General features: G+C 37.1%; 1 protein-coding gene across 1 annotated transcript; it reads right to left on the bottom strand.

Moving 5' to 3' along the window:
• Window positions 1-17,634: 17,634 nt before the first annotated feature.
• On the bottom strand, window positions 17,635-53,162 carry LOC120518163 (nuclear GTPase SLIP-GC-like). The gene is made up of 17 exons (XM_039740797.1): window positions 53,063-53,162; window positions 48,759-49,358; window positions 47,631-47,708; window positions 45,501-45,606; window positions 45,025-45,256; window positions 41,333-41,566; window positions 38,644-38,838; window positions 38,363-38,532; window positions 38,249-38,282; window positions 37,882-37,980; window positions 31,424-31,535; window positions 29,492-29,625; window positions 28,819-28,992; window positions 28,212-28,372; window positions 27,580-27,694; window positions 27,355-27,464; window positions 17,635-17,690 (listed from the first exon to the last, which is right to left on the bottom strand). Exons 2-16 carry the CDS (start codon window positions 49,336-49,338, stop codon window positions 27,393-27,395), a joined length of 2,496 nt encoding a protein of 831 aa, XP_039596731.1. The 5' UTR covers window positions 49,339-49,358; window positions 53,063-53,162; the 3' UTR covers window positions 17,635-17,690; window positions 27,355-27,392.
• Between the last annotated feature and the right edge of the window lie 4,911 nt (window positions 53,163-58,073).

Here is a 58,073-nt window from a genome sequence, read left to right as displayed (position 1 = left end):
AGAGGGAGCTGCAGGGAGGACTGAAGAATCATTTGTGCCCTATAACCCGGAAGTGCGTCACAGGAAGAGCGACAACAAGAGTGACGTGCTTCCGGGGTGAGAAGAAGGACTTGTACCTGACCCGGAAGTGATAGAGAATCACATGGACTGGGGATTGGGAACAGTGCCGGGTCAGGGTATATAAAAGGACTGTGGGAGCTCCCAGATGGCGAGCTGAGCTGGGTGTAAGGGTGGCAAGGTGGCAATGCGTCTGGAGTGGTGGAGAGTATTATTGATTTATTATTGTGATTGTTTATGAGTATAGTGGAGGAGAGGGTGCTTTGTGCACTGTGGCTTATGAATAAAGTCAACATTTGGACTTTTTCCTGGTGTCTGGAGTCTTGGACAAGGGTTCAAGGGAGCGCTACAGCCCTAATCTGTCACAGTATATAACTGATCATAATGTAAGACTTAGTTACTTATTATTTTGAGATGCTTTAAGCTGAATGTCAGATGGAGGATTACATTTACATTCATTAATAAAATGCATTGTTTTAGTGTTCAGGTGTAAAAGAAAAGGGTGGTGACTAATTAGAGTATATTTTTAAAGGCTATCAAACAAGCTGCTTAAGTCATTGCCCACCTTCCATGTTCATTGTAAAAACTATGACATCACATTTGACAAATGCATTTTTTTAATTCTTCCTTAAAATTAAGAATTAATAAAGTACAGCTTCAGCATGGAAATGAGAGCCTCAGGCACACTGTATTTGTCTGAAGGTTAGTCCAGGGCTACCGTTTGACATTTTAGAGGAATTGGCTGAAGATATCTTCCAATGTACGGCCTATACACAAAATTACCAGATAGATGAGGCAGATAAGGCACTAATAGTAAAGTTTGAAGGAAATGGGATCCAAACGTGGGTACTATGGATGGATGATCATCCTGCTTCGCCTTCATTGGCTCTTTGTGTCTTGCAGGATTGAATATAAAATTGTATTAATAACCTACAAAGCTTTAAATGGCCTTGCACCGGACTACATCAGTGACCTTCTAAATCACTATGCTCCTGTTCGCCTACTAAGGTTCTCTGATTCTGGTAATCTTGTTGTGCCTCACACTAACCTGCACTCTATGGGTGACAGGGCCTTCAGCTCCATAGCACCCAGACTTTGGAATGACATCCCGAAATTAATTACATCAGCTGACTCCATTCATTCTTTTAAAAAATAACTTAAAAGTCATCTATTTAGGAAGGCTCTTAACTTAACATTCTGCCCTTTCTTTCAGTTTACCTCTCTGTCCAGGTGCTCAGGAAAATTTGTGTGTCTGATATATCACAAATTAGGTTGTTAGTTAGGTTTTTGTTTTAGTATTGAATTTAGTATTTTACCCTGGTGTTATACTACATTTTTCTTTAATATTAATGTCACTGTCTCTATGCTCACTGGTATGGATTTATTCATATGTGCATGCTAAGTTTGGCACACAGGAGCTCAGCAGTTAGAATTGCCAACCAAGCATTGGATTAGATAGCCAAAGACAACTGGAGGATTGTATTGTCATCTTAAACACAGAAGAGTATTTCTGTCCTCTGTCAGTACAAAGTCTTCTTTCCTTGTTGGGAGAATGAGAACCGGCATGTAAGCACTATGATATTTCTGTATTTTGTGGAGGAGGAGTTCAGTCCTTTCCTGCCCTTGTTTGGAGACAGAGAGGACCAGCAAGTTGAAGAAGAACAGTATAAAAGGCTTGGACAACAACCAGACCCTTTGAGGCACGTGTCGGCAAAGTACCGAAAAACCTCCCAGTGTGGGGACGAGAAATGGCAGACTGTGTTGATCCAGATTCCCACCTGGATAAAGTCTATCATATGCCTCCCGTCTGTAACCGCGTTAACCGTCAGTAAATGTAAGCTAAAGTATATTTTTTCTTATGTGATTCTTAATCACGATGGGAGGGATATCGCCTTTTCTGTTATATTACTATATTGTTTAGTTACTTAATATGAAGCAATTTTAAAAGAACACATTTCCAAGAGAGCTAATGCCTCTTCAGGAAACACCTGGTTTATTGTCCTTTATTCTATTTAGTGCTTTGTTATCTGTTTCATTGTTTTATTCAGGAAAACATTTGTATCCAATGTCACATATACCCTGCTGTTTTTTTTTTCTAAGACTTTGTGAAGCGCCTTGAGCATGGGAAAGGCACTATGTAAATGTATTATTATTATTATTACGTGCATCAGTCCCAAACGCTCACATGTTGAACCTGATACGAGCGGATTTTGGTCTCCTTCAACTATTTTAAATTCTAGCTTGTGGATATACCCCTTTATCAATGAACAGGGCAGGGGTGGGTCTTCATTTCAAAACATAACCTGGCCAACAAGCTCTTGCAAGAGTGGATTTTTCAGAAAATATTTATTTAGTGATCTTTTAACCAATAGGTGCCTACAGAAAGAATCATCAAAAGGACTTGAAGTTGTGCATACCACATCAAACAAACCCAGGGATTCATCTTCTAACTGGATAAGAGAAGTCAAAGCTACTCCTTTTCACAAAATTTTTCGAAAAAATGGGGAACAGTAATATAGGCGTGTGGAGTGTCGTTTTATGCTACATCTTTCTCTGTGACACCCAGCACCTGCAAGTCCTCTTTCACCACATCCATAAACCTTCTGTTAGGCCTTCCTCCTTTGCTATCCTTACCATTCTTTTCCCAATATATCCAGCATCTCTCCTCTGCACATGTCCAAACCAATGCAATCTCGCCGCTCTAGACTTTGTCTCCCAACCATCCAACTTGAGCTGACCCTCTAATTTACTCATTCCTAATCCTATCCATCCTCCTCATACTCAATGCAAATCTTTGCATCTTTAACTCTGCTACCTCCAGCTCTGTCTCCTGCTTTCTGGTCAGTGCCACTGTCTCCAACCCATATAACATAGCTGGTCTCACTTTCCCTTTCACTCTTGCTGATACCCATCTGTCACAAATTACTCCTGGCACTCTTCTCCATCCATTCCACCCTGCATGCACTCTCTTTTTTACCTCTCTTCCACAATCCCCATTACTCTGTACTATTGATCCCAAGTATTTAAACTCATCCACCTTCGCCAACTCTACTCCCTGCATCCTCACCATTCCACTGACCTCCCTCTCATTCACACACATATATTCTGTCTTGTTCCTACTGATCTTCATTCCTCTTCTCTCTAGAGCATATCTCCTCAACCTGCTCCCTACTCTCTCTACAGATCACAATGTCATTAGCAAACATCATAGTCCATGGGGACTCCTGTCTAATCTCGTCTGTCAACCTGTCCATCACCATTGCAAGTAAGAAAGGATTCAGAGCCGATCCCTGATGTAATCCCACCTCCACCTTGAATGCTTCAGTCACTCTTACTATAGACCTCACCACTGTCACACTTCCCTTGTAAATATCCTGTAAAACTGTTATGTACTTCTCTGCCACTTCCTCATACAATACAACAGTTCCTCTCGAGGCACCCTGTCATATGCTTTCTCCAGGTCCAAAAAGGCGCAATGTAACTCCTTCTGGCCTTCTCTAAACTTCTCCATCAACATCCTCAGAGCAAACATTGCATCTGTGGTGCTCTTTCTTGGCAGGAAACCATACTGCTGCTCACTAATCATCACCTCACTTCTTAACCTAGCTTCCACTACTCTTTCCCATAAATTCATGCTGTGGCTCATCAATTTTATCCCACTGTAGTTACTACAGTTCTGCACATCCCCCTTATTCTAAAATATCAGCACCAGTACACTTCTTCTCCACTCCTCAGACCCTCTCACTTTCCAAGATTCCATTAAACAATCTGGTTAAAACTCCACTGCCATCGCTCCTAAACACCTTCATGCTTCCACAGGTATATCATCTGGACCAGCAGCCTTTCCATTTTCCATTCTCTTCATAGCTCTCCTTACTTCCTCCTTGCTAATCTGTTGCACTTTCTGATTCACTATCTCCACATCATCCAACCTTCTCTCTCATTCATCATTCATCAGTCTCTAAAAGTACTCTTTCCATCTGCTCAACACACTCTCCTCGTTTGTGAGTATGTTTCCATCTTTATCACCCTAACCTGCAGCACATCTTTCCCAGCTCAGTTCCTCTGTCTAGTCAGTCGGTACAGGTCCTTTTCTCCCTTCTTAGTGTCCAACCTCTCATGCAACTCATCATATGCCTTTTCTTTAGCCTTTGTCACCTCTCTCTTCACCTTACACCTTATCTTATTGTACTCTTGCCTACTTTCTACATCTCTCTGAATATCCCACTTCTTCTTCACCATCCTCTTCCTCTATATACTCTCCTGTATTTTCCCATTCCACCGTTAGGTTTCCTTTTCCCCCTTCCACTGTCCAGATGTCACGCCAAGCAACCTTCTTGCTGTCACCCTTACTACTTCTGCTGTTCTTGCCCAGCTGTCTGGTAACTCTTCACTGCCACCCAGTGCCTGTTTCACCTCCTCCCTAAACTGAATCTTGCAGTCTTCCTTTTTCAACTTCCACCATTTGATCCTTGCTCTGCCCACACTCTCTTCCTCTTCCTGATCTCCAACGTCATCCTACAGACCACCATCCTATGCTGCTTAACTACACTCTCCCCTGCCACCACTTTGCAGTCTTTAATCTCCTTCAGATTGATTCTTCTGCATAGGATGTAATCTACCTGTGTGCATCTTCTTCCACCCTTGTACGTCACCCTATATTCCTCCCTCTTCTTAAAATACATATTCACCACAGCCATGTCCATCCTTTTGGCAAAATCCACTATCATCCTTCTTCATTCCTCTCCTTTACATCATACCTACCCATCACCTCCTTATCTCCTCTGTTTCCTTCACCAACATGTCCATTGAAATCCACTCCAATCACCACTTTCTGTTCCTTGGGCACACTGTCCATCACTTCATCCAATTCACAACAGAAATCTTCTTTCTCACCATCGCACACCCAACTTGATGGGCATATGCACTAACAACATTCATCATCGCACTTCCAATTTTCAGCTGCATAATCATTACTCTGTCTGACACTCTTTTCACCTCCAAAACACTCTTGACATACTGTTACTTCAGAATAACCCATACCCCATTTATTCCTACCATCCACACCATGATAGAACAGTTTGAATCTACCTCCGACCCACCTGGCCTTACTCCCCTTCCATTTAGTCTCTTGCGCACACAATACATACATTTAAAAGTCAAAAACACTTAGAACTGTTACAAAAAGGAAAATACTAGCTGACCCTATTAAATAGTTCACAAATAACCTAAAGCAAAATTCATAGTGAATGATAAAACTCACAAATTACTTCTCAAACACAGGCATGCATGCCAAGACTCAAGAGACTCTTTCAAGAACACTACTGACGATACGCCCTTGTTATTTTGTCTCAGCAGGACATGTGTGATCAGTGCCGTACACATTTTTCTGTGTTCTTACCTTTCGTAGAACACCCAAGGTGTAGTAATCAATGTTATTTATAAGAAACTTTACTAACATCACAGAATTACTGAACACATTGTGCTAATGAATGCACACTAGAATTAGTATGTTATTTAACAGCATGAAATCCACTTGTTAAAAATATTTTCATAATACTAATAAGGTCGCTCTTTTGTGATAATTATTACATAAACATACAGTACATTTAAAAGGAAATTAGTACAAAAATCATATAACATATTACCCTTTTAATTATAATTAGATTATTTCCTCATTATTTATGACATGATTCTAAACATTTAATTGTTAAATAAGTATTTTAGTCACTTTCAAATTTAAAATGAGATCAGGCTCCTCAATAAATAGTTCCTTAAATGTCAAAGCAAATAAAATACAAATATCCGCCACAACCTACTATGAACAGCTTAATGGAACAGTTTTAAGTTATTATTTTCAATGAATGTCAAAGGAGCACAAAACACATGGTGGACTAGTTAGTATTTTCAGTTCCCTTGACTATTTCTGTTTACCAGATGTGAGATATGGCCGGCCATTCATCCTGGCCAATACCCCCAGGCCGCCAGATGGAGCCCTCCTTGCAGCATAGAGATGCCCCAAATGCCAGCAGGGAATTATGGACAGTGTTCTTTTAATGCACAGCCCTGCTGGATACCATGGGGGCCGCCAGGAGTCGCTGCAGGGAGGCCCAGGGACTATTTTCCCTACACCCCAGAAGTACGTCCCAGTCACATGGACAGAAGAAATGACGTGCTTCCAGGATAAAGAAAATTAGTTTTTACCTGACCCGGAAGTGAAATAAAGTCACATGGACTGAGGGACAAACACGTCCGGGTTGAGGACTATAAAGGACTGTGGGAGATCCCAGATGGATGAGCTAAGTTGGGAGGCAGGGTGGCTAAGCATCTAGGAGATTGGAGGATTGTTTATTTGATTATTGGTTTGATTTATATGAGACTTGTGAAGAAGAGTGTGCTTTGTGCACTTTATTATTATAATAAATAATTATTGAACTTTTACTTGGTGTCTGACATGTGGTCTGAGGGTACAAGGGAGCGAGAAAGCCCTTAATCTGCCACACAGATTTCATCTCTGTTTTCTAAACAAACACTCTCGTACATTGTGTTCCACTCTGTTGAACTGTTTCCAAGAACAACTCAGAGTATTTCTAAGAGTGGAATTAATCTGTCAGTTTCTCTCTTATGAGATAGCCTGGGGCAGTACATTGTATGTGTGTTACAATACGTTTACCAGGTCTAACCTGTCTGAGTAATGCAACATGTGGTTTAAGTATTCAGTTATCTTTTTCAAAAAGCTCGGCCATACACTAACCCATCAGGCCATTTATGCTGCCTTCTACTGGCATCAGGAACCAGGACAGTAGTAGGCTATGTTTGGTTTTATTATATAGTACAGTGTTAGAGTTAACAATCACCATAACTCTACTGAATCTTCCACCCATCCATTATTGAAGCTGCTTAGTCCAATATACGGTACCAGAGCATATCACATAAGCATTCAATGCAAGGAAGAAACCAACCCTGGACAATGAGCAGGTCCGTCTCAGAGCCCACATATTCTCAGGCCCCCATGCTGCTACAGACAGATGGAAAAACTGCACACTAATGTAAGTGTATATTTATGTTTATACAGGTCAGTTTGAAAAGTGCTTTTTATATGCATGGGGCTTTCAACAGAAACAAACACCCCACAGCCCATAAATAGATTAAGAAGATCTGAGTTATGTTTGGCTATGTTATGGAAACACATCCAAGCTTAATACAGGCATAGAGAAAATCACATGTTAAAGAAAACTGTTTTCCAAAAAAAGCTGAGTAATATAAATGATAGGTCATATCTGTAATCCACTGTATCAATGGGTGCTCCTAGCCTCATCATCCATCTATCCATTTCCTAACTCACTCATCCAATGCAGAGTCACCCAATGCAGCTTATCCCAGCAATCATTAGACACAGGGCAGGAACAAGATCTAAGGGGGCGCCACTCCAATGCAGGGTTAACGTGCAGCCGCCCAAACCCACACATCCTCACACACACTCACTAGGGACAAATTAGAAACATTGATTCATCTAACTTGCATGTCTTTGCACAGGGAAAGGAAACATGAAAACCCAGGGAGAACATGCAAACCCCATGCATAGAGCTCCCAGGACATAAACCGCGGTCTCTGTATTATGAGGTGGTAGCACTACTTCTGTGCTGTTCTATTAGTGTCTTTGTTTTTTTTCTCACATTAATTTAGGCTTGTTTCTCACCTTCAGTCCACTCCTTTCCTTCAATATAGGCTGCTCCCTGCATCCATTCTCACGATAAACTGGTTAAGTAAGTATTTGTAGTGTATACTAATAAAAGTTTCAGAGACATTATTTAATATCTAGGTCAGAGGGTATTGTCCTTATTTTTTGTCCTATCACCCCAGAAATTAAAATTTTACAAAGGGTCATCATTTTAAAACTTAAATCGTTAAGTACGGAATTCTTATTAGGTAAAAATAAAGGTTATTTTTCTTTATTTGCATACCAACAAGATATCACAAACAGTTTTTTTTTGCATGCTTGTGCATTATTTAGTTTTTCCTTTGCAATTATTTCATTTTTCAAATATTTCTCTCCTTTTTTATATTTGTCGCACATTTTTTTTATCTTGGACAAGATGCCATCTGTGGTTGGCTTGCCATCTGCCTTTCCCGGCTCTAATTGTGTTTGTTTATCTTTTTGTTGCTCATCCAGTTCTTTGCTTTGTTGTGATCACTGACCACTCTTTGACATTTGACTTCCTGTTGTAAAACTGATGGGGTAAAACCTGGGTGAACAGAAAGTGTCCGTCCCAACACTTTTATTGGAATTAGCTGCTCACCTCTGAGGCGCTCCGGTTTGTGCACTTTGGGGGAAACAGAGAGGACACTGGACTGGACTGGAAAGTGCAGTGGTTTTGTTGGTGAGAATTTGATTTCATTTGGCTTTGCTTTCTGGGATGGATCCGTTTTTGGCAGAGTGCGGATTGGATTGTCGCCATGTTATGGAACAGTCTTCCCCTGACTTTGAGATTTAGCAGAATCTGTTGAACTGTTAAGGTGTCAACATGGGATGCATTTGCTTAGACTGGCATTTGGGTAGCGCTATCATCTGTGGGTGTTTTTTGTATTGTCATGGGTCTGTATTTTGTTTTAATACTAAGGGGCTCTTCCCACTGCTCACTTCGCTCGCCAACCCCCATGCAGGCACTATGCGCTACCTACTTTGCTGCTCTGCCACTCACATACAGGGAAGCGGATGTACAATTTAAACAGATTGTTATTTTCATGAGAATATACGTATAATAGACCTAACTATTTCACATTACAGTGAATAATTAACCATAGTAAAAAATAGTAAAACATAATAAATTGAAAGAAAATTATGTTTCATGTTGCGTTAGAGGTATTCGTTGTGTTATACATTTTTGTTCTGTTTGGCTTTGAAATTAACACACAAATACTTTTTAAACTTATATTTTTACTGTAAAACTTCAGAAAAAGTAATATTTGTAATTAACTTTTCGTCAGTATCGCTATGAATTTTGATTCCATGTTTGGAGTTACATCGTGACAACACAACGTATAACTACCCGTGTGTGAATATAATTTCTTTCTCTCTAATAAATAAACCGACTATTTTGAATGTTTACCCTTGTGATTTATAAATTGTCATAGCAAAAGCTAATCAAATGGGAAACTGTAAATGTTTTAATACAAATGGCATATGAAGATCTCCTTTGGTGTCTAAGGTTTTCCGTTTAAGATGTACAACATTACCTTTCTTGTCGCCTGTTAAAATTTTACATGTGTTGTTTTCATCTTCTGCACAATCACCACCAACTGTTTCAGCATAGTCCATTGATACGCGTTTAACCAATTTGCCATGTAACCGAACAACAATTTTTGGTTAAATTTGTTTGACTTCATCGTTTCTCAGTGCTAGGATTACCCATGTACTCATTTCTTCTGTTGATTACCCTTTGGGACAAAATTCTTCATTAAGATTTGGACATAATATGTCTTGGAAATTGAAGTGAGGAAAATGTACAAATTTATAAGAGCTGAGAGCGCAGGAACTGTGTCTGACAAAAGCATTCACACGAATGAGAGGTGAGAGGACCGTGGGCATGGGCCGTTAACCGGAAATGGTTGAGAGGAGGGCGGGACTTGATAAAATCTCTTGGTAATAGTCTTGTCTTGTCTCAAGATTTTTTTTTTTTTACAGAGATTTCGTTTTTTTATGTTTTATTGTTTAGCGCTTTATGACTTTTGTCTGTTATAGGTGTTTTATAAATACATTTTTAATTTACTTACTTTACTTTAAGCCTGCCACTGTGGAAAAAAAAAATAATAATAGTAATATTAAATTCAACGTGTCAGTTTAAGATTACTATTGAGAATTCATGTTCTAATGATTTGCCAGCTGCATCATATAAGTAATCCTACTTTGTTATTGCTTCTTCCTGGGTACTGCCTGGAATTTGCCACTGAATTTGACAGTAATAATTACTCATGACTGGAGGTTGTGCCCCAATCCTTTCCATATCATTATGAAATGTAACATTTGGCACATTTTATTTGTTATGAAAATGAACATTGGATTGATATAAAAAAAATGTATGAATGGCACAAATGCAGCAATTATGTGTTTTGTTTCAGCAGTTCCTCCAAATGTGTCTCTCTGTGATTATTCTCTTCCATTAATGGATTACATGCCTCATCCATTATCCAACCCGCTATATCCTAACTACATGGTTACAGGGGTCTGCTGGAGCCCATCCCAGCCAACACAGGGCGCAAGGCAAGAAACAAACCCCAGGCAGGGCACCAGCCTACCGCAGGGCACACACATACACACCAAGCACACACTACGGACAATTTAGAATCACCAATGTACCTAACCAGCATGTCTTTGGACAGTGGGAGGAAACTGGAGCACACGGAGGAAACCCACACAGATACAGGGAGAACATACAAACTCCACGCAGGGAGGACCTGGGGAAGCGAACCAAAGTCTCCTAACTGTGAGGCAGCAGCACTACCCACTGCGCCACCGTGCTGCCCTAAATGACTCATGCAAATGGTAAATGAAAACAAATGTTTGGACAAGGTGGATTTTTTGAAACACTATCCATATGCATTTCCTTTTTGACTGAATATCATGTGCATGGGTGGTGCCCTCTCTGACAGTGCCTGACTTGCCCTTAATGCAACCAGGATAGGCCCGTGTTCCCAATAGTCCTGAATAGGATAATGTGGTAACATTGTTCAGGTTTATATAGTATATGGTACTGCACAAAATGACAATATGACTTTCATTTCAGTTACCTGTTTCAAATGTACAAAACTACATTTATTGGATTTTGGAAACCTAAGGACTCAGTTTAAGTGAAAACCTTGACAGCTTTTATAATGTATCTGGATGTAATATTGGGACATCTTAGCTATTAGATAAACAGACAAGCTGGATGGACTGGATGGTATTTTCTGTCTTTGTAAGTCTTTCTAAGGTGCTACAGATGTTATTTTCTCAATGCAATCTGTTGACTGAATTCTTTGATTTCTTCTCCTCTATTGCCACTTACAAACGTGCCTGTACCTCAGTTATAATGTTAGTAGATTTTACATTGTCGTGATTTTCTTTTCCTAAACTTTGATAACCTTTTTGTTTATTCTTGTACTCTGTTTAAACCTGTTTTTTTTTTTATGTATGTAATATTGTGTGCTTTATCAAATTACTCTCAATGCATATATTTGTAAATAGGTGTAAGGACTCTGAGCCTGTACTTAATGAAGAGTTCTATACAATATTGCATTTCATTGAATTAAACCCTCCACTGAGCCACATTTGGAGCAGCAGGTGTCCAAGACTATGTTAGATATCCCATAGGTCACCATTTGGTGGATCTGGCGATTTTCAACATGAACTGGACCTGTGTCACACATTGGAACAAGTGAAAAAAGTTTTCAGTGAAAATCAGATGAACATACTGGAGAGGCCTGGAAACTCTCCTGATCTCCATCCAACTGAAACTTTGTGGTCTGTTTGTAATCAATGACTTCTTAGAATGGAATGCAAAACTATGGAGAAGATGATTTAGATTGTAATTCAAGTTTGGTACAAAGATCCCAAAATCCTCTAAAACTGTTAAATATGGTAGACACCAGGTCAAATCGCGTCAAGGAGGATATATCATGTACTAATGTCAGTATATTAATATTATTCATAATAAAAAATTGAGGAAAACTGATTTTGTTGTTTTCCTCCCACAGTCCAGACATGCAGGTTAGGTGGACTGGCGATTCTAAATTGGCCCTAATTTGTGCTTGGTGTGTTTGTGTGTGTCCTGTGGTGGGTTGGCACCCTGCCCAGTATTGGTTCTCTGTAGTGTTGGCTGGGATGTACTGTGTAGTTAGGATTCAGCGGGTTGGAAAATGGACAGATGGATGGATGATTTTTGTTGTTTTTCAGAGTTTGTTTCAATTAATTTGTACAAGGGTGTATCTCTGTAGATCTATGTACTGTCCCTTGCTCCAATAACTTTAAACTCTCATGCAAACTTGCCTCTGTTTATTTTTGACTTATGTTTGTTTGTATGTGACTGGGAAATTGCTAATTAGGAACACACAGTACTCAGAAGAAAGCTGGTTATATGTGAAGGTCTCTCACAAATAATACAGCAGCCCAAGATGCAATATGTGTACATTAGCACATAAAGGAGCACTTGATTCCTTCCAGCTGTGGAGTTTTACTGATAATTTTGGTTTTAAAATATTTGAGCTGTCCTGAAGACTTGCACTCTCATCAAAATATTTGCGATTCTATGGATTTTTACCTGAGTTTTAACTTAAGCTAGTCATGAGAGGAATTTTGGATTATTCTAGAATTTAATAAATAAACAGCAATGATTTCCAGTTATTGTTATGATATTCCCCATTTTCTGAACCCACCTTTTTATGTGGTGCAGGGAGCTGAAGCATTGGATGGAAATTACAGGAACCTAATTTGATGGAAAAGCCAATCTATGACTGGCACAAGTACAGTTATGCTTGAAAGTTTGTGAACCCTTTAGAATTTTCTATATTTCTGCATAACTATGACCTAAAACATCATCAGATTTTCACTCAAGTCCTAAAAGTAGATAAAGAGAAACCAGTTAAACAAATGACACAAAAATATTATACTTGGTCATTTATTTATTGAGGAAAATGATTGAATATTACATATTTGTGAGTGGCAAAAGTATGTGAACCTTTGCTTTCAGTATCTGGTGTGACCCCCCTTTGCAGCAATAACTGCAACTAAACGTTTCCGGTAACTTTTGATCATTCCTGCACACCGGCTTGGAGGAATTTTAGCCCATTCCTCCGTACAGAACAGCTTCAACTCTGGGATGTTGGTGGGTTTCCTCACATTAACTGCTCGCTTCAGGTCCTTCCACAACATTTCGATTGGATTAAGGTCAGGACTTTGACTTGGCCATTCTAAAACATTAACTTTATTCTTCTTTAACCATTCTTTGGTAGAACGACTTGTATGCTCAGGGTCGTTGTCTTGTTACATGACCCACCTTCTCGAGATTCAGTTCATGGACAGATGTCCTGACATTTTCCTTTAGAATTCTCTGATATAATTCAGAATTCATTGTTCCATCAATGAAGGCAAGCTGTCCTGGCCCAGATGCAGCAAAACAGGCCCAAACCATGATACTACCACCACCATGTTTCACAGATGGGATAAGGTTCTTATGCTGGAATGCAGTGTTTTCCTTTCTCCAAACATAACGCTTTTCATTTAAACCAAAAAGTTCTATTTTGGTCTCATCCGTCCACAAAACATTCTTCCAATAGCCTTCTGGTTTGTCCACGTGATCTTTAGCAAACTGCAGACGAGCAGCAATGTTTTTTTTGGAGAGCAGTGGCTTTCTCCTTGCAACCCTGCCATGCACACCATTGTTGTTCAGTGTTCTCCTGATGGTGGACTCATGAACATGAACATTAGCCAATGTGAGAGAGGCCTTCAGTTGCTTAGAAGTTACCCTGGGGTCCTTTGTGACCTCGCCGACTATTACACGCCTTGCTCTTGGAGTGATCTTTGTTGGACCACTCCTAGGGGGTAACAATGGTCTTGAATTTCCTCCATTTGTACACAATCTGTCTGACTGTGGATTGGTGGAGTCTAAACTCTTTAGAGATGGTTTTGTAACCTTTTCCAGCCTGATGAGCATCAACAACTGTTTTTCTGAAGTCCTCAGAAATCTCCTTTGTTCGTGCCATGATACACTTCCACAAACATGTGTTGTGAAGAGCAGACTTTGATAGATCCTGTTCTTTAAATAACACAGGGTGCCCACTCACACCTGATTGTCATCCCATTGATTGAAAACACCTGACTCTAATTTCACCTTCAAACTAACTGCTAATCCTAGAGGTTCACATACTTTTGCCACTCACAAATATGTAATATTCGATCATTTTCCTCAATAAATAAACGACCAAGTATAATGTTTTTGTCTCATTTGTTTAACTGGTTTCTCTTTATCTACTTTTAGGACTTGAGTGAAAATCTGATGATGTTTTAGGTCATATGTATGCAGAAATATAACAAATTCTAAGGGGTTCACAAAATTTCAAGACAACTATATGTACACATTCATTGTAACTAACATAAAGCCAATATTTAGAGTTGGCATTTAGCACCCATGTTTTTGTGATGTGGAAGGAAACTCACAAGGACAAGAGAAACTACTTTGAAAATCAAACCCTACAGCTGTGAGATAGCAAAGCAAAATTCTGTGTTTCTACTGTCCAAACTGTCCAACCTGACCCTACATTTTATTACACATAGATCACAGCACAATTTTTAACATAAGGATATACTGAGCCTCAATGTGTTTTCATTTGAAACACCTTTGATGTACCACATAGCATGGATAAAGTGTAGCACTTTTAGTTAATGTACCATCCACATTTTTGGCTAATTGAGAAAATGTAACCAAATGAAATGGTGTCTCTTTACTTGGGCATAAGGGGCAACAGGCCATGTGGTTCCCTTCATTTTTATGGGTTAAATTAGACAATGCAGAAATGAGTAGGTAAATAAAATATTGTTTATTTTAATAATTCTAGAAATTTAATAATTCTAGAAATTCAACCCAATTATTTGGTTATCAAACATAGCTGCCCAACATAGATGCTGTAACATAGTCTATTTTGTCATCTGTTAACTATATTTTTTCTCTTTATAACAAAATGATCTAGTATAATAAGAAAAACAAACATATATGTACTGTACTCTTGGGCTGGCGCACCGCCTGAGGTTTGTTTCCTGCCTTGCGCCCTGTGTTGGCTGGGGTTGGCTCCAGCAGACCCCCGTGACCCTGTAGTTAGGATATAGCAGGTTTGATAATGGATGGATGGAACTTCTATGTAAAATTAATATCTAAATAAAAATAAACAGTAGCTTTTCCAGCAATTAATATCACATTTAATTGTTTTTCAAGATATTAATTTATCCACATGGAATTAAAGGAATATTTTAAAACCTAAATTCCTTAATGTGATTCTTTTTAAGATGAACCAAAAACAATTCCTGTCATACACTAAAGTTAATTTTATGTTATTACTGAGCTGTTTATTAATTATTCTAAGAAAACTTAATATGATTAATTTTACAGTACATCACTGAGTAGCTTTTTTCCAGTGATGGTGTACTTAGTTTAAATATCAAAGGAAAAACCTTAGCAAGCAAGTTTCAAGAAACAGTAAAGAGAAATATTTGTATACAATTTTTCAATAAAATGATTGATTTGAGTACATAAATTGGCAGTTGCCAACATACACTGCATAATAAAAATCTAAAAAGTAAGCACAGCAACTCATTTTTAATAGATATTATAAAATACTTCACAGCATTTTGGGGTTTTATATATTAGGCATAGATCGTTGGGTAAAGACTGTGAGCTCCAAGTCATCGCAGATGTTTTGCATCTTCTTTAATTCTTCCTGGAAATCTAAACCAAGGATATAAAGTTAATATGTAAATTACAAAAATATTAATGACACATTAGTATGTTCTGTACATTAATTTTCAACATGTTATCATATTTTGAATTCAAGTAGTTGTTTAAGTACTACACCCATTAAGTAAGGTAAACTTTTAATTTATCTTGCAAATCTTATTCTAATTGAGAGAACTGAAATTAATATATCTATGAAAAACTATAGATTTAAGTTATCCAATACATCAGATTTCATTAACATTTCTTTCTTTTAAATATTTTTGCTAAAACGTCTAGTATTTATTTAAAGAGCTTCTGTAAAAAGACATATTTCTCCCTGAGAAATAAAGTTCTATTTATCTATCTATCTATCTATCTAAAAACAAATCATTCATTATCTTTTCTTTACCTGGTAAATCAAGACTTTCTGGAAACTGAGAGAGTGCCAGCTTTAAATATTGTTCCATTTCAGGTTTAAGTTTTCTTATGACATAGACCTAAAATAAAAGGTGTTCATTATACAAAAAAGAAAAAACATATATATAAAAAAAAAAAAATAGGCCGAATTTTGCTAAATTAATTTCATACATTAAAGAGGCTACTGACACCTTCAATGTGACTTAAAAGTCTATATTTTTCATTTTTCACTTCAAAAAATTAATGAGTAAGTCTAATAACTGCAACACAGTTTTAACTGAATACTCTTACTTTGAATTTTTCAGAAAATGAGTAGAACTGATTACAGAATTATTCATCCCTATACTGTATATTCAAATCAGCTTAATAAAGGTCTGGATTTTCAAGGTTGTAGGGTTTGGGGTCCAGTACAACAAATTTGCACAACGTGATTATATTAATTTCATGTATTTATACCCATATTTCTGGTCAATTTTGGGCCTAGGATTATACAGTATATATAATCTATATATAGATTATATAAGATTTATTATTTTTATTATAAACTCAAAATATATTTTACAGAAAACTATACATCACATATAAAAAGTAAAATAATAAAATAAATAACAAAACAAATAATGAGGAGGAGAGCAGTAAAGGGTAAGCTTTAAATAAAATATGTTAAATATAAGTAAAAATCTCTGTAGTAGTCATTCTGGTATTTTACAAAGTGACAACCCTCTGAATGAGGAAAAGCTTGGTTTTAGAGCCATTGAGTAGTTAATACTAGAAAACTTTGGTGTCAGCTTAGAGTAGTAAAACATTTCAACTACATAGCTGATCAAGGCCAATAAGAGGACTGCAGTGGTGATATAGAATTGAACAGACTTGTGCAATTGTGTGTTGGTCAAGGCAATATTCTTTTTTCAATCAATGAATGAACATACTTGCAGCTTTCCATACTAAAAAGTTGTACAAGTTTTAAAACCGAATGTATTGTAGTTGCCTGGTTGGGAGAAGAAAATGCCATTATTTACATATTATCATCTTTGAAGGAATATTCAAGCTGTTCTATTTTTCAGGCAGGTACAAATTTTATTAATAAAGTACAAAAAGAGAACATTCAGGGCTCTTATCAGATAAGCAATACCACTCTGAATTAAGAGAAGGATCTGCTGTTAACCCAATTTCCTTTTTTATCTGCATTACAGAGTCAGCCAGAATATGAGTGACCTGCCTTCCTAGCCAGTCCAGGAAGTGCACCATCCTATCCAGGAGTCCCCTATAAAACCAAGACAACCAGCAGAAGTGGGCATTCGGTTCAGATCCATGACTGAGAGAGACAGGACTCCTAATAAGAAGCGGCACTCAAACACTGTTGATTTGCAGCACTGCTGTGCCTTCTCAATAAATGAGTTTTACCTGAGCGGTACCCCAACTCTTTGTGCTGCCTAATTCTCATCCGTGTTACAGGGTATATATAACTCTGTTGAATATTATGCACAGAATATTATTCAGAAAATTCAGTCTTTTGAGTATGTACAGCACTACCCTGAATATCAAGACTCTAACCGAAGTGTCATCATAGAATACTTTTACCAGTTTTAAGTAACAATTATAGGACATATTTTCTACAAACCTTCAATTTTGAAAACTCATGAAGCATTTCATTCTTTGCATTTTCAAACATTCGATCTTTTAATTCTTCCAGTCTTTCTGTGAACATTGTTTGCACATTTGTCATAAAATTGTAACCTTTTATATTTCTGGCATCTAAAAATAGAATTAGATAAAATTAGAGATCACTATTGTTACATGAACTGTGAGAGCATAGTGAAATTCTTGTGGTGATGTACACTTACGGTAAATAAATAAGACTACAGAAGGTACATACATACATAAATAAGAGTTTTAAAAGTAACATACAGTACAAATACACATAAACCAGCAGGTTGGAGTTTTACTAACATTAGAAATAACATTAGAACAATCTAGACCAGAACTGGATCTTCAACTCAGCAGTGCTTATCAGTATTATCCACTTATTTTTCCAAAATAACATCAAGTTGAGTTTTGAAGGTCCCTAAAGTCAAACTGTCTGTCACTCTATCTGGCATCTTATTCCAAGAGTTTATGGGTCTCTTTGTGAGGAAAAATTTCCTAATGTTTTTGCGATAGTTACTCTTAACAACTTTCCAAATGTGTCCCTGTGTTTTTGTTCAACTTATTTTAAAGTAACCATTTCAGTCCACTATACTGTACCGTCCATCCATTATCCAACCAGCTATATCCTAACTACAGGGTCACAGGGGTCTGCTGGAGCCAATCCCAGCCAACACAGGGCACAAGGAAGAAAACAAACCCCAGTCAGGGCACCAGCCCACTGCAGGGAACACACACACATTAAGCACACACTAGGGACAATTTATGATTGCCAATCCACCTAACTTGCATGTCTTTGGACTGTGGGAGGAAACCAGAGCACACCCATGCAGACACAGGGAGAACATGCAAACTACACACAGGGAGGACCCAGGAAGTGAACCCAGGTCTCCTAACTGCAAGGCAGCAGCGCTACCACTGCACCACCGTACTAATTTCCTTCATAATATTCAACACTTCAATCATGTCTCCTCTTAATCTCCTCTTGCTTAAATTGGACAGGCTCAACTCTTTTAATCTTTCCTCATAATTCATCCCCTGTAGTCATGGAATCAGCCAAATTGCTAATCTCTGCACTTTTTCTAGCACTTCTATGTTTTTTTGTAGCCTGGAGACCAAAACTGCACACAGTACTCCAGATGCAGCCTCACCAGTGCATTATAAAGGTTGAGCATAACCTTATTTAACTTGTACTCCACACATCATGTTATATAACCTAACATTCCAACAGCCTCCTTAATGGTTTCTGACTATCTGGAAGTTGTCAGTGGCAAATTCATTATGGCTTCTATATCCCTTTCATTTGATGCACTTCAATTTTCAGATCTCCTATTGTGTATTCAAAATTTTATAATAATTTTTACTTCCTATGTGTAATACTTTACATTTACTTACATTAAATGTTATCTGCCACAAAACTGACCTAGTTCTTTCAGACTTTCTGTAATGATTCCAAAGGATTTAGGATTATTTGCCAATCCACCTAGCTTGGCATCATCTGCAAACGTAACCAGGTTGTTCTTTATATTCCTAACCAAATCATTTATATATACTATGGAGACTGGCCCGGACACAGACAGACGGAACACACGTTTATTGTACATTATTTACAGTGCCACACAACCCAAAAGTCCTTAAAGTCCTGGCCAACACAAAATGCCTCACTTACTCTTCAGGCCACCTCCTTGCCTCCTCCAGAGACCTCGTCCTCTTCCACCCAACTCTAGCCTTGAATGAAGGGAGGTGGCCCCTTTTACAATCACCTGGATGTGCTCCAGGTGTTTCCCAGCAATCTTCCACCGACATGCCCCAGTGTGGCGGAAGTGCCGGATGCATCCTCAGAAGCACTTTGGGTGTCCCTGCTCTTCTTTCCCCAAGCACTTCCGGGTGTGGCGGAAGTGCTGAGGTCCAGGGCTCCAAAGGCATAGGGGCACCCCCTGGCGGTGACCACGGGTCCCTACAAGGTTGGGCTTCCAAGCCCTCTACACGTGGCCTCCAAAGCAACCAGGAAGGCAGCCCCCACGTGATCCAGGGTGGGCATTGACTCTCTTCCGGTCCCTCAAGGAGTCCCAGCCGGGTTGTTGCCCCTGGCATCCCTGACAATATATACAGTGAAAGTTTGAGAACCCTTTAGAATTTTCTATATTTCTGCATAAATATGACCTAAAACATCATCAGATTTTCACTCAAGTCCTAAAAGTAAAAAAAGAGAAACCAGTTAAACAAATGACACAAAAATATTATACTTGGTCATTTATTTATTGGGGAAAATGATGAATATTACATATTTGTGAGTGGCAAAAGTATGTGAACCTTTAGGATTAGCAGTTAGTTTGAAGGTGAAATTAGAGTCAGGTGTTCTCAATCAATGGGATGACAATCAGGTGTGAGTGGGCACCTTGTGTTATTTAAAGAACAGGATCTATCAAAGTCTGCTCTTCACAACACATGTTTGTGGAAGTGTATCATGGCACGAACAAAGGAGATTTCTGAGGACCTCAGAAAAAGAGTTGTTGATGCTCATCAGGCTGGAAAAGGTTACAATAAGACAAAAGACCAAAATAGAACTTTATGGTTTAAATGAAAAGTGTTATGTTTGGAGAAAGGAAAACACTGCATTCCAGAATAAGAACCTTATCCCATCTATGAAACATGGTAGTGGTAGTATCATGTTTTGGGCCTGTTTTGCTGCATCTGGGCCAAGATTGGCTTGCCTTCATTGATGGAACAATGAATTCTGAATTATATCAAAGAATTCTAAAGGAAAATGTCAGGACATCTATCCATGAACTGAGTCTCAAGGTGGGTCATGCAGCAAGACAACGACCCTAAGCACACAAGTCGTTCTACCAAAGAATGGTTAAAGAAGAATAAAGTTAATGTTTTAGAATGGCCAAGTCAAATTCCTGACCTTAATCCAATCAAAATGTTGTGGAAGGACCTGAAGCGAGCAGTTAATGTGAGGAAGCCCACCAACATCCCAGAGTTGAAGCTGTTCTGTATGGAGGAATGGTCTAAAATTCCTCCAAGCCGGTATGCAGGAATGATCAAAAGTTACTGGAAACATTTAGTTGCAGTTATTGCTGCAAAGGGGGGTCACACCAGATACTGAAAGCAAAGGTTCACATACTTTTGCCATTCAGAAAAATGTAATATTCGATCATTTTTCTTAATAAATAAATGACGAAGTATAATATTTTTGTGTCATTTGTTTAACTGGTTTCTCTTTATCTACTTTTAGGACTTGAGTGAAAATCTGATGATGTTTTAGGTCAAATTTATGCAGAAATATAGAAAATTCTAAATTGTTTAGAAACTGTCAAGCACCACTGTATATATATATATATATATATATATATATATATATATATATATATATATATATATATATATATATATATATATATATATATATGCTCAAAAGAATTAAAGGAACACTTTTAATCAGAGTATAGCATAAAGTCAGTGAAACTTATGGGATATTAATCTGGTCAGTTAAGTAGCAGAGGTGGTTGTTAATCAGTTTCAGCTGCTGTGGTGTTAATGAAATTAACAACAGATGCACTAGAGGGGCAACAATGAGATGACCCCCAAAACAGGAATGGTTTAACAGGTGGAGGCCACTGACATTTTTCCCTCCTCATCTTTTCTGACTGTTTCTTCACTAGTTTTGCATTTGGCTACAGTCAGTGTCACTACTGGTAGCATGAGGTGATACCTGGACCCTACAGAGGTTGCACAGGTAGTCCAACTTCTCCAGGATGGCACATCAATACGTGTCATTGCCAGAAGGTTTGCTGTGTCTCCCTGCACAGTCTCAAGGGCATGGAGGAGATTCTAGGAGACAAGCAGTTACTCTAGGAGAGCTGGAGAGGGCCATAGAAGGTTCATAACCCATCAGCAGGACCAGTATCTGCTCCTTTGGGCAAGGAGGAACAGGATGAGCACTGCCAGAGCCCTACAAAATGACCTCCAGCAGGCCACTGGTGTGAATGTCTCTGACCAAACAACCAGAAAGACTTCATGAGGGTGACCCAAGGGCCCCATGTCCTCTACTGGGCCCTGAGCTCACTGCCCAGCAGCATGCAGCTCGATTGGCATTCGCCATAGAATACCAGAATTGGCAGATGCACCACTGGTGCCCTGTGCTTTTACAGATGAGAGCAGGTTCACCCTGAGCACGTGACAGAAGTGAAAGGGTCTGGAGAAGCCATGGAGAACATTATGCTGCCTGTAACATCATTCAGCATGAGCAGTTTGGTGGTGGGTTAATGATTGTCTGGGGAGGCATATCCATGGAGGGTCACACAGACCGCTACAGGTTTGACAAAGGCACCTTGGCTGCCATTAGGTATCAGGATGAAATCCTTGGACCCATTGTCAGACCCTATGCTGGTACAGTGGCTCCTGGTGCACGACAATTCCTGGCCTCATGTGGTGAGAGTATGCAGGCAGTTCCTGGAGGATGAAGGAATTGATACCATTGACTGGCCACCACACTTTCCTGACCTAAATCCAATAGAACACCTCTGGGACATTATGTTTTGGTCCATCCAATGCCACCAGGTTGCACCTCAGACTGTCCAGGAGCTCAGTGATGCCCTGGTCCAGATCTGGGAGGAGATCCCCACAACACCATCTGTCATCTCATTAGAAGCATGCACCGATGTTGTCAGGCATGTATACAAGAACACAGGGGCCATACAAAGTGCTGCGTACAATTTTGAGTTGCTGCAATTAAATTTTGGCAAAATGGACTAGCCTGCCACATAATTTTTCACTCTGATTTTTGGGGCGTCTTTGAATTCAGGGCTCTGTAGGTTGATCATTTTCATTTCCATCAAACGATGTGGCATCCTTTCGCTCCTAACACATTACCCAGTCTATATCAGTATAGATATCCAGGAGGATTTCTTTTTCCCATTGAGATCTGATGTGTTATATATATATATATATATATATATATATATATATATATATATATATATATATATATATATATATATATATATATATATATATATATATATATTCAGATAACAAATTCAGATAAGTTTCCTCACTCCATAACCATTTGCTTCCTGTGTTTTATTTAGCTAATTCTGCACCCATCTACACACTACACCTTTAACTCCTATTTCTTTTAGTTTGATACCCAACCTCTCAAGTGGCACCTTATCAAATGCATTCTGAAATTCAAGACAAATAATACTTTATGCACCACTTTTTTTGCTTCTTCATCGAATTCCAACATGTTAGTAAAATATGACCATCCTCATCTGAACCCATGCTGACTGTTCAGTAAATCTCCTGTTCTTGCCATGTGTTCCTCAGTCTTCTTAATAATTCCTTCCATTAATTTACCCGTGATGCACATTAAGCTTACTGGCCCTTAGTTGTTTTTATCAGCCTGATCACCATTTTTATATAACAGGAAAATATTTTCTGTTTTTTAGTCCTTCAGAATTTCCCCAGTGAGTTGCTAAAAATAATAATAATAATAATAATAATAATAATAATAATAAAGGGTTTATATGATATTTCATTAACCTCCTTAAGCACTCAAGGATAAATATTATCTGTTCCCAGTGATTTCTTTGATTTTAGCCTATTTAATCTGAACAGTAATACAGTAATCCCTTTATAATTTCCAAATCACTCAGTAACTACTTTGTAACTCCTCTTACTAAGAGAGGTTCTCCACTTCCTCACATATGAAGACTTAAGAAAAATGCAAGTTTTGAGCATCTGCTATTTCACTGTCTGTATTTTTTTAATTCCCCTTTACTATTCCTGATATACTTCAACTCCTCCTTGACTGTTCTTTTAGCCTTAAAATACAGAAAGAATTTATTTGGGTCATCTTTCGCCTCATCTGCTATACTTCTCACTAACAGCTTTTTAACTTCCCTAATATCCTTCTTAATATTTGTCCTCATGTTCTCATATGACCTACAATTCACATTGGAGTTATTAGTCTTATTCAGCTGTTTTTTTCCTTTCCAGCATTTTTCCAACTCTTTATTAACCCACTAAAGATTTTTCTTTTTTAAAAATTTCCTACCAAAGTTTTACCCATCCTGCATTTTATGTAAAATGTTTTTGAACTTGTTCCACTGCTCCTCGACGGTCTGCACACTTAAAAGCTTATCCCATTTCATACTCCTTAGAATTTGTCACATCTGCTCAAATTTTGCCCTACCAAAGTCAAATGTAACTGTTTTGGGTTTTACATTTGTGCTCTTCCAAAACACTGAGAGCTGTGTTATATTATGGTCACTTGACCTTAGCGGTTCACCTCTAAGCCCTGAATTGTATAGATAGATAGATACAGTAGATAGATACTTTATTAATCCCCAAGGGGAAATTCACATACTCCGGCAGCAGCATACTGATAAAAAACAATATAAAATTAAAGAGTGATAAAAATGCAGGTAAAACAGACAATAACTTTGTATAATGTTAACGTTTACCCCCCCTCAGTTATAACTGAAGAGTCGCATAGTGTAGGTGAGGAACGATCTCCTCAGTCTGTTAGTGGAGCAGGACAGTAACAGTAGTCTGTCGCTAAAGCTGCTCCTCTGTCTGGAGATGACACTGTGATACTGTGATACTGTATATTGATTATTACAATATGCTAAATCTAGATGGGGCAGCATGGTGGCGCAGTGGTAGCGCTGCTGCCTCGCAGTTAGGAGACCCGGGTTTGCTTCCCGGGTCCTCCCTGCGTGGAGTTTGCATGTTCTCCCCATGTCTGCGTGGGTTTCCTCCGGGTACTCCAGTTTCCTCCCACAATCCAAAGACATGCAGGTTAGGTGGATTGGCGGTTCTAAATTGGCCCTAGTGTGTGCTTGGTGTGTGGGTGTGTTTGTGTGTGTCCTGTGGTGGGTTGGCACCCTGCCCAGGATTGGTTCCTGCCCTATGTTGGCTTGGATTGGCTCCAGCTGATCCCCGTGACCCTGTATTCGGAATCAGCGGGTTAGAAAATGGATGGATGGATAAATCTAGACTGTCACCCCCCCCCACACTGGTTCTTCAACATACTATGTTAAACAAATAGTTGCCAATTATGTCTAAAAACTCCTGCACTCGTACTTCTCTATTAGCAAAGTTAGCTCAATTAACACTCAAATAGTTAAAGTCCACTATGATTTAACATCCCCCTACAAACTCCTTTTAATATTATTAAAAAGATGCTCATTAAAAATACTTCTCATTGAAATGTCTGCATTCTGTAACACACTCTTAACATAAGACCTCTTTCCCAAATGCTTTCCAAATCAATCCAGATGTCCTCAGTAAGATGGGGCTCATCATCAAACTCAAGAAGCATTTAAATTCCATTTTACATAAACAGTAACCACTCCTTTTGTTATGTCTATCCTTCCTAAAAAAAGTGTACTTATGCATCTTTTGTTATTTAGCCAGATTTCTATTATTGCCACAATATCATAATTATGTAATTATGATTGTATGCCTTAACTTCACCTCACTATGAAATCGCTGTTATATGTAACTATTCAACGCTATGTTGTTAGTTATTTACTTATATACTTACAGACTTGCCGATTTCAGCTACCACACAGCTACCGCTTTCTACCTCGCCACACCTCAGCAATTCTAATTTTGAATACAAGTAACAGAACAAGTACAAGTAGAAAATAACTTTTTCAAATCACTTTTCAAACACTCAGCTACTTTTCTCTGCAGTGGAAAAAGGCAAACAACCTTTCTAAATTGAAAAAAAGGTTTAAAAATTCCAGCATGGCTCCATAGTGGCAGCCAAAAAACAGTTTTAAAGGGTAGAAGTTCACTGTTATTTTGGTTCTCACCCAAAGCTCTTTATCCTCCTCAGTAAAAAGAGCCGTTTGCTAAGCTTTTTTGAGTATGAAGGTCGTGTTTACTGACCATGAATGGTAGTCGGTGATGTGGACAACCAGGAACTTAAAGCTGCTAACTGTCTGCACATGAGAGCCATTGATGTGGTGAGGAGCCTTTGTTGTTTCTGAAGTCAACAATGTTCTCTTTTGTTTTGTTGACAATTGGTGAGAGGTTGTTGTTGGTCTTTTACCTGCCTCCTATAGGCAGCCTTATCATTGTCACCGATGAGGCCAATCACAGTGGTGTCTGATGATGCTTTTGCCCTCATACTTTGATGCACAATCATAAGTGAATAGCAGTGGGTTGAGGCAGCAGCTTTGCAAAATACCGATGCTGTTGAACAGCATAGAGAAATCATTTTTGCCAGTCCTCACCATGATGGGCTGATGGTCTTTTAGACAGTGACAGGCACATGTCTTTTGGATGCAAGACATGAAGTAGCCTGGGCTGTCAGCTTTTCTGGGCTTAACACTAAACAGTAACACTAAACACTGTGACACTCACCACTCATGGTGAGCCTCAAAACGAGTGAAGACGTCTTTCAGCTTTTCCAGAAGCAAGGCAGGGGAAAGCACAGCAGGTGAGATTTTGTAGACCTTTCTACAGTCAATGCATCTTACTGCAGCTGGTAGACAAAATCATATTCCCATCTGTGGAGAAACTGTCCGTTTAGAGCTGGGGGGATGTCTGAAGACAGCTAAGGAATAGTAACTCCCCCAGTCCGCTTGCTCTTGTTTTATAGGATAGTACCACAGTCCGACCACTGCAGATAGCCCCTCCTGGAGAAGGACAACCCTCGCGGAACAGGACACTTCACCCTATTATGCTCAGCTGAGGGAGGGGCAATGTAATGGACGGTCAGCAGCTCAACCAGGCCGGGACGCCTCTGGAATGGAAGGACGGGGGAAGGCACTGTTACAAGCTCTTTTAACATTCTGTGCCATTTGAATTAAAAACAGCAGTCCAGTCCTTTAGACACATGTGAATAGTGTTGTTCACCCTGGGCTTCTCGTTAAAGTAGGAGCGTGCAGTATGGGTAGGCACTAGTAATGAGTGAACCCTGCTGAATTTGCTTCGCCTTGAGTTCAGTGTAATCATGGCAATGTTAATGAATATGTTATTACACATATTATATAAGATTCCTTAGGCTTGTGATTTTCCTCTTCAAGGTACCTTCTGCAGTGTTAAAAACAGCAGTCTTCAAGGCAGTGGGCTTCCACCACCTGAATACATCCACTATCTGAACAACGTTGCCCTTTTAATTGTCTCTGTTGCTTTATTTAAGATTTCAAACATCTCTGGACCACTTTTACCAAGCTTCACAGAACTCTTTTTTGTAGAGTTGAAGAAACATCACTTACTGTAGGCATTGCAAAACTGGGGTTAAGCGTTAGGTTGTGCCAACTCAAGAACTAAATAAAAATCAATGCTACTGTTGCTGTACAGTCACAACACCTTGATCATGGCTCCATTACAACTGCAGAGCTGCAGTAAATAAAGGATACAAGCAGTACATTATGTCTCAAAATGTATTATAAAGTCTAAGTGGAATTGTCAGTCTCACATTTCCATTAACAAATAGGAAGATAATAGTTCAATGAATTATAAAATGTTAAGCAGGTTTAAAATGGATGGATGGATAAGGTATTTAAGATAAAAAGCCAAAAATGTAAATAGGATCTTTGCACTGCCCAGAATAAGGCAAACAGTCTGCATGACATAAGAGACACACGGTCGTTTAGTTTTTAAATAGTGGACACCATTAAAATTTATAGAAATCAAGCTAAACTTGAGCATGCTGTTCTCGATGTAAAGTCAGTTAATTCATTTTACTCACATGTAGCAACATCAGTTATGACAGTTGTCTCTTTTCACCAAATAAATATTTACTTACCTTCGTAAACAGGGGCCAGTTCTTTCTGAATGGATAAGTCAAGAGAATTGTACATGACTTTCTTTCTTTTCAATTATTTCTTTTTCCAAAGATGCAATTATACCTTTAAACTGATAGGGAAACACAGGATAATTCTGTTTAAAGCTGCATGTATACATATGAGTATGTATTCCATATAAGTAAATAATAATGTAAGCTTGCATGTAAAAAGGATGAATGTACTACCTGAGATTGAATAAACACAAGACGTAATGGAGTAATTCTGTCAGACGTATTAGGGACTTCAGTCAGAAGTACATTCAGAGCACCTTTAATAGTATTCCTTGTACCATGATACACGCTGTAATGTAGAAAAAAATTAATTGGCTGTGACATTGAAATAGGAAAATCCTTACCCATTACTTCAAAAAATGTATACAATAAAAACAGTTGTTCCAAATGTACACAATAAATAGCGGGTAATTTTAATATATTTTCATTTAGCAGACATTTTCCCAAAGATTTTGCTACTTTAAACTATAGTTTTAAAGACAAATGTTGTATTTACATTTACTTTCTTGGCTGATGCTTTTATGCAAGGGGACTTACAACATTTGGGGAACAATTGGTTCCATTTCTTTTGTTTTACCAATTGGAGAACAGGCAGGTGAAGTGACTTGCTCACGGTCACACAGCATCAGTAGAGTTAAAAATCCAAAATCTTAACCACTACATCACACTGCTTGCCTATAGCACACAGCTTTACATTTCATCAAACCTCTTTAAATCTTGTGTATTAGATGAAAACAAGTTGTAAAGCTAATACAATGAAATAACCCAGCATAATATATTACATATTTAAAAACTTAACAACATACCGGAAAGTGGTGTTAAAATTGTCATCTACAGACTTGTAGAGAGGTGAGGCCAATTTACTGTTTAGATTATGGACTTCTCCATTTTTAGACTTGTAAGTCCCATTATTTCTGACCAAAGCTTTTACTGTTTTATGGTAACCACGATAATCTTTTTTTCTTTTCTGTTGAAAAACAAATGCGTTGTCTACTTTAATAAAAAAAATAATTTTAACTTCTCCTTAACTAAAACTTTTCTTCTTTCAGTGCCTTATTGTAGTGTATCCGTTTGACACCATTTACTGTATCAACTTTTGTTTCACTGTTGACCACACAATTCCTTAATTAATCATGTATAATCACATCTAACATTAAAATATGTAATCATAAAATAAGTAATTAATTCATGAAGTAAATACACACTGAATCATAAAAATAATGTAGAATCAACACAAAGGAATTTAACTTAAACTTAAACGATAAGTGCTTAGCTAAACTCGCACTCACATACAAATGTGGGTGGATAAGTCAGGTGCCTCATTCACACCTCGAAGTACACAGAGTAGCACAATCAGGCAGTGTAATGAGAAGTCTGTATGCCAGACAAAAAGACACAAAAAGTATCACTTACAGGCTTTAAAATGTTGGCAGCATTCTCCAGGCACTCTGTGGTTGCTGTATTTACACCTTTATTCAGCTCAATTTCAAGGTTTTTACTACATGAATCAAAAAATTTCTCCAGTCCCTGAAGTTCTTTAGTGAGGTTTCCACTCATTTCTTTGAAGGTTTTCATATTTGTTTTACCCTGAAACAGTACATCTAGTCAGTTATTCAGTTGCATGTAAATAGTCAGTTTTTGTGGATTGTAGCAAAAGTTTGTAAGAATCTGAACCTACATTAGTATATTTTTTACTTTAGTACATTTAACTTTTATTACAATTGTTTATTTTAGTGTACTTATACTCGAAATGAAGAAAGCTGAGAATTCAGTTTGTTCTCTTCATGACGGTACTCATCCTCAAACTGCTGCTTTAAAAATGGAAATTCGACAGAAACTGAAGTAAGATATACTGGTTCTCTGAGTACATAGTCTTGATTCAGCTTTATCTGATTACCATTGGTTTGGACTGCTGACCAGCCATCAAAACACAGAAACTACAAAACTTTCAGAAAGTTAGTACATGTGCATTCTAGTACACCAAGACTAAAGTGATATTTCTACTGTGTTCTAAAAACATTTAGAATTCCATTTTCATTTATATTTAAATGTCTTTTAAAATATACTGTATATGAAATTACTGTACCTCATCCTTGGCATTTTTTTGTGGGACATTAAGAAAGGATGTTATCCCTGATACTACAGTCACATAGTTTTCTACTTCTTTCTGTATCTGGGTGACATAAAGATCCATCAGGTGTTTTTCCAACTTTGGAAATTCTATGAAGAATAAAATATGCAAAAGCATTTCTTAGTGATTGTAAACTTGTAACTCAGTAGAAAGTGTATTTAAAATAGTTAAGTAAATAACATATATTCCATTTATATTTCATTAACAATCCAATTCATTGACAATTTTTAAAAATTGTTTCGGTATATATGTTTTCCAAAATATTTTGAAAAACATTATTAAACAGTACAAGTTCAACAGCATTAATAAAATATCTCTCTATTATATAAAAAAAGTCCTGGGACGAGCCTTTTTTTAACCTTGCCCACAGTCCAATTACCTCTCATTCGTGTGGTTGCTATTGTCAGACACAGTTCCTGTGCTCTCAGCTCTTATAAATTTTTATGCTTTCCTCATTTTAATACACCCTTTAATGTAGTCCTTATCTGGACAATAATTTTATGCATTCTAGATGAAACATCAATGACTATGCGAAGAAGAAAGGGCAGTGCGTCGAAAAGAGGCCCAAAAGCGTTGGAGAGAAAAGAATTAAAAAAAGAACAATAATAATCTAAGTGCAAATTCGGAAAATAAGGAAAGTTATAATCAGCCCGGACCAAGTGGAACTGAAAACCTAACAGGTCCAAGCCGGGGTGGAAATAAAAGACAAAGAGTAGAATAGAAGACAATTAGAACATCGTAAAGAGGTTCAAAAACATTGGGGTTATGAAAGGTTAGAGAATATGAAAGTACTAAAATTCAAAAGTCTCATAAAACTGATAGTAAAGATTGAATTAGCGCTAACGAACGGAAATTATTACTCGGTAAAATAATGGAACAGCGAAAATAGATTGAATATATGGACATAGGTGATATGACAGAAGTATGTAGATATTGTTCAGCTTTAAAGTTTAAGTTGGAGACTTGTAGATTTTCTAATTTGTGTTGTCACCAGGGAAAAGTAGTGTTCCTCCCCAATGAAAAGGCATATCTGTGAGAAATAAAAGATTTGTTATTTGGTGAAAGTGAAATCCACAAACACTACAGGCAAAATATCCAAATCTACAATAATCTGTTCGCGTTTGCATCATTCAATGATCAAAACGTAGATTTACACGATTCAGAACTATAAGCTATGAGAATCTGTGGTACCACAACAATTAAAGCTACTACAAGTCTAATTTCAAAGAAACCACAATTTGGTCAGGTTTATATTTATGATCATGGAGAAGCAATGCAACATAGAATCAAAAAAGTTAAACGATCTGACGTATTAGAAATTCTACAGCCAATAATAGATAGAAATCCATACATCCAAAAGTATCACACTTTACACAAAATTTATCTGAAAAACACGGACAAAGAAGTTTTCTTGGATTTCTATATGAATCGAAAGATCACACTTGCATATATAATAAACCAACATGTGACAAATTGTCAGAGATGATAGTTTCAAAAGATGGAGATAGCAAAGACAGAGTTGATATTTATGTTTATCCAAAAGTAAAGCATGATTTGTCGCAAGCAGCAGATCTGGGAAGTGACTAGCGCGTAGTGCCTGCTCGGGGGTTGGCGAGCGAAGTGAGAAGGGGGCAGAGCCCCCTAGTAATTGATATAATCTATTTATGGTGCACAATGTAAATGTTTCATCTACATCTCTAAGACTATTGTTGAAAGATCTGAACTACAAATTTAAGATTACTCATTTTAATCATACTAAAATAATATGCTTGTACCTATTAGTTTATGAAATATAGGTGAACCATGCATTCATGTTAAACACTATATAGAAATGCCTGCTTTTTTACTGGGTTTCCTGTCTTTCCTTTAAGCTTCAGTCAGTCATACCTGTTTCATCCTTACTCAAGACTGGATTTCTCTCATTTCTGTACTGTTCTGAGCTCACTGTGAACACTTCAATGAAATCCTCCAGAGACAGCACTTTAGGACCAAGCACTTTCTGTAAAGATATTTGAAATAAATCCATAAAAAACTAAAGGCAAATTAAATTTTAGCAGTGGCAGTAAAATAAAGTACATTTTAAAACAATTGCCTTTTTTTAGCCAGACATTTTATTTTTTTTAAATGAAAAAGGCAGCACTTGGGCCATATAAAAAGAAAATGCATAATTAACAACTGGAATAACTAAATTCAAACTTCTCAAATTGAGTCATGTACAGTATGTGCATAATATGTACCAGATCACTTCATGACAATATCAGAACAACAATTAAGTGTTAATGTGAACATCAAAACATAGTTGGATACTACTAGATAGGCTTCTTTTGGTTTGTTAGGCTTGCAGTAAACTGGGCTGTAATAAAAAAAAATAATGATTAATACTAAACTTCTATTCATTTATCTATTACTGAAATCCAATTATTATACTGTACAACATACAGCTCAGAGAAAGTTAAGAGGTGGTTTTGTGCTGTACTGATCCAAAAATAATCCCAAGAGTAATATAATAAAAGAAGGTTCAATTTAAAAGTAAATAACAGAAATGTTTTACAGAGGGGAAAACCAAGTAAAAAGTAATTGTCTAACAAATAAAAAAAACACCTAATGGCCCAGTTTACAGGAGTCTGTGAGGTGGCCAGGCCACTTACATCAATATTGTTTTTCCTCTTTTAGATGGATTTCTATTTAACAGACAGAATCTGCTGGTTCCGAGGCCATTCAAGGCATACTATACTATTATACTTAGACCTTTTTTTCATTTTGGAGGCAAGTCTGCAAACACAAAATTGCTTTTCTTATACATTGTAGTCCCTTCATAAGCTAGCAAATGTGGGAATTGCTTGTTTCTTACACTTGATTGTTCTTACCCCGAAAACCATGATTCAAGACTTTTTGGGTGTAACTATTAAAATATTCTGAATTAAAAACACATTACAATTTTACGTTTGGAAACACATGAAAAATGCACCTTCAATTGTAAGCAATATGATATATCACAAACATCACATACATTATTAGTATGTCAAATCAAGAATTTATGAGGCATTATTTAGTAGTACTAGGTGTTTATGTTAGCCACATCAACTCATCAATTACCCCCAACAAACTGGTAATCATTAATCATTACTTAATTATGTTTGATTTGGCTCTGCCCTTACCAATACGCAATTCACAATACACGGATTAAAACAAAAATAGTGCAACATCTAGATTATAACTCTGCTTCAAAATGTATAGATATGTTGAGTAAATCAAGTGTAATCGTGGAAAACAATTTAGATGAGCATCCTTAAAACAAAACTGATTAATCTGAATAGAAATTCACCCCGGTTTAATGAGAACATTTGTGCTCTTAGAGTGTTGAAAACTGATGGAGAACAAGAAAGCTTAAAGTCTTTTGAACTACATGGACAGAGTATAAAAAACATAAAAATAGCTCTCTTTAAAGTCTCATTAAACTATCCATCCATCCATTTTCCAACCCACTGAATCCGAATACAGGGTCACAGGGGTCTGCTGGAGCCAATCCCAGCCAACACAGGGCACAAGGCAGGAACCAATCCTGGGCAGGGTGCCAACCCACCGCAGGACACACACAAACACACCCATACACCAAGCACACACTAGGGCCAATTTAGAATCACCAATCCACCTAACCTGCATGTCTTTGGATTGTGGGAGGAAACCGGAGCGCCCGGAGGAAACCCACACAGTCACGGGGAGAACATGCAAACTCCACACAGGGATGACCCGGGAAGCGAACCCGGGTCTCCTAACTGTGAGGCAGCAGCACATCCATATAATCCTCATGTACTGTTTAAAACAGTGGCTAATTTAATAAATGGGAATTCATAACTACAGTGCAAAATACAGATAACATTAGTTGTACAGACTTTACGAACTTCATTAATGAGAAAATTGAAAATACAACATCCCAGATCTCAGCATCACATTGGAAACCTAATACTAGCTTGGCAAGCCCTGTTATGCCTTGCATTCAACAGTTTAGAAATTTCAATCCTGTAACAGGAAGTCTTGACTTTAATTCCTAAAATGAAACCTACTACTTGTTCCCTAGATCCAGTGCCAACAAAACTAGTAAAAAGCGCAATGGATGTCCCTGCAGAACCTATTCTTATCATAATCAATAGCTCACTATTGCATGGCACAGTACCTGATGCACTAGAAGTGTCAGTTATCAAACCATTACTTAAAAAGTCAAACTTAGACCCACATATACTTAATAATTGTAGACCCATTTCAAATTTACCCCTTCTCTGTAAAACTCTTGAAAAAGTAGTCACCAATCAGCTTTAGTCTCACCTTACAAATCAAAATTTATTTGAGAAATTCCAGTCTGGCCAGTTAAGTTTAGTGCAGTTTCAAAATACTCCTTTTTAACATATAAAGCCTTAAATGGTAAAGGTCTTCCTTACTTATCTGAACTTATCATTACTTACTAACCAAAATGAACATTAAGATCTCAAGATGCCGGTCTGCTTATAATGTCAAAGGATTAATAAAATAATAGTGGGAGGCCCTACTTTTAGTTACAGGACCCCTAAACTGTATAATGGTCTGCCTGCTACTTAAGATCTGCCACTTCATTCTCAGCTTTTAAATCCCAGCTGAAGACTCACTAGTACAGTTCAGCATGCCCTGACTAGAGCTGCTGATTAACTGTGCATACTGCATCTCTGTGGTTAGTCATTAGTACTAAAATATTAGCAATGTGATATGTATAATTTGTTACTAACGCTCGACTATTCTGTTTCTCTTCTCGGTACTCACATGTGGCATTTGGTGCCACTGCTCTACTGCCAAGTTGTGTGCCTGCCTATGGAAAAGTCATCTCTGATAAAGGAGCACTGGAATCATCAGGTAGAAGGGTTCTTTCATCAGAATGGCTGACCCAGCACTGACTCAGCTGTGGAATGGCCAGTAGGCAGTGGCAGCTCTTGTCCGAGGTCTCCAGGACTCTGAACAAATCGGTATCCTCATATGTGAGTGATATAACCTATTCTTGCATTTTTCTTTGTAGTTTGTACTATTGTGTTGTATTCTTGAGGTGACAATGATAGATTGGCCATCTAGCTCTGTGAACAGTGTTACTTATATTGTTTTGTGCATTGTGTTTAACCCATTTTTTGACATCCATTGCATGTCCAACCTGCCTGGAAAGGGTTCTCTCTGAATTGCCTTTCTCAAGATTTATTCCTACAAGGGTCTTTTGTTTGGGAATTTTTTCATGTCTTCTTATGGAGGGGGGCTGTCACAAACAGGGCCTGTTAAAGCCCATTGCAGAACTCCTTGTGTGATTTTGGGCCAGACAAGAAATACATTTTTGGTATTGTAGTAAAATTCCAAGGTAATGATGTCAGTCGATATACATTCATTAACTAGTCTAATATATTATTTTTCTGAAGTTCATTTTTGTTTCTAAATATGTTTTGATCATGATTGCTTACTGAATCCATTTCATTGCTATTTTGTCTTCATTTTACCAATCCCAGCCTTGTTTTAGTATTCCTGATTTGAATTCTGTTCCCATATCCCCAAAATTCTAGTGGACAACACTAATAACTGTCTTTCCCTCATTTAAGTCTTCCAGTACTCCACAGAAATTTTGGTGTCTTTATTGGTACTGTGTTCCAGTGCTCACCTGTTAGTTACATTTCACTTGTTACTGCCATTACCAGTATGTTCTCATATGAAGCTAGATCAGGGTAATACCTAGACTGTAATAATAAATTAAATTTTATGATATTGTGGGAAACTCTGACTTATATTTGGAGTGTAATATTGATCAGCTGTGCTGTGAAGAAGGTTGAAAGACTTACAAAAAGTCCCACAAACTAAGCCAGGACCTTCACTGCCTTACCCTGAGCTAGGCCTCACCCCTGATAGCCTGGCCCCAATCCCCACACACAGGTTTTGGTTTGCACAAGTCCAAAATAGGGGACTGGCTTTTAAAGTACAAAAAATAATTACAATTTTTAAAATGCACATAAACACCCCTTTAACGGAAAGAGTAAACTGTAAAGATACAGGACAAAAGATTAACCTTTATAAATGAAAAGGTTTAAATAAGCAAAAAAGAAGCATAAAAAATAATTGAAATGGGAAAATAAGGCAAAATCAGATAAAGAGCAAAGATAACATGTCCAATCTGTTATCAAAACATCATGATCAAAAAGAATTGAGCAAAAATCTGCAATAAACTAAAAAAATCAAATACAATACTCACATAAAAGAACACTCCAACACCTTTCAATAAACCTCTGAGGAAATCACTTCCTAGCCTGTAATACATAGGTTTAGGACAGACTCCCAGCTGTGATAACATTTTACAGTAAGAACATCATACCCACTTAAAGATCCGCATCAACCCTGCATGACTGTTGGAAGAAAACTGGGGAATCTAAAGAAAACTCCACAGAAGTACTGTCAGCTACAGTTGTAGCAAGTAAAACCAAGTGACTATATGTGCATCTATAGCTAGTCCACAAGTACAGTGTGCATTTTAGGACATGCTCCTCCCTAAAGCAAAACTCTACTCTCTATCAAGCAAAACTCCATATTTTCTCTTAACCTCTGACAAAATCCACATTCTGAGAAAATTCTCTCTTCCTTCTGGCAAAACCTAATATCCCCTCAAAACAAAATCTCATCTACTTTCTGCTCCATGACCAAATATAACCCTGACTCCCAACCTCTGCCAAAATATGTCCCCATTGTATTACCCAAAGCCAAAAAAAAATGTAAAGAAGAGGTTTTGGATGTGGGCAAGAAAACATTTTCATGATGAAGGCAAATAAACTTTTTACTGCTGACTAGTCACTGAAACAGAGGTACTCCTCTGGCAATCATTATTTTATACTACACATACTTTTTGCTTTTACATTGGTATACTTTAGCCAGTTGTTTGTGTCTGTTTGAGAGGCAGGCATAAGGAATAAGAAATTGTGATAATTTATGTGAGATACCTTGGTAATAACAAAACCAGGGCTTTTACTAAAATTCTGAAATAATGGATTAATCACCAGTTGACAAATTTTGATTTCACAGCAGTAGTCTTAAAGTTGGAAAAATGTAAATAAATAAAACACAACATCTTTCTTGCTGTGTTGTGCTTCTTGGATGACACCTATCCCCAACATTAGATTGAGTGAAGGCACTTCATTACGCTCACTGCTGCATATAGATAGATAACATGGAGCTTCTATAAAAAGATGTTGCCTTTGTCAGCATTACATTTCCAAAAGCAGCTCACAAACGTGTAGTAATTCAAGAACTTTATAAGTTTCTCAGAACAAACATCTATATTCCTTTAAAGTTAATGTTATTTACACATACTGTATCTTCTGGAAAAAAGAGTTTTACAGGACTAATGTAAATTGGTGCTTGCAAAAGTGACACACTTCATGTCTACAGTGTCTTTTGGGATAATCTCAAAGTGTTGCACCCCAGCCAATCAGCCTTCTATTTTTTAATCTACTTGATGCAACACTGTGTCACATTGTCAAAACTTCAAAAATAATGGCTCATTTTGTTAAATGTTACTTTATTTTCCCCATTGTGATAGTGACATAATTTTGTTTATTGATTATTTTTATGGGTGATAATATTTTGAGATATCTGGACAATATTACAATACAATATGTGTTATTCAGAATGCCATATTGTTATACAAGGTAACAAAGTGGTTGATGTGATATACTGTAATTTAAAACATAGTTCTCATGATTTAAAGTATCTGAACTTTGTGGAAAAATAAAGGGGATTCCACTAAAGAAAGATTAAATTATGAATCTGGCTTTTTCACATTTCATTTTTGACTTGGAGTTGCTGTTGCCCTATGAATTTCAATACCAATGTCAGCTATTTGTGTACCAACATTTGCTCTGCCTATTGATTCTCTTTGAATGGCATTGGAAAAAATTAAGACAAGATAACTGCCTTTGGAGTACCCAGAAAAAACCTGCAGAAACACAAGAACATCATGTTAGGTTTAGGCAAAGACTAAATGGGCTGGCACTTTGACACCAGGAACTGTGTGCTACCAGCGTTAATCACTACATCGTAGTGCCTCCCAGAAATCAACTGACTGTATACTGGATATTGTACTATATAGTATTTGAAAACACTTTAGGAGGTTAACATCATATTTATAGTAGTTCCTGCACCAAAATACAATATTAATATACCGGTATACCTTTTTAAATAGAACCAGCAGGAATGGGATTTACGCAAAATATACTTTTCACTAATAGGATACTACTTTTGGAAATATTGCAATTAATATTCATTTATAGAATATGATATTGTCAGACAATTAAGGTTACCTTTGCAATGGTCTCATATTTTTTTTTTAGTTTTTCTTTCACCGAGCCATTTCTTTTTAGTATTTCTCTTTGTTTCCACTCATTTTCTGTGTTTTCACTCTACAAATAAAAGAAAGAAAAAATATGCTTCACATGTTCTCAGTTTCAAATTACATAAAAACCTACCAAGATGTACTTATAATTACTTCTGTGTCAAGTAAACACATTTGTAATATTGCCTTTTAAAGATGCCTCAGGGCACCCAGTTCTAAACATGGGCACACAATTACATAATTATTTTAGTTAAATAGTTCTGTAATTTCCAAATTAAATTAATTAATGAAATAAAGGCAATTTGTTCCTGTAAATAATTTTAAGCAATACTTACTGATATTCCTTGTTGTTCTTCTGTCATATCACCACTGAAAAAAGTAAATGTTCCTTAATTTATATATGTTAACTAACACTTATTGATTTTATTATAATATAGAATGAACCCTACCTCTGAATGCCAACAATATCTGTCTTGGTGCAGATAAAGGTAATATTTTGGCATTGTCCTCCACCAACAATATCTTTTAAAACATTGTTTAGTATTTTTAAAGCATTTTGGTCAGATTCTGCCCGTGTAATATCACTGACAATCCAGACAGAGGTGCATTTGCTTAAGGACTGTATAAGTTAAAAAAAGAAGAAATTAATCATCTAATCTATTATAAAGAGTTTGTAACTAAATACGACTTTTTTCTGAAAAAACATTATTCAAACTGAATGATTAGATACCTTTTTCCACATTTCATTTCTGTCCTTATTGGTATCTCCAATTCCAGGAAAATCAATCAGTACTACGTTATCGAGAAGATTTGGATTTCTGGGTACACGCAGTTTTACAGATTTCACCAGAGGCCAGTAGCTTTTGGTTTTGCTGTCCATATCACTCCGGATAAAGTGATTTATATTCTTAGACAGTTCTTTAACCTAAATGAGGCAGAAAAAATAAATACACACAGGAAAAGGTATAGTGATTTGTAATATGCATAATATGTAACTGGAGTTCCTCCTGGTTTTCAAGGTAATAGCTCCCATAATAAGCAGCTAGTTCTTGACGTTGTTTCAGTGAAATTTTATACTTCAACTGTTCCTTTTAGACTTATATGTGCTATCTATGCTTCTGAATTTTAAAAGATGTATGCTGTCTTCACAACCTATACACTAGAATGTATACAATCATAGTTATGTTGATGAATATTTGTTCTCTGATTTTGGTTGTGGCGAACGGCTGGGGGTCCTCCCCAGCCAGGATGCCTAGAAGGGCCGGGAGAGGAACGATACTTCCCCTGGGCCATTAGAGGGCAGTCACCCTGGACTGCATGGGGGCTGCGTGGACAGAGCTTGGAAGCTCATCCATGTTGGGGTCCGTTGCCACCACGAGGGGGTGCCCAGACAATTATGAAGCCCTGGATGGCAGCAGTTACACCACACCATGAAGTGCTGCCTGAAGAAGAGTCCAGGTACGCCCGGAGTGATTCCGGGTACAAGAGCAGCACTTCCAACACACCAGGAAGTGCTTCTGGAAGAAGATCAGGAAGCACCTGGAGCACATCCGGGGCAGGATTAAAAAGACCACCTCACTCCATTCAAGAAGCCAGAGTCGGGAGGGAGAAGACGGAGCTTGGAAGAGAGGAGTGGAGGTGGCTGAAGAGAAGTAAAAAAGACTGAGCTTGTGGTTTGTGCATGTTGTTATTGTGTGGTGTAATAAAAGTGTGTGTTTTTTGGACATGTCTTTCTGTTGCCGGGCTGATCTTTCACACAGTCTAAATAAAAAAAGTGAAATGTTTGATTACGGTAATAGAGTTCCAAACAGAAATGTATCCATCATAGTGCCTATTCACATTCACAGTGACTATAGGGACTATAGGGACTATTCAGCCCCTTGGGAGTTTTCACATTTTATTCTTATACAAAATTGAAACACAGTGGATAAATCTTTGCAGGTAAGTAAGCTCAGGTCTTTTCCAAAGCTCATGTTGCATGCTATGAAGTTGTTCTCCAGGATCCCCTGTATTTTAATGCATTCCTTTTACCCTCTTTCTTCACAAGCTTTCTAGGGCCTGCTGCAGAGAAGCATCCCCACAGCATCATGCTTCAGTTAAGGTACAGTTAATGTAATAATAATGTACGGTAACAATAATGTAATAACAATATACACTTTGGCATACACCAAACATGGAATTTGGTTAAATTACCAAATTTTGGTCTCATCAGACCATTGATTCAGCTTCTAGCTGACTTCAGAATCTCCATTATACCCCTGTGTCATCCTCTATTTCTCTTTTGCCTATATTATGTTCCAGGGACTTTTATGCATATGTATTGGTTTTCTTCTCCTGTTTGGGCCTCCTGTTCTCTAATCTCCTGCTCTCTTTCTTTAATGCTATCAGTTCCTATTCCCCTCTTACCATACATTCTTATACTCCTAGACTTTTACAGTAGAGTAGCTATTAAACTTCCTCTTGCTTCTAGATGAAAGACCATGGCCTGATTACACTAAAGAAGTAGTTGTCTGTCTTTTATAATTTTATTCTATTAGCACTATCTGCATCTCAGATTAATTGAGCATCTCAATTTGTAACTGGAATTCTGCTGCTTTCAAACTAAATCTTCTATGAACACAAACCTTTGGTGCAATCACTGCAGTCATTTGTTGGGTGTAGGGATGTTACAAGAACCTATACTTTGGTATCAAGTCAATAAGGCAATTCTGAAAAGGTAATGGTACTAGATTTTTACAGTATCAGTTGTAGTGAGTAACTAATGAGAAAAGATGGATGTACAACATGTGCAAAGCTTCTAGATATTAAAAACAATCCTCTAAAAGTGGGGTTCATTTTCAATACAAGATATAAGCAATGCAATCAATATATGTAAATAGTCGAGAAATTTTAATTAAAATGTGTGCTGTTTGTCAGAAATCATTACAGTGTTCTATCTAATGTGTACAGGTACACATGTCAGAAGTATTGTATTTCAAACTGCATAAGTATCCTTAGAAAAATGAAATTGTAATACTGTATACTGTACTCTCAAAGCCTATCCAAGTATCACTTACACAAGGTGGGAAACAGTCGTAGACAGGATACTAGTCCTTTGCAAGGCCCACTCACACACATACTATACCTACATTCAAAGGAGCAGTTGAGAATAGGCAATTATCCTAGAGTGCATGACTTTGGGAATGTGGAAGGAAAAGCAGATACACAGTGAAAACCTATGGGGATGGAAATGATGTGCAAAGCTAACACAGAAAACCATGGGCATGGGATAAAAACTCAGGATTCTGGATCTGCGAGGCAAGAGCAATAACCACTGCATGAAAATTAACATAATAAAAAAATATCCAAATAGTCCTTGTTTTTATGAAAAATAAATTGTCTCTGGCATCTGATAACTGTTGCCAGCCATTCAGTCTTACCGATTCTGCTTCAATTGTCTTCTTCGGGGGAGTAAACATTTCCAGCTTAATGTTTACTAATTCATCATAACTTTTGCTTGGCCCTTCTTCTCCATACACTGCTGTTAGTTTTTCTTTTGCCATTTCACCTTCACTGTCCTCTCCATCTTGATCTTCATCATCAGAATCTGACATGTCCTGGTCATTGTCAATCTGACAGCATTCAACAAGGGTCTTTAGCTCTTTGATCCAATCCTGAAATATATTGAGAAATTCTTTACAGCTTTGTTTAAGTAAAAACCTGCCTGAACTGCAAGATCTAGGCCTCTTTGAATGTTATGGGGTCATTTCATAACATTTGCTTGTCTTTTTTTCCTGCAGTTTAAACAAATTCACTTCATTAACGCTGTTTAATCTGTTCACTTATACCACTTTTTAAACCTAATAATTAATGAGTGTCCATTTCCATATGTGAAATGGCTCATTGTTAGTCAGAGGGCTGGCAAATACTGTTAAAGTAAAATGATGGTCTGGTTTGCTACTGGTGCAAATAAAAATAAATTGTCAATTAAATTATGTTGATCATAGTGAAAAATTCAACCAAAACCAGGATCCGCTTTGGAACCCACTGTGTGTGGCTCATTCCCCAACCTGTGATCGAACTCCAGCATTGACGCTCACAGCCTCACCACAGAGCAGGCACAGATGTTACCCATCAGCTAAACTAAACAAAGTACATGTGATCATCCATATTAGTTATTATCATTGTTCTCTGCTGAGGTAGTATCATTATGGATTTAATGATATGTGGGAGGAATGTGGTGTTGAATTAAATTGATGAAAGTGGTTATAAGACTGAAGAAGTCCAGCCATAGCTATGCTTTATACATGCAAAAGTGTGTTGTGAAATGGTGGGGCTAAAGAAATTAATTCAGCTTAATGTACATTAGACAGGTGGTTTAACCAGGCTTTAGAATTTCATAATAGGAACTTTCAATTGTATCTATCTTGTGGATGTTTCCCTTGTTCACTTGCTGTCTGTCAGTGTCTATAAAAAAAAAAGGCAATTTCTAAAAATGTAGGGTAAGTATCTTATTATCATGAATACTGGGAACAGAATGGTAGGTGTGTACAGTAGTACCTTGATTTCAAAAAAATTAAAGAAACGCTTTGAAAACACATCAGATCTTAATGGGAAGAAAATCATGCTGGATGTCTATATCAATATGGACTGGGTAATGTGTTAGGAATGAAAGGATATTACATCGTTTGATGGAATTGAAAACTGTCAACCTACAAACGGCTGAATTCAAAGACACCCTGAAAATCAAAGTGAAAAAATTATGTGGCAGGCTAATCCATTTTGCTGAAATTTTATTGCATCAACTCAAAATCATACTCAGTAGTTTGTATGGACCCCACGTCCTTGTATGCCTGACAATGTGGGGGGAGGGGGAGATTAGGGGCATGCTCCTAATAAGATGACGGATGATATCCTGGGGGATCTCCAGAATAGTCTGAGGAGCTACCTGACAGCGTTGAATGGACCGAAATACAATGTCCCAGAGGTGTTCTATTAGATGTAAGTCAGATGAGCTGGGAGATCAATCAATGGTATCAATTCCTTCATCCTCCAGAAACTGCCTGTATACTGTCACCACATGTGGCATTGTTGTGCACCAGGAGGAATCCAGGACCCACTGTACCAGCATAGGGTATGACAATGGGTCCAAGGATTTCATCCCGATACCTAAAGGCAGTCAAGGTGCTGTTATCTAGCCTGTAGTGGTCTGTGCATCCCTCCATGGATATGCCTCCCCAGACCATCACTGACCCACCACCAAACCAGTCATGCTGAATGATGTTACAGGCAGTTTAACGTCTTCCATGGCTTCTCCAGACCCTTTCATGTCTGTCATATGTGCTCAGGGTGAACCTGCTCTCATCTGTGAAAAGCACACGGCACAGTGGTGGACCTGCCAATTCTGGTATTCTATGACAAATGCCAATCAAGCTCCACAGTGCCGGGCAGTCAGCACAAGGCCCCCTGGAGGACATCTGGCCATCAGGCCACACTCATGAAGTCTGTTTCCGATTGATTCACACCAGTGACCAGTGCTCATCCTGTTCCTCCTTTGGGCTTGTCAAGCTCTCCTAGAGTAACTGTCTGTCTCCTGGAATCTCCTCCATGCCCTTGAGACTGTGCTGGGAGATGCAGCAAACCTTCTGGCATTGGCGTGTATTGATGTGCCATCATGGAGAAGTTGGACTACCTCTGTACGGTCCAGATATTGCCTCATGCTACCAGTAGTGACACTGACCGTAGCAAAATGCCAAACTAGTGAAAAAACACTTCGAAAAGATGACAAGGGAAAAATGTCTGTGGCCTCCACCTGTTTAACTGTTTCCTGTTTTGGGGGTCGTCTCATTGTTGCCCCTCTAGTTCACCTGTTGTTAATTTCATTGACACCAAAGCAGCTGAAATTGATTAACAATCCCCTCTACTACTTAACTGACCAGATCAATATCCCAGAAGTTTCATTGACTTGATGCTATACTCTGATTAAAAACTGTTCCTTTAATTTTTTTGAGCAGCATATATGTATAGACTACACTAGTTCTACCTGCACCAAGTATTCCGTAATTCAACTAAAGATATTTAACTGATCATATTTATCTTCCATAAAACTTTCCAAAATGTACCCAAGGGTAAGTCCCAACCATCAGGTGTTCCAGCATCACTAGGCCACATGTTTTGGGGTTGAACAAAATTAACATCATTTTGGACTAAAATCTTTACATACTTCTTAAACAGCCTTGGTGTTACAATAACTCCAAATCCATTAGCAGCAATATTTGATGTACTCCCTAATTGTATTAAAATGCTTAGGTAGAATTTGATTGTAACAACCTACACCACACTATTAGCACACAGACTTCACTTGCTCATTTGGAAATATCCCAACCCACCCTCTTTAACTCAGTGGACAAGTGAAGTTCTATATTATCTCAAATAAGAAAAAATCTAATTCTCTCATACAGGATTTGTCTAAAACTTTATTAAAAAATATGGCAAGAATTTGTTAATATTATTTTAGAAAAAGCCATTTTGCCTAAATCTGTCTTCTGAGGGTTGAATTTTTTTTGTCTTTTTTTGATACAATTGAGGAGACTGATAAAGATTAATTTCCATCCATTCATTATCCAGACCACCATATCCTAACTACAGGGTCACCAGGGTCTGCTGGAGACACAGGGCACAAGGCAGGAAACAAACCCCGGGCAGGGCACCTGCCCACTGCAGGGCACACACACCCACACACCAAGCACACACTAGGGACAATTTAGGATCTCCAGTGCAGCTAACCTGCATGTCTTTGGACTGTGGAAGGAAACCGGAGCACCCAGAGCGCCACCATGCCACCCAAGAGTAATTTAGTCATGGAAATCTTTTAATTTTTATAATCTTCTTAAATATGCTCTAGATTACTGTGAGCTGTACTGTAACAATAATTAATTACTAATGTAATTACAAGTTCCTAATGAGCACCTTCATTCTTTCATTACTTTCATTATCTCTTTTCCTTGCATGATATAGTCGCTGCACTAGTTTTCAGGTGCTATAGATAAATAAACCCCCAAAGGTCATGCGAAAACAAAGTTTCCCCTCAGGGATTAATAAAATATATCAAAAGCAAAAAATGTGAAGATACCTCTTTGCTGATAAATTCAATTTCTGCCTTGTATGTTTCATTAAATAAATCTTCATGAGCCTTTACTTCCACAATGCAGGATGTGCACGCCTTCTGGCCTGATGTGGGCAACAAATTAATTTCATTCAGAAGGGCGTTTATCAGTGAACTTTTTCCAGCTCCAGTCTTTCCAAATATTCCAACATATAAGTTGTCATAAATCTTGTTGGAGCTTAGGGTAAAAGTCATTTTCCTGAAAAATGCAAAATAGTGCTTCTTTTATACCAAAACCAAATGCCAAGAGAAATAGTTTAAAAATTGACATTTTGTACAGTGTATTTGCCCTCATAAGTTACCTATTTAATAAACTTGTAGCATATTATGGACATGCTAGGCACATGAGCTTTTTAAGCACTAAAGTAGCGAAGACTGATTATAAAATGAAAAGTACCAGTAATTATACAGAATTTAATATTCATCACACAAGTAGCTCATACCTCAGTTGGTTTAGGAATTCATCATCATTACCAGAGCAAGACAGCACCTGCAGTTTTTCATACACTGATGATATAATATATCTTGCTTCATCTTCTGACTCATAACCTATTAAAAATATTACAAACAGACTTAGTAATAGTAACTAAAGGTTTGTAAGCCGCTTAGACAAAGTATATCTTATCAGACTAACCATTTTATTTTTAAACTGCAGAACTTTGAAAAAATTTAAGTTAAACTTATTTTTTTATAACTACCTGATTGTTTTTTAGTGTTACACAGGTGTACTTTATTTGCTTATTTATTTATTTTTTTATTTTTTAACTTTTCTCCTATTTTGTATTATTTTTCTTAAATCAGTTGAATTCATTATCATACCAATAATATACACATTCTAAAACTATGTAATATTTTCAGTTTTTCCTTATATGTTCTTTATGTTACTTTTAATTATTCTCAGCTCAAAATCTTATTGAATAAATGTTGTTTTCCACAGCATTAGACAGATCAGTAAGTCCTATTAGCTGATCTCTGATACTGAATATCATACTGTATACAGTATGTGCACTAGATCCTCAAAAATATCAATAAGTACTTTTAAATTATGAAGTGTAAAAGCTTCCTTTCTTTACTTTATTTCTAAGCAGTGGGATTCCTGTTTTCATTAAGCTTAAGGTTAAAATAATAAAACATCAGACTTTAATTAAGTATGCAAAATGCATATGCTAGTAAAATGCTTTGCTCTATAAAAATGTACAAACATTTTAATTACACTGATTAAATAGTTACATTTGTGTTTCATTCTCTGCATTTGTTTAAAAAAATCAGTGTAATAGGAGGAGAGAGCCTATTCTGCCAACATCAGATGCAAGGAAGGGACCAGCACTGAATGGAGTTCCAGTCTATTTCTTGGTACAAAGATGGACACACACAATGCGACTTTTACAATTTTTGTGAGTCATATGAACATTTGAATAAAAGTGAACTTAACATTTAGTAGATGATTACTTAACTGTTGTCGCACATAAGAAGCAAAATATTTTTGGTGATCTAGTTATTTGGATATCTGCATTCTTTGCATTCCAGTTGGATTTTTCTAGCTTGTAGGTGAGGTTTAGTATATGTTCACAAAATGTAAAATCTGTCCTGACATCTGTTAGTACTTCCTCTTTCTCTTTGTATACAGAATGAGGAAGAAGACTAATAAATTAATAAAGTATAAGTAGAGACGAAAAAAGGAAGCCTTAAACATAAGACCTTAAATCAAATCATTAACATGAACAGAAAAGATGAACTAAACCTCATTCATGAGGATGAATAAAAAAGCAAACCAAAATGGCAGTTAAATAATAAAAGAAAGTGAAGAAAAATGCAGAACTGACATAATATGAAGAAAGCCTTGGCAAAAAGAAAGAGCAATCCCATATTACTTATGTCCTTCCCAGTGCTTGTCTTCCTCAGGCATTGGGCTAATTTCTTGGAAAAATTCGCTATTTTTAAGCAGTCATTGGGCTATATTTTCTTTTAGAAAAGTGGCAACCCTGGTCCTGCCCTTTATTTAGTCTGAAACCCTTTTTAAGACTGCACACAAAGGACACACAATTAAAACAAAAAACAGGAAAGACTACATAACACAAACATGAAAACATTTAAAAGTTTAAGTACACACTACACTCTTGCTATTAGCCATTTTATTACTGATATTGCTAAAAATAATTTTGTGAAAATTGACTTTAAACACAAGGATTTTAAAAGCAGGGGAAAGAAATAAGAATTGCATTAATAAAGACAGCATTCAATTCACTTATGCTTCAACAATATTTGTCTGTATTTCCTTTTTAATTATTTGTTTTGTAGATTATAAATCATATATTATATTAGGCAAACATTAAATAGGATGGTGTCCTTAACACAAAACTGGACATTTGTTATAGATGTGATCAAAGCTACACCACATTTGACCACAGTTATTACTAAATAAAGTGTTTGCTTATTGACAGGTTAATTTATGTCTACAGCTACTTACAGATTTTAAAATCTATTGCAAAGTGTAATTTTATTAACATTTGTGATGATTCTTAAATAAAGCAACAACATTCCTGTTACACTACAGTTAATACATTATACTTTACATTTATCCAGTTTCTGTTGAGCTTCTAAAGGCAGGCTACTTAACTCTCTTCGTCTTTTGCAAGGTATTGGTGAAAATTCTGAAATATAACAGAAATTGAAAGAGGTCAGATGGATAAATCATTACTTTGTCTCATTCACACTCTGATTACTGTGATCATTAAGTCATTGAGTCTTTGTTTGCCCCTAAAGTGGTTAAAAGTAGGCTTGGTTTGTGAAACTTTTTACCACTAAGAATGGGTAACGAAAACAACAGTAGTGGTGAGAATGCACTGTAACATTGCAGGATTAATAATCTGAACAAAACAAAAAATAAGCCAAAGTTGAAAACCTTAAACAGTTTCTTGAATTTTTAGTTATCCTTCAAATAAATTCAAATTATTTCCATACCAAATATTAGAATCACAACTTTTCTGCCAGGGCGGCACCTGCAGGATTGTGGGGCCCACTCATCCCACTAATGAAACTTTCAATTGATTATGAAACACTCTATTATATAAAAAAATCCTGGGACGAAATGAGACTTTTTAGCCTGGCTTGACTTTTTCAGAGAGATACTTTCATGTCCCGTGAAATAGGACTTTGTGCCAAGAGATTTAACCACGTCTGGGGCTGGAAATAAAAGACAAAGAGTAGATGACAAAGTAGAACATCGTAAAGAGGTTCAAAAACGCAATACACATGAAGAGCAGGTTAGAAATTATGAAAGTATAATTCGAAAGTCTCAGAAAATGATAGTAAAGATTGCATTAGCGCAAACAAACAGAAATTATGACTCGGTGAAATAACAGAACAGCGAAAGGAGATCGAATATATGGACATAGGTGATATACAGAAGTATGTAGATATTGTTCAGATTTAGACTTTAAGTAGGAGACTTGTAAATTGTCTAATTTGTGTTGCCATCAGGGAAAAGTAGTGTTTCTTCCAATGAAGAGGCGTATCAGCGAAAATTAAAAGATTTGTCATTCCGTGAAAGTGAAATCCACATACGCAAGTGACGCTCGCCGGGGGGTTGGTGAGCAAAGTGAGCTGGGGAAAAAGCCCCTTAGTAGAAAATTTAAAATTAGTTATATAAAAAATATGACTTAACTGTAATTGTGATTGAAACAGATTCAATTGTTAATTACCTGATTCATAAATTTCCAAATTGAGACCATCAGGATATTGCGTGCCAAGTGTTTTTATCCAAAAAATTTCACTTTTATCCAACATTTCTAAATCATCATGTTGTTCAATTGGAAAAATTTTTAAATCTTGGAAGCTGTGGCCTTTGCTGTTGAAATGCTCATAAACTGGTAGGTTGCATTTACGTGAAACATCTGATTTGTGTCTGCTGAATCTGCTTTTTAATGAATTTCTTGTCTTCCCCACATATTGTTTCTTGCAGTCAGGCTTCTGGCATTCTATTACATAAATGACGCTAGATGACTTGCATGTAAAAACACCTTTTATCTCATGGCTTTCTTCTTTAGTTGTGCTGGTAAAGACTCTGATATTTTTCAGATGTTTCTCACATAGTTCACATTTGTTTGAGGTACAATTGTGTACTCCTGGCTGCACAAGTGAACGTCTCTTAGGAGGCCTTGCCACCACATGTAAGGATTGTGGATTATCTACATAAACTTCACATTTTCTTTTAGCTGAAGGGTTGGAGGGTCTTGGATCTTCAGATTGTGGAATGGAGGAATCACTTGAAAATCGACTCATCCTTTATAAAGTATGTATCTGGAAAACACAAAGAGTAAGATTGAGTTTAAGACATGGTTCTCATGCTGTATAAAGTGCTATATTAAGAATATTATAGTGATCCATTTTCTTATTTTAGGTTGTAACTTTAGAAAATAACATTTATAACAACTTTTCAAGGAGAATTTTCTATTCATATTCACATCCCACTTAATTGTTAATAAGAGGAAAATTCAAACAGGCTTTTATGATTGTTTTAACTTTTTGAAAAATAGGCATAATCAAAATACAACATAATTGTATTAGACGAATCTAGCCCCAAACATTTATTCTAAAGCTAGAAGCCATTTGTATCAGGGTAACTTACGAAACAAGTTCAAGTTCTCTTTAACTAAGTGGAGACAGAGTACAGGAAAACAGTATGATTTATATTATGCAATGTTGTGAAATTATATAATACCAGTAACGATAACGTGCAGTGAATACACTTGACTTGAGCATTCCTAATTTACAGACTCTTTCTCTGCAGGTTTAGCATTCGTTTGCTCAGAGGTTGATGCGCTTGCTGCTTCCTGAGCAGCTCTTCTGTTCTTCACCCAAGCGGCCCGCTGCTTCTCTTCATTCGTCGGCATCGTTTTGCGTTAAAACCGATTAAGTTAGTTTTTGTATTGCAATTACGTTTTCTTTAATTTTTCACTTAAGCTGGCACTTAAGTCTTTAATCTGCCTCAAGAATGATTAGCGAAGATAGAAGGGAATGAGAACGGTGCCCGCCCTGCTGCGCGCTGCCGAGAGTTGATTCTACAGTAAAATAAAAATAAAAAGAGTAGTAAAAATCATCACCCTGAAAGCGGATAGTAGACGTCACGTAGTATATGTGTACCAAATTTCAAGTCAATCGGTGAAACGGTTTGCGAGCTACAGGTGATTTAAAATCCTGGACAGACAAACGAACAGCCACGGTAGCGTATTATAGAAGAAGACATTAAATTATATTATATGGTTTTATTTAAAATGTTTTGAATGTTAGGTTAAGGAACATTAAGCTCTATATTGAACTAGTGAAAATACATTTGAAGTACTCTGTACAGATCTCACTAGCATTTAATAAGAGGAGACATACGCTGTGCAGAGAACAGCAGTCAATTTAACCCCAGGATTAAAATTCATGCCATAATCTGTCAGGATGAGGAAATTAAATCTCCAGTTCTGAAAAGAGAAAAGTGCATGGGGACCTCATCGAACTCTTTAACATTCTCCAATGTATCAATAAAATGGAAACCAAATTTTTTTCGAGCTAATGCTGATTATGAGTTTGAGGAAACCAGTCTAAAATGAGAGAGAAGTGCATTTAGGACAGACTCCAGGAAGCACTTTTTAACTCAAAGGGTTATAGGAATCTGGAAAAGCTGAAGCAGTTGCATGAGCAATTCTTAAACAGCTTCTGGATGAGCTTTTAGGACAGTTTAGCTATTAGCAAACAAAAACACATGCTCTTACATGGAATGGTGCCTACATCCATCTATCCATATTCAAAGTCCACTTATCCAGAATCAGGTTGTAGGGATGCTGGAGTCTCTCCCAGCAAGCATCAAACCCAAAGTAGGAACAAAGAGGAAAGATGTTTCTTTCCCGTTTGAAAGTATTTTAATTGCACGTATCTTCCTGTCATTTATTATTTAAAGAAAGTTCTCTCATGAAAAGTAGACATTTTGTCGAGCCTCCAGACTTGTTCTGGTGATATGGTCCCCACTTTGCCAATTATGATAACTTAGTGATCACAATCCTAAAATCCTAAATCCATTGGAGACAGAGGAGAAACTGAGAGCTCCACAAGACTAGAACATGCATAGTTTGAACCTTTCTGCAGAAATCAAGAAACAGGAAATGTTAACATTTAACATAGTTTAGCACAGTGATGTGCATGATGGTGTGTTTTAACGTGTCTTTATATGGACAATACTAAGTACATCACATTTTCAAAAAAAGCATTGTGCTCAATCATGTTGCTGATTTTTAGTGACGTGGAGTTTGTTTCATTTTTGATTTGGAGTAAATGATGTACATAGGCAAATTTTCCAAAATAATGCTTCCTAATAATATAAAAACTCTGAAAAAGTTCCATATTGTATTGCATAATTCTGATAAAAACATGCAAAAAAATAAAGTAATAAAAACTTTAACAACTATGTTTGAAAATCCTTGTTTTGAAATAAACACACCTCCACCTTAAATAGCTCGCCCTCTCTGATTCATCAGCACCTTTAAAAACACCGGCAGGTACAAAACAAATTGCATAACACCAGGTTTCAGGAAAGCGAAACTTACACCTCAGTTTTTTAGTGAAAATGAAAGCAACTGCAGATTAGAAGATTCACTTCTTATCTCTAGTCGACACTGAATTTATATTTTTGCAGCATTAATGTAATTTTTTTTTCTGATAATTACGCATAATAAATTAAAGATTCATGGAAATATTATAAGCCTTGATCATTTAAAATAAAAAAGTTAACATGCTGGTTTAAGCCACATTAAGTCTTGGAGTCCCTTTTTTTGTTCCAAGCAGTTTCACAATCCGAGAGACATTTTTACCTTTAATTGATCTAATTACTTAATCAACTGCCTTTTGATCTCTTCTCTTATTTTGCATTTAGAAAAGAGCATTAACGTTACTTTTACAGTTATATAAAGTAAAATGTGTATTTTTGCTTAATCTGAGACACTTAAATTTGTCATTGTCATTATAATTCATGTTTTTTGTGGAATCTGCTCTTGTAATTGTACTGAACACTGGCAATTAATGACAAGCATAGGTAAAAAGCAACACTGAATACTTAAGGGCAACTAATATTATCTACTTATGCAGTTTTTAGTAAATAATTGCTTAACTAACCAGAATAATTACAAAGAAGAAGATTCTGAAAAGCAAAAAAGAATTCTTAGTGCATCTAAATTCCTGCTACATTTAGCATGACCAGTTTGTAAGTTCTGGAATGATCTTATAAAACAGAAACTAGGGAGAATTAACATGAGTCCAATTAAAAGAAGAAACTGGTTCTAATGAAAAGCTGCAGCTACAGCAGTCTCCAGAACTGGACTTCAGGAGCACTGGATTAGTCCAGGGGTTCCTAACCTCCATGCTAGATGACCACATACATTTTATTTTAATTAATTCAGAAATGGTTTAGAAATTTCATGCAGGTATGAACACTTTAACCTGCTGCCTTTGTGATCAGTGATGCCATTAAAACTTAAAAAAACTATCTTATAAACAAGGATTATTTTTAATAATTGGGAATAGAAAAAGCAATCATTTGTAAAAAGGTTATTTCAATAATGATCCTGTGCATGGCTCCTCTCATATAGTGGACATCATTCCAAACAACCCAAGTAAAGATTTCAAAGCTATAAGGGGTGATGAAAAACCACTAAAAAAAGAGGATACAGTACTGTATATCACAGAAAATAAAGATTCTAGAGTAGTAAAAGAAAAAGGATCAACAGTTCAGTTGGTTCTCTGAAAGTATGAGCTTAATCAGGTAAAAAATGCAATGAGCAGGTGGTGGCTGATTCACAATTGAGTCAGGAAAAGGTACGCCTTCCAGGCACATTTTGAAAGCTAACACCGAAGAAACTATGCATTGAAGAATTCTCAGAGGTTAATAATAAAACAAAATCCTGAGACATGAATGTATTATGAAAATCTACACATACAAAATAAAACAGAAAAATAGGGTGAAACTTACCTGCGGGAAATTTAGCAAAGATAAAAATGCCCAAAGAAATGCGCTGGTTAAGACTGATGAAACCTTCTGTTAAACAGACTCTCAGGGGAAGCTGCTTGTGTAAAGGCTGGGCGTGAATATGACGTGTACTTGGAATACATGCAGTTATATAGGAATAATTTGTTTAAAGAGGAATCAGAGCCTCCTGAATTATGACACAATATATCTGTTTTTTGTTTTTTTTTCCCAAAGAGAAACTCTATCTTAATATGGAAATAAAATGTAAATATTGTTTAGATACAAGAGTTTATTTAATTCTTAAAGTAGATAAAATCCAAGGTCAGCCATTGTTGTTGAGTGAAGATTGTATTTGTAACGTTACCATCTAGTCCACGGGTTCTCCAGGATGAGCCCCGGAGGGCTGCAGTGACCTTTTTTTTTGTTGTTTTTTTTCAGCCCAATCTATTAATTAGAAGCTAATTATGAATTAGAAATTATTGATCAAGCAAAATTTTTGTGCCTTATTTGTCATTAGATCACTTCTTAATTGTTTATTTTTTCAGCATCATTGACTCTTTTTAATTTCTTTTTGTTTTCTTAACCAGCTGCCAACTAACAATGAGATGAGAATGACAAAGGCACAGCAGTTCACTATCAAGCTTGGGCACCTATTTATAGTTGTGGGATGAAGCATTTGTTTTAATAAAATATTTGGAAAGAAATGGAAGAGAAAAAAGTGAAGGACTGAGAATTTATGATCTTCTCTAGGACACAAATTATGCGGTAGAGATCCTTGGAAAAAGAATCCATTGGCAATGTGGACCGATATCTTTTTAGTGTGCATTTGTGGAGTAGGGACGCGTATAACTGGCAAGAGAGACACAGTATTCTTTTATCTCACAAGCCTGTCACCTTGTGTGTTTCACCCTGCAAAGGGTTGATAGATGTGGGACATCTGTCTGTCTTATTGATTCTCTCTCATTTGGACTATTGCTACTCTGTCCTGTTAGGGATTCCTTCAGTGGCTATTATACCTTTTAGGTCCTCCAAAATGCAGCTGCTCGACTAGTGTTCTCTGCTGCTCAGTTCCTCTGCTTTGTCTTTCATTGACTTCCTATTTTTGCAAGGACTCAGTTCATAGCTCTTTACTTCATCTACAGTTCTCTGAATGACCCTGTTCCAATTTTCCTTTGCTTGTCAGACATGTTAAGATTGGACAATGCTTCTCCATTCGTGCGTCAAAGCTCTTTTTTGCACTAAAACTCCCTCTTGCTCAGTTTTTCACATTGTTCTCTGCTGCTTTTGATGCTCGCACCTTCTAATCATCCATCCATCCATCCATTTTCCAACCCGCTAAATCCGAACACTGGGTCATGGGGGTCTGCTAGAGCCAATCCCAGCCAACACAGGGCACAAGGCAGGAACCAATCCTGGGCAGGGTGCCAACCCACCGCAGGACACACACAAACACACCCACATACCAAGCACACACTAGGGCCAATTTAGAATTGCCAATCCACCTAACCTGCATGTCTTTGGACTGTGGGAGGAAACCGGAGTGCCCCGAGGAAACCCACACAGACATGGGGAGAACATGCAAACTCCACGCAGGGAGGACCCGGGAAGTGAACCCAGGTCTCCTAACTGCGAGGCAGCAGCGTTACCACTGCAGCACCATGCCACCCCTTCTAATCATTCTTTTTGATAATATTTTAATAATAATAATAATTAGTATTATTATTTCACTTTTAACCCCACAGCAGAAAGCCTCAAAACAGGTTCTAAATATCTTATTACAATAATGGCTGTTTTTATGAGGATAGGCTGAATGACACATTTCACAATAATAACTAACCTCTATCAATTTTTTCACATCAAATATGCAAAAATAATGCCCACTGTGTAATAGTAGAATTAGCCCTTTGGATTATGGAAGTGTAGGTTCTGCTTGTAAAGTATTTTCATGTGTACTGGTCCCCCACTATGTTGAGAAATCAGTTAGATCAGAAGAAATGTATCCGCTGTTGTGGAGATGTGCAAACATTAAAGGTGAGGATAGTTCAAATGCCACCATTATTTCTGAAAAGCTGTCCTACATACCTCTCATTGTGCAAAGTTCCAGTACTATAAGAACTGAAATAAATAATGGACCAAAATAAACCAGTCATGTTCCAGTTCAGGAAAGTGATAGCCAAGTTGCATTTTCATCCAGCAAGGTGTATCAATTTTTCAACATGACTGTAACAAAAAAATTATGGAGATGTACGTACATATGCAAATTATTACTAGATAAAAGCCATCAATGGCCTATTGTACAAGGTCTCACGGCCTCCTTGTCCAGTACAGCGGAGGTATTGTTTGTATTTTTAAAGCTCTGTTCAGTAAAGCAGTACCTATAGTGAGGCGAGGAATAGAAACTGCTAAACCTCATGTGAAACCTAACGCAAAAAGCATCGCTGATGATGTCATGAGTCACGCAGAAAATGTTGTAAGGAATAAAGTTGCAACTCAACAACACAGCTAAGGCATGATAGTTAGAAAGAGAGGCATTAATAGCACAACGGGGGCAAATTGAAATTCGGGTGATATATTCTAAATATGGCTTTTGTACACTTTGGATGAAATGAATGAGCCAAACTGGTACTCATAAAAGTTATTTTGTTAAAGTGCCATCTCTCACATCTTTGTCAGAAATTGACCCTCTTTGAATTTTTATATTGCTAGATATTATAAATATTTGGGCATAAACATTACCTTACTCTACTTGAGCTGAAGAATAATCAAAATGAGGAACAAACACCCCAGAAATACATGATTGCCTCTGTAAAGTAGCCTGGCATTTCCCTGTTCAGTCACTTGAACTTTACCATGGAGGACAGATTGAACAAAAGCGATAACTGTTGCGCTGGTGGTTCATTCATTGAAGCTGTACTAAATTGTGGGACTGAGACTTTAAAAGTATTATTTTTAGCAGAATATTTCTATAACGTCACACCAGGGTAACATTTGTAAAATTTTGCATGGAGCTGAGCATGAAAGTATGCCTACACCAAAAAAACAGGAAAACGTGTTTATCAAAAAATAACGTATTTATAAAACCTGCTGTCCACACATTGGTACACATTTTACCCTTTAGAAATCACAGTCATTTTGTAAATGTACATATGTGAACGCGCCTCAGATTCTGCCCAGTTTCCACACTGAAACAACCATATATGGACCTTCATAATCAACCTCATACATACTGTATATAATGACAGAGATACCTGCAAGGTGAGACAATGGTGAAAAGAAAAGAGTGGCAATAAGAAAAAAGTTTGAAGAGTGCAAGATCTTTGAAGCAGAGGCACGCAAACAGCATTTATGTGGTGCCTTAAACATGGATATCACTAACAAGTACAAATATGTTGAAGGGCAGCATGTTACTGCTGCCATGAATGATGTGAGCTCCACCAGCCAAACATTCATGAAATTAGAGATGCCTTATTAGTCCAAATTGACAGATGTATCAGATGAAAAGAGTGCCTGGGGCTCAATATTATATTGTATTTGTATTTTATATATTATATTGTAATTTTATTGTGTATATTATATTACACACTCAATATTTTGTGAAGTACAAACTTTACCCCAAAAAGGCAATCAGAACTGTGGTTGGCCATTTCATCAGAATCATAAAACCAAGCCATGACAGTTGAACCAATGCTTAAGACAAACCTGGTGATTTGGTCACATTTGCTTTAAATAAAATACTGTTTACTATCTAACCTGTCCTTAACAGCTATCGATTATAAACATGTGGAGGTCCATATTAAAATGTCAAATATTTTACATAACCCTATTAATTCTGTGTGATTATTATTAACATGATGTGTAGCCAAAAATATGAGGTGTCCATTGATAAAGTATAATGATTATCAATAATTAAAATCTGCTCTTACTTCTCTGATGTTTTAACCTTCATAAAAAGTTCTTCCCTTCAACGATTACATTTCAGACTCCCATGTCTTTTTTCACTTACAACAAAGACGTCACTACAATACATTTACAGGGATAAAAGCAGTGCTTGAAGTGGGGTGGTACACACACCCCCAGTAAATGTTTTAAGAAGCCTCCAAACCGTAGTACCGACTGTTATGTTGTTCCACTTCAACAACAAGCAACTGCAAAATTAAAACATTGAATATATTGCACTGCCTAAATGTGCAGCCTCTAAACGACATTGCTGTTTGTAAAAGTTAAAGTACAACATGATGCAGGGTTACAACTTTAATGTCTGGCTATTGCCAGGCTAAAAAAATAAAGGAAAAAAAAGAGTCGGGAGAAGGAAGACAAAGCTTAGGAGGACAGGAGTACAGGCGGCAGGAATACGAAGAGTGAAGGAAAGAAGGGACTGAGTGTGGACTGAGTAAAGCATTTTGTCGGGTGGTGTTAAAGGAAACTACAATAAACGTATGTGTTTTGGGACATTCAGTGTCTGTTTGTCTGTGTCTGGGGGCTGACCATACCACAACATATAATAATGATAATAAGAGTAAAATCTCCCAAAATTCCTGTTATTCTTACTGATAACCCATTTAAGTTTAAGCAAATTTAGTTTCCTCTATACTTGTCTTTTGCAGTCACCAACAACAGGAGCCAATGCCATTTACTAGGAAAAGCAGGAATTGATCAACGTCCAAAATGTTTAAGTCATGTGCAATTATACGTAGCATATTCAAAGTTCTGTAGCTCTAATAAACTAATAACATTAGATGTTGGTAAACAAAATAATACAAATAGTGTATACAAAAAGTACAATAATTCTAATACATCCAATTAACCAATGGCACAATAACTGATGTCTGATGTTTTTGAAAAGTTTCCTGGATGAAATCATGCAATACAGCTATCCATCCATCCATTTTCCAACCTGCTGAATCCAAACACAGGTTCATGGGGGTTTACTGGAGCCAATCCCGGCCAACACAGGGTTCAAGGCAGGAACCAATCCCAGGCAGGGTGCCAGCCCACCACAGGGCACACACACACA

The sequence above is a fragment of the Polypterus senegalus genome, chromosome 17, assembly GCF_016835505.1.
Source record: "Polypterus senegalus isolate Bchr_013 chromosome 17, ASM1683550v1, whole genome shotgun sequence".
NCBI lineage: Eukaryota > Metazoa > Chordata > Cladistia > Polypteriformes > Polypteridae > Polypterus > Polypterus senegalus.
This window is presented reverse-complemented; position numbering and strand designations above follow the sequence as displayed.

Excerpts from the sequence above, each read along its gene's own strand:
- LOC120518163 (XM_039740797.1), bottom strand. The coding sequence starts at position 49,338 with ATGAGTCGATTTTCAAGTGATTCCTCCATTCCACAATCTGAAGATCCA. Across the intron at positions 31,536-37,881 it reads AATATGAGACCATTGCAAAG|AAAGTGCTTGGTCCTAAAGT; the intron begins GTAACCTTAATT and ends ATATCTTTACAG. Across the intron at positions 28,993-29,491 it reads AAAAAAATGCCAAGGATGAG|GGTAAAACAAATATGAAAAC; the intron begins GTACAGTAATTT and ends GTACTGTTTCAG.